The following is a 70000-nucleotide window of genomic DNA, read 5'->3' on the forward strand; positions in this document are numbered from 1 at the left end:
ATCGGTGTGGGATGTGGAAGCTTGGGGTTTGCGCACTCTGTTAGCCACCAGCACTTTCTTTTCTCACTTCTCGTGAAACAGACTTGCTGACTCGTTAGCGGTTAGCAGGATCGTTTACCAGTTCAGAGAGAAAGTAGCTCAAGTCTTTAAGTCAAAGTTTAACATTGGACACTTATTTATAAAAAAAAATAAAAATAAATAAATAAATAAAAAGAACAAAGTTTTATAAGATATTCAGTCGTAACTAGCGAGCTGTGTTTCCTTCTCGTTAACCTTGAGAACAAATTGATCTGAATGAGTCTTTAACATGAATCTCAGCAGGCTGCTTGTATTATGTGTTGAAAGTGTCAGTGCAGCACATGCAACACGTCCTGCTTACAGCATTTCTGACTGATATTTATTAAAAACAAGCCGGCCAGAATCACAGAAATGGTTCTACTTTAAAAAAAAAAAAAAAAAAAAACGATGTAAAAAAACGTCGAGAGAGTTATGAAACCGATGCATTGTGCGATTAGCTCATGACTCAACAAATAGGTGCAACTCGAATGACGTTCGACAGAACTTAATGACTTAACGCTAGCAAGCACATTTTATTCAATATCTTCCTCACAATGCAGAGCGATTATCTCCTTGACAAACGTGCCATGTTTATATTTCTCTGCGGACCCCGAAACCCTTCCCTGAGCAGTGGGTATTCCCCGAAGCTGAGAAAAGAGGGAAAATTTGGGTATTGCCAATACAACAATTTGAAGCTTGCAGTAAAAGCCTGGAAAAGCATCACAAAGGAAGAAACCAACAGTTTGGGGATGTCAGTGAGTCGCAGGCTTGATGTAGTTCCTGCAAGCGAAGGACGTGCAACCATACATCAAGTGTCGTTTACGTTCATACACTGCAAGACCGATCTGTTCCTATACTTCTGCTCACGTACAGATTGCGTGGACTGATACAAACGGTTCTGTGTTTATTGTTGCTGAACACGTCTCGATGCAAATCCCAGGAAATAAAAGCTGAAACTCTCGTCTCGTGCCCATCTTTTGATCTCGAACCCAAACGGTTGCACAGCACAAACAAATGAATCGGCTTTGCCGTTCCAATAGTTTCCGACGGGGCTGTACTCCTTCAGTTGTTAACCAAAACAACGTGTAAAACAGTTTTCGTTGAATAAAGCGAGTCCATTTTACCATCTTGTAGTGCGTGTAAACATGGGCATGTGCCGTTAGAACTAGATTTGTGATCTCCATTTTGATGTCGCATAAAGCACCGTTACACCATTTTTATTTCAGATTACATTCTCATGCTCTACGGTGTGTGTGTGTGTGTGTGTGTGTGTGTAGTAATTAGAAAATTGGCTCGTATTTCTTGCACCAAGGTCCTTGAGAGATTAATCATTGACGTTTTTTTGCTGGTGTGTGTGTGTGTTCCAGGAGATGTCCTTTACGAGCTCTTGCAACATATCCTGAAGCAGAGGAAGCCCCACTCATCTTTCCCCAACACGTATTACCCTGGAAACTCCTTTCACTCTCTGCCTGACGCAGCAGTGCAACACCTTAAACTTGAGGGTGAGTGTGTGTGTGTGTGTGTGTTTTAAGGAACAGATGGGGCACTCCGACAATGGCCGACGGTTTTATTATCCTCCAATCCATCTACACGATATCTACACGATGTCCCTGTACATTATAACACATCACGCCTTGCCCTCACGATCGCGGTGAAAAATGCAGGCCTAGTGTACACACAGGACTAGCAGGTCCACAAAGTATGAAACTAAAGTAATACATCTACAATTGGAGTAGACTAATAAGTGCAGAATAGTGCACCACGTACGCAGGACCATGTAGAGAAAATTTTATATATATATATTCGCTAATAATTACAATTTTTTTTATATATTAATGATCGACACATCACCATTTATAGTTGTGTTTAATGTTTGTGGTAGCAGGTTAGTTCCCGCTATCACGTTCTTTCCCACAGTGGAACGTTTTACTGATTGTTCCAAAGCACCGGACTCTGGAGACTCCTTCCATAAATGTTCCGTGGACGCGTATCCAACCAGAAAACTTCACGAGGCCGACGATCACATGCACTACTTTAAGTAACCTCACGCGTAATCATTTTAGTTCTAGCCCCTCAAATGAATAAGCGGTTGCTATAGAAACGGCTCCGTACCCGAGCGAAATCTTTTCAGTCGCAGCCGGGGACAATTCTCAGGGCTTGTGCCGTTACAGAAAACGAATCCACACTTTCCTCCAGGTTTGGGAATTCACCAGTGCTGTGGTATAAAAGGTTGTAATTGGGCGTTGTTAAGATGGAGTATTCATCCACCCTGAGCTAATTATGCTAATTATAGTGTCCACAGTCTGTGTAGTACGCTGTAAAACATGGGTGTAATCCATACTAGCTTAAAACAAAACAAACAAACAAAAAAAAATTGTTAAAAGTAGGTTTTCAAGGAAATGTAACCCAAGTGCTGTTCACTGATTGACTCTCTGTGACTGAGACAATGATTCGAGAACAAGGCTGTAGCTTGAATCAACAGGTGGACAGGGAGGAAGTGGCAGTTGGGAATGTTGACAGAAAAACCTGTCGTACAAGGAAATGTGCTTCTGTTTAAATAGCATGCTTAATGCCATGAGGTTGCAAGCCTGAATGTTCTATTCAAAAGGCAGACGAAAGGCTGCCACGTATTGTTGGCTCCGAGTTGAAGATTAAATTGAATGTGTTGCAGGTGTTCCAATTTAACGACTACGTCCTCGCGCTCTTCTTCCGGCTGCGCTCAACTTTCATGCTTATGCGGTGTTGCATGCACAAATACCCTCATGTAAATTTTCCATGGTGTAGTTTGGTTACACAGGAGCCAGTGCTCGCATGCCGTTCTCCTCTGAATGTCAGCCTTACTTTCAACGTTTAAAGTCTGTCATTTTTGTTTAATAAAATGGCTTTCATCCCATGCAGCGGGGAAAAAAAACATGCCTCTGGCGCCCTCTGCTGGAGTAAATGTTGAATGTGTTTTCTACTGAAGCATGAAAATGGACAGAAAGAATCTGCAGCAATAATAATAATAATAATAATAATAATAATAATAATAATAATAATTCTCTTCCTCTCTGTCCTCTCTACCTGTCCTCATCTTTCTCCTTGCGTTAGAAACGGTACTAAGAACCCCACGAAGCACAGATATCCATCCGCTCCAACCTCCCACCATCGAGCTCCGTCATCGCTCGCGCTCTCCTCGCCGTTCGCCTGCCAATGCCGCACATGTCCACCTTGCCTCAGCTGATGTCCAACCAGTGCCCTCCCAGTTGCCCGACAGCAACAACCACCTCCCCGAAGACCTATACCCACTGTCCGTGTCGCCCGCGGCCCCAAATGGTCACCACGCCCAGCGTCCAGCCAGCCCGTGCCAGGAGGAAGTGGTGCCTCCTCGGGTCATCCAGCTAATGCCCAGTGCCATCATGCATCCGCTGCTGCTCAGTCCTGGAAGGGCAGGGGTGCCCAGCGAGTTCAGACAAGGCCGGACACCAGGCCAGGAGAATGGGCGTGAGGGGAAGAGCCATCATAATCATCATCATAATCACCACCACAATCCTCATCATGCTCCTCCTCACCACGTACTGAGCCTGGCAGTGCAGCAGCAGTCACACCAGCAGGAAGATGTCCGCTATAGGAACCAGATCCTTATGCCCGTGTCGCCTCCCGAGGAGCAGGGTGTGCCTATTGGACGCATTGCTGGTAAGATCATCCTGTTTCTACTTTATTACTGAAAGCTTCTTGTTAATGAGAAGTGACTAATAACTGTGGGAGGAAAATGACAAACATTCACTATCTGTTGAGGAGGCTGAGCTGGTCTGCACTGGTGCTTGAAAGTTTGGGAATTTTCTATAGATCTGCATGAATATGACTTTAAACATCATTAGATTTTCACACAAGTTCTAAAAGTAGACAAAGAGAACCCAATTAAACAAACGAGACACAAATATTATACTCGGTCATTTATTTATTGAGGAAAATGATCCAATATTACACACCTGTGAGTGGCAAAAGTATGCGAACCTCTAGGATTAGCAGTTAACTTGAAGGTGAAATTAGAGTCACAATCAGGTGTGAGTGAGCGCCCTGTTTTAGTTAAAGAACCGGCGTCTGTCAAAGTCTGATCCTCACAACACGCGTCTGTGGAAGTGTATCAAGGTACGTACAAAGGAGATTTCCGAGGACCGAAAAAGAGTTGTTGACACTCATCAGGATGGAAAAGTTTACAAAACCATTTCTAAAGAGTTTGGACTCCAAAATCCACAGTCACGCAGATTGCGTATAAACGGAGGGAATTTAAGACCATCGTTACAAGACGTGTAGTAGTCCGCGAGGTCACAAAGGAGCCCAGGGTAACGTCTGAGCAGTTAAAGGAACTCTCTCACATTGGCTAATGTTCATGAGTCCACCATCAGGAGAACACTGAACAACAGCGGTGTGCATGGCACGGCTGCAAAGAGAAAGCCACCGCTCTCCAGAAAGAACATCGCCCCTGTCTGCAGTTTACTAAAGATCACGTGGACAAGCCAGAAGGCTATTGGAACAATGTTTTGTGGATGGATGAGACCAAAATATAACTTTTTGGTTTAAATGAGAAGCGTTATGTTTGGAGAAAGGAAAACACTACATTCCAGCATAACCTTATCTCACCTATGAAACATGGTGGTGGTAGTATTATGGTTTGGGCCAGTTTTGCTGCATCTGGGCCAGAGTGACTTGCCATATTGATGAAACAATGAATTCTAAATTGTACCAGCGAATTCTAAAAAAAAAAAAAAAATGTCGGGACATCTGTCCATAAACTGAATCCAAACAGAAAGTGAGTCATGCAGCAAGATAACGATCCTAAGCACACAAGTCGCTCTACCAAAGAATGTTCTGGAAAGAAGAATAAAGTGGAAATGACTGTGGAAGCCATGGTCATCTATGAGTAAAACACTTGCTTAATGACATTGAACAGAGCTAACGAATGGCTTTGAGATAATTTGTGGTTAGTTTTTTTTGTTGTTGTTTTTTGATTATTACACTGAAAATCATGATCACACACGCTCATTTGTAACGAGCAAGTTATTATATGGTCTGTTTTCTGCCAGAGGATTAAAGCGAATGATACAGTTTAATGCAGATTTAGTCTAGACTCGTACTTCATATCGAACAGTTGTGCAGTGAATGTGTCGTTAGTGACTCATTTAGGACACCTTGTGGCCAGAGTGGTAAATAATAAGTAACTTGAGGTTAAATGCGGTATCCGGGTGCATTAACAGGGTGTGATCACGCAGCATTCCTTCCTGGTTAAATGATCTTTCTTTTTTTTTTTGTTTAGATTGCAGACTTCTGTGGGACTACGTGTATCAGCTCCTTTCAGACAGCCGCTACGAGAACTACATCCGCTGGGAGGACCGCGACACCAAAGTGTTCAGAATCATTGACCCCAATGGCCTGGCTAGACTGTGGGGAAACCATAAGGTGTTTTCATGCACATGCATTTTGTCTAATAGGATTGAGGACAGAATAGGTTTGTGTACCATAATACAGTCCCTCCAGGATTTTTTGTGATTTTTAGTGTTCACCGAAAATTAAAGCAAAATCACGGAAACTCTGGAATGTTCACAGGAGCGTGCACTCTTTCTAAATTACACGAGATTCAGATCTTTCCGCAGATTCGGGCCGAGACGCATCGTGCGACGTCATCATTCAGTCAAAACCCTCTTCGATTCACGTGCGTCGAACACGAGTACACCTAAAAGGTCTCATTTCCCATCAGACATCGCGGCGGAAGGCCGTGCAAAACCATTTCTCCGATTCAAGTAGTTTTCCGCCAGGAAAAAAAAAAAGCACAAAAAAACTCAGCACGTTACGTCATTTTGAAAATCGAGCATTTTTGGCCGCAACGCTCACAAAAACTCATTGAGAAATCCTGTACAGACTCATAATGGGACCATCTAAAATAATAATGCTGTTAACGTTACTTTTTAGTAGTGAAGTCTATAGATGATACCACCAAAAGTTATTCCCGGTTATATTGTGTCCCTTTTAATATAAGCTGCAATATTTATTTATTTATTTATTTATTTATTTATTTAACTGTATAGTCTACCTTGTTGAGAACAAACCAAACCAGAAGTAATAATCAGTGACTGAAGGTCGAGAGTGATCATCTTAGCAACATTGCTTTTATTAAATTGTGTATTATATGAATTTTTTTTTTTTGGAAATAGGATGCATTTGTGTTCAGGAGCGCCAGAGTGTGTTTTGAAACCTTGTCTTCTGTGCTGTGCTTTACAGAACAGGACCAATATGACATATGAGAAAATGTCGAGAGCACTAAGACACTATTACAAACTGAACATCATCAGGAAAGAGCCGGGCCAGAGGCTGCTGTTCAGGTATGTAGGGTGAACTGATAATACTGGCTTTTATTTACACGATGCACCGCATACATGCAAGGATATAGCTCAATGCAGGAGATCTTAGGCAGATACAGGCAGAGAGGTTCAGGTAACGTTCACATCAAACATCAGAATGAGGAAATGTAACCCCAGTGAGTCTGGACACCAAGTTCCAAGTGGTCTCGGTTCGACGGCGACAGGATTTATTTATTTATTTATTTATTTATTTATTTATTTTTCTGTGCATGTGTAAGCACAACGAATGTGAGTGGAAGGGCTCGCCCAATCTGAGCAGTTAAAGATTGGATCACAACCCCCCCCCATTCTGATGTTCGATATCGAAGCTTTTGACCTGTGTGTAAATGATCTTACGTATCAAGTGCTGCTGCTGTGGATGTGATCACATGTACCGATCAACTGACACTACACTATCACACTACAGGTTCATGAAAACCCCAGATGAGATCATGAGCGGACAGACGGACCGGCTGGAACATCTCGAGTCGGATTTGGATGATCAGATCTACATTAAAGAGGAGTGCTCAGAGCTTGCCACACACTGAGATGAACTTTTAAAAGCCGTAGATGCCTCGCCAATGTTCTGCTGTGTTCAGTATCCCCTGAGCAGACCTGGACGTTGCTTATAATAAAATGGGAGCCAACTTAAGGAGACAACGTCGTTTTCTGCACTGTTTTCTACGCTGAATCTTAATAATCATATCCTTAATTTTCTGGTCTCTGCTTCAGAAGAGTAAACTTCAGTATGACAATCATTTAAAATCAATGATAAGTACTCGTACAAATCGCCTCTTTTCAAATTCCTGGCACAATGAATGATTTCATACTTTTCAGTGAGGACTTTTTTTTAGCGTGTGTTGTACAAACACAAACCGCAGTTTGTGTAAACAAGATATACAAGAGATTAATTCAAGAATAAATTTTAATGAGTGACTCTTTTGCTTCGTGTTTGTTTATATTATATTGTGATTTTAAGCACAGGCATCACATTAACTAAACCGGTCACTTCTGCCGGTCGATGTAACGGAGTCCGGAAATTTCTAAAGACTCCCGTACAGTGAACAAGGCCAGGTCGGAATTCAAATCAATACGGGTGGATGGGAATCCCGGATGTGTGGGAGTTTAGGTTAGCCTGCTTTTGAGCTGGGGGACATGGTGGTGCGGCAGGTAGCATTAATGCCTCACAGCTCCAGGGTCCCTGCTTCGATCCTGAGCTCGGGTTACTGTCTGTGAAGTCCCTCCCCTCCCCCCACACTCCCAAAACCGTTCAAATCACCGCTAGGTGTAAATGTATGTGCGTTTTTGCCTCCCAGAAAGGGTGCCTTGTGTTCCTTGGATAGACGCAGAGAAAACGAACTCGACTCACACAGTAACACGAACACAGGGTCGAACCGGGGACACACTGTAGCTGTGAGGTGGCAACATTACCCCTCTGTTGTGATACTTGACAGCAGTGGCTTTATGGCAGTCCTGGGATCTACCTTTTGAATCTTCACACCTTGCATTCACGAACACTAAATCAAAAGTCCCAGTACGTAAACACACTTTTCTGTCAAAACACCAAACAAAAATGGTATGCTGTATTTTCTGATAAATGTAGTGCAGCATTTGACCGTTGTGATGTTTTGTTTGCCAAGTATCCGTTTAAATCTTATTTCTCTGAGGCCCTCTGGCTGCAGTACGGTTTTTAACCCCACCCGTTCTCGTGTTGGTGAATGGGACAGGACCCAAACTTACACGTTTTGTTACGTCTACAAATGGTTTTCATATGTACTTTTGTTTTTATGAGCTCCGTGGACCCTAATACCATCCATCCATCTACACCGCTTATCCTTCCTTCAGGGTCGCGGGGAACCTGGAGTCTATCCCAGGGAGCATGGGGCACAAGGCGGGGTACACCCTGGACAGGGTGCCAATCTATCGCAGGGCACAATCACATACACACTCACACATCCATTCATACACTACGGACACTTTAGACACGCCAATCAGCCTACCACGCATGTGTTTGGACTGGGGGAGGAAATATCAAATCTACCCACCAAAGCACTTCTTTCCACCAAATCCAACAAAAATCTGGACAATGTAGCTGGAAATGAAAGTGTGGCGTCACTGAATGGACTGGCTCCTGTTAAAGATGCATGGACTGACAGCAGTAATTCCTCTAGGTATGCTGGAGCTATTCATATCCCCGACCATTTCTTATGCTATTGGTAATTGATGTAGTTCAAGCCGTGCAGTCGTAAGACTAGTGCATGTCCATGGACCTACGTGGCACTTATTTTCATAGAAACACTCCAAGGGTAGGTATTCCCATTCAGTGTTTTGGTTTCTGACCTTTCCCTAGCACAGATGTTTTCAATACATGTGTCCTTGCCTCCTCTGATGGCTACTGGCACCAGGATACGTCTATTCGGAGGACCGGTCTCCTTTGTGGTAAGGTGTGATAATTCTAAGTGTATTATTAGTATTGTTATAGGCTGGAGATAAAAAAAAAAAAAAAAAAAAAAAGGAAGAGGTTTATTCAATTTTTCTGGGACTGTGTTTAGCTTGCAGGATACTCCCCTTGCCCACTGAGCCTTCTCTCTTTAATGAAAGAATCCACCCCCCTCTGTCTCTCTCTCTCTCTTTTATATCACTTGTGCTTAGAGTGAACTCAGAACAGAGCTTCCTACCACCAGAGCAGGTCAGAATGTACATTAGCAGGTGGGTAGGTTCACTGAGAATGCTAACCCCAGCATGTGGAGAGTATAATTATGTTTGCAAATCAGCGTGCCATGTGTGGTATCCTTGTGTGCAACTTGACCCGAAACATGCTCCTGCCCCCAGTGTTACATCAAAACACTCTAGCAACATTATGACTGCTATTATTTTCAGCCATCAGGGTGACACAAGGTTGAGCGACAGAAGCTGGGCATACCCACGCCTGAGCAAGTAATTCTTTAGGACTGCACGATGGCGCAACAGATGCACTGTCGAGACCGGCAAGACCTCGGTTTCCATTGTTCTTTTACTGATCATTGGAAAACCCTGGAAGTCTCCTCCCCACGGTCTCAGGTAAACAGCAAGTTTTGGCACCCTCAGCCAGGTTGCATCATGTCTTTGGCCCCTCAGACTGAATCACCAACCGAGGACTCATAACAGTGTAGGAAACATTTCTGAATGCGGACTCCCCCAATCACACAGGCCAGGTATGACCTTAAACAGAACGGGTCCTGCAAATGGTATTTCTTTATCAGCTAGACCCTGTGCATTGATCCAGTGCGGTGTCTGATTCCTAATGATTTTGACCTTTCTCCAGGGATTGCTGAATAGCAGCAAGTCCCCATCACCCTTCTATATGAATAGCTTTGTATGTTGCAGCCGATTCAGTGTACAACACAATAGGTGGCAATTTGTTAGAGTTCCATAGTTTTATTACTGCCTATGAGTACTGCACAGACCTTCCTACTAGTGCTGGAAACCCTTCATTAAAGATTCTCTTTATGGGCTTGTGCATGCTGTAGATATGCCAAAATACTGAAGTCAGGGAAGAGGCCATTAAAGACATCATCGGCGTTCGCTTCGGTTTCCATTTCCCTCGTTAGCAGAGCAGATTTGCTGCAGCAGGACCTTGCAAGGCTGATTGGTGTCAAAACTTTTCTTTGAAGGTATATAGGGTTTCATCAAGGTTATATGCCATCGTGTGCGGTTGTATGTGGGTACGAGTATACGTTATATGATCCACATCGACGACCGGGGGCCGGATTCGTGAAAATCTTCTTAAAGTTCTTAAGTTAAATTCTAAGAGGTTTGTAAGAGTGTTCCTGAGTGCAGCTGCTGTACTTTTTGTTATGAAATAACTGTCATGTGTTTTGTTAGAAATGCATTTTCGTTTTGGATGACCACCAGTGCATCTTTAAATTCATGGATAAGTGGATATTGCATGTCCACACGATGGCGCACTCTGAACATATTTGGATGCCGGGGAAAGCTCAAATCCATTCTGTAATTACACTTTAACATAAAATGTGCCGAATTTATTGTTTTGATCTTCGGGGGATGGTGAGAATAACTCAAGAGTTTGTTTTATAATTCTGCCATTTCTACTGCAGGCAGTGGTTCGTTTGTAAAAGGATTCATTTATGCACTTGTACATAATCATGAGTTTTTAAATCGCCGTTGAAGAGATAATAACAAAATGAATAATAATAATAATAATAATAATAATAATAATAATAATATGAAGAAGCGCTATTCCCACACTTAAAATATTGCCTGATTCAGTGTACTAGAAGTGTTTACAGTAACTACTAATATTTATTTTAATGATACACAGTGCCCTCCACTAATATTGGCACCCTTGGTAAATATGAGCAAAGAAGGCTGTGAAAAATTGCCTTTGTTTAACCTTTTGATCTTTTGTTCAAAGAAATTCACAAAAATTGTTGCTATTTGTTGTTGTTGTTCCTCTTGTTATTCTACTTTCTTTTCTTGTTCTTCTTGTTATTGCTATTCTTCTTCTACTTCTTTTTTTATTGCTTATTGCTACTATTGTTGTTTTTCTTCTTCTCTTATTCTTATTGTTGTTGTTGTTCATCTTTTTCTCGTTGTTGTTCTTCGTCCTTTTCTTCGTCTTCCTCTTCTTATTAATATCGCTATTGCTGTTTTGTTGTTGTTGTTGTTGTTCTCCTTTCTTTTCCTCCTCCTCTTCTTTTTATTATTGCTATTGCGGTTACTGTTCTTCTTCATTCTTTCCCTCCTTCTCTTGTTGTTGTTGTTGTTGTTATTATTACTATTATTATTATTATTATTATTATTATTATTATTATTATTATTATTATTATTATTATTATTACTACTACTACTACAATAACAATAATACTTGCTGTTATTATTATTATTATTATTATTACTACTACAATAACAACAATAATAATACTTATTGTTATTATTGTTGTTGTTATTGTTATTATTATTATTATTATTATTATTATTACTACTACTATAGTAACAATAATAATATTTGTTGTTGTTGTTGTTGTTGTTGTTGTTGTTGTTGTTATTATTATTATTATTATTATTATTATTATTATTATTACTACAGTAATAATAATACTTGTTGTTGTTGTTGTTGTTGTTGTTGTTGTTGTTGTTGTTGTTAATAGGCGGTTATACTAACACAGGCTGGGTGTTAACTGACTCGCACCAAAAACTGAAACTGAACTCAGTTCTTCCGAGTGGAGGCAGTGTGTGTTGGAACGCCGTACTGGAAAGAGCGCACACACACGCACTCTCTCTCTCTCTCTCTCACACTCACACACACACACACACACACACACACACACACAGTGTAGCCACCAACTGCGCCTAACTGCTGCTTTGAGACTTTCCTCCTCCTTCACCAGGGTGTCCCGGGTTTAAAGTCTCACTCTAAAGTGTTACTTGTGTGCTTTTCGGTCTGTAGCGCGGCGGACATCATACCGGTGCGCACACGGAGCAGGAGCATTACGCACGTCGAATCGGCGCGTCCGCGGCGCGTGAGCAACATCTGGACTAAAGCAGATGTTCAGCCGGAGAGAATCAGAAATCCCAACAGGGCACCGTGATCCTGGCCGAACCGGACTATGCTGATATCACGGCGGATTCTTGGCCAGGCTTTGCTCGAGCGGATGGATTAAGGAACAGCTCTCAGGGGTGAGAGAGATTGAGAAAGAGAGAGAGAGAGAGAGATAGAGGAAGATAGCGCACACAGAGCGGCGCAGCAGGTACAAACTCATTCCAAACACACACACTACACCAAACACCAAAGTGCCTTCAATCAAAGGGATGCTTGCTTTAGACTCCTTGAGAGCTTTTACCACTTGGGGGAAAAAAAATATTACTACCAGTTTCCACTGACCTGCATGATTGAACACTTTAATAATGTTGAATTGACTCTTACAAGTCTGAAATTGAATAACAGAACACCTGCAGTGGGATTCTAAAGTCTTACATACAATAGTTAATTGAGGAGTTTTTCATGATCATGTATCATGCTGACAGACCCCTTATCGTCTTTAGTCAATTTTATAGTGTTAAATGAACTCCGAGTTCTTCTAGGACAATTTAATCTCGGCTCATTCATTCATTCATTCATTCATTCATCATCTTTATCCTGGTCTTCACATGTCCAGTAGTGAAAGAACTCCTTCACAGTCTGTGGCCAGGACATCGTGAAGGTGTTAATTGCTGTAGGTTTTAATCCAAAGCTGCACTTCCTTATACATCAGAATCGATTCTGTGTGTCTCTTAAATTGTCCTTTGGAAGCATTACCGTGTTGAGACGATTCTTCGAGGTCAAACTGATATTAATTATTAAAATGCACCGATATTTTATCTAATCGAGCTAATGATGTCAATCAAACACTTATTGCAATCTGGTTCAGTGTAATTTCTATTACGGTCGAATCTGACGATTGATTCATCATCATAACCGGCTGCTCCGTCTGTTGAAGAAGAGTGTATGGTGTATTCATGCTAGCTTGCTTAGTCCTGCATATTTATATTGTTTCCTCACGAAAATGAACTGTTTTGAAAAGCGTTTCCAAATCTAAACACTGTGTTTCCTGGTGAACGTGCAGGTTTCTACCTCTAAAACCCATGTCCCTTGAGTCCTAAAACTGTATATGTGACTCATGCTTTAAGGTTTCACTTTTCTGCAGTGACAAAAGAATGAAATATAAATGAACAAGATATTATGAACAATTGCTGTAACTGTATTTGCAGTACTGCAGCGGTGTGATGAACCTCTAAACTCTGGACGGTTAACATGGAGAGCACCTTTCTGATTTCAGACACACCTGCTTTAACTGTCCTTGCTTTCATACACGTAATGTCAATATTCTAGAAATATGATATGCGTGTCACTGTGACGTCTTTTTTTTTTTATTTGTGAATAAGTTGACTCTTTTGGGTGAACCGTGGGAGCTGTGACATATATCACTGAAAATTCATTGCTATTTTATTTTCATGATTCTCCACTGCCCATGATCACATATAGCAACTATGACCAAAGTGTATGTAATGAATCTTGTAAATGTCTGATATATATATTTTTTTGGCAAATCACAACGATTAGGGGTCAGTTCCCATTCTCCACATCACATCACATCACACACTAGGAAAAGACAGCCTCATCATATATTTGCTAACATTTCATTCACTAGAATGACTGCATACTTCTAATGTGCACCTCTTTTATTCAAAACTCACGGCATGTCACTATTGGACTATAGTGATAAATCCAGATTATGAACGATAAATTAAGGTGTAATCAATCTGCTAATAAATAGTGGAGTATAAGTTAAAGCAAACCCAGTACGACTGAAGAAAATGAACGCATCATTGAAATATTATACTTCTTTCTTCACACCGTCGATATCTGTCCGAGTGGTACAGCTGCGAATAGATCAAAGCGACAGCATTCAATTTGTCTTTATCAAAATGTTAATGCAGTAAATATGTTAGCCAAATCAAAACACAACTATAGGTGTTATAGAACATATGCAGCAGTTCTGGAAGAAGAATTAAACACTGTGGATGAAATCGGAATATCAGTGGAGAGAGTATCCTTCATAAATAAATACTCAAGTAATTATTTAGCACTTATGTAGTCACAATTACTCAGTCAGTTGGTTAAACCTTTTTTGTGTTTGCAGTTGTTTGATTATCATGAGAGCAGAGTGTTTTTTTTAAATGAATTCTTTAACAAAAGATCAAAAGGTTAAACAATAAAGACAATTTACCAAGGGTGCCAATATTAGTGGAGGTCACTGTTATTACACAAGTAAAATTATTGTCTGTTTAAAAATATAATTACTCGACTAAAATTACTGTCCGTAAATATAATTACTCAAGTTAAATTACTGCCACTTTAAATATAATTACTCAAGTTAAATTACTGCCACTTTAAATATAATTACTCAAGTAAAGGTACTGTCAGTTTAAAATATAATTACTCAAGTAAAATTAGTCACTTTAAATATAATTTCTCAAGTAGAGTTACTGTCACTTTAAATATAATTTCTCAAGTAGAGTTACTGTCACTTTAAATATAATTACTCAAGTTAAATTACTGTCACTAAATATAATTACTCAAGTTAAATTACTGTCACTTTAAATATAATTACTCAAGTTAAATTACTGTCACTTTAAATATAATTACTCAAGTTAAATTACTGTCACTTTAAAATATAATTACTCAAGTAGAGGTACTGTCACTTTAAATATAATTACTCAAGTAAAGGGAACTGTCCCTATATTTAAAGTGACAGTTAATTAACTTGAGTAATTATAATTAAAATTACTCAAGTTAAATTACCGTCACTTTAAATATAATTACTCAAGTAAAATTACTGTCACTTTAAATATAATTACTCAAGTTAAATTACTGTCACTTTAAATATAATTACTCAAGTAGAGGTACTGTCACTTTAAATATAATTACTCAAGTAAAATTACTGTCACTTTAAATATAATTACTCAAGTTAAATTACTGTCACTTTAAATATAATTACTCAAGTAAAATTACTGTCACTTTAAATATAATTACTCAAGTTAAATTACTGTCACTTTAAATATAATTACTCAAGTTAAATTACTGTCACTTTAAATATAATTACTCAAGTTAAATTACTGTCACTTTAAAATATAATTAAGTAGAGGTACTGTCAGTTTAAATATATTATTAAAGTAAAAGTACTATTCGCTTAAAAGTAACTGTTCAAGTAAATATTCAGTATGATCACCTTAAAAAAAGTACAAATACTTATTTAGTTAAATACTAGAGTAAGAGTATAACCATACAGTATTTTGAAAAACAAACAATAAACAAGCCCTAATCAATAACACAGGATGAGATTTACGCTGCATTTACCTGCCAACATACTGTACAGTATGTATTACTGATACTTTACTGTAGCTTTAACATGAATCTATGCGTACTAGCATGTCTAATATTATCTCATCATTATAACATCATAGTGATGTTTTTCAGTGCACAAAATAGGCACAGCATTGACTTGTAAACAGTGGAGTGATGCAGGGAGAAACTTCATCAAGCGTAGAATCAAAGAGACTTCTTAGTGAAATGAAATGAGCTGGAGATCCAGTGAGTCATAAAATGTTGGTGAAATAAAAGGACAAAGAATGGGGAAAATGTAACGAGTAAAAACACCGAATGCAATAAATGAAAAGTATATTTTTGTCTTCATGGATTTACTGGAATAAGAGTAAAAAGTAACCAGCGTGAACACTACACCTACACGCACAATTTATTGAAAAAGGCATTCATTCATTCATGCTGAGTGATTGCTTTATCCTGGTCAGGGTCACGACCTATCCGGAGACTATTCCAGGAGGTGACAATGTGGATGTGACAATTCAAAAAGTTATTCCAGCATGCAGCATGTTACTAGACACCTCTGGGGTCTGAAAGCCACCACATGTTTCATGAGAACAGGAAACTCTAATTACAGCTCGTCAGTGTTTCCCAATCTGGCAAAGAGCGAGGATTACAGAGGCTATTATAATTGTCAGGCTGTTTTAACACCTCAGGGCTTTCTCGCTTCACACTAGATGATGGTACAGCATAAGCAGTATAAGAATAAGAAAGCTTTTTTCCTCTAAGAGTGTCGGAATTTTTAAATACGAGTGCGCTCAGTTGTCATTCATTTGAATGAATGTGCATTTGAACTGTGGCCATTGAAACTCATCTGCTGTTTTCTACAAACCGTACTGCGAAACTCGTATGTGCACTTTCTCTGAACACGTATGTCAAAAACAAACAAACAAATGGGGGGAAAAAAATAGGACTCAAGTCCATGGTCAGACTCACACATAACTGATACACGTCTGTCTTAATACCGAGGGCCGACCCATGTGCACAAATCTCACTCAACTCCCTGAACAGCACGTACATCCGAGCTCTGAATACCAGGGAGAACAATATTGGTATTAAACCCTCTCTATGCACACTTAATTCAACTGATTATGCCCCCCTGAGTTCACATGTCTTTTCCTCCATGAAAGCTTTATGGACACCTGACTCACACCCATGTGTGGTTCTTCCCCAAACTGTTACTACAAATTTGAGAGCACAGAGTTGTATAGAATGTCTTTGTATGCTGTAGAGTTACAATTTCCCTTCACTGGAACTAAGAGACTCGAACCTGTTCCAGCATCACAACATCCCTGTGCACAAAGCGAGCTCCGTGAAGACATGGTGTGCTAAAGTTGGACTGGAAGAACTCGAGTTCCTGACCTCACCCCCACTGGACGCCACGCCTCCCGACGTCAGTTCCTGACCTCACTAATACTCTCGTAGCTGAATGATCACAAATCCCCATAGTCACGCTCCAAAATCTAGTGGAAAGCCTTCCCAGAAGAGCGGATGGAATGTTTTAAAAAGAACATGTGGGTGTGACGGTCAGATGTTCACAAACTTTTGGTCAGATATACAGATTTCTGTAGTGTTCCATTCAGGGTGGATTCTCGCTCCAGATCCACCGTGACCCTGGCCAGGATGAAGTGGTTACTGAAGATTTGATTGAATTAAAAAATATTTAATTGTAAATGCCCGTAAATGCCCAAGTTCGGGTTGCTCTCTTAATCAGACATATCTTGCTTTTCAAACTAATTATTATTATTATTATTAACATTACTAATACCTGAATTAATACTTACCTAAATAGGAACTAATAATGAGTTAAAGCATGTGCTAATCATGAACTAATGAAGAACGAACCTTAACTACGACATGACTCTTATGAATTCTTGCGTGAATAACGACCACCTTAAGTACATGTTAGTACATGTTTGTTAGGTTAATATATTAATTAAGACATAGTGGTAAACTAAACCAAACCTCTCTATAAGAAAGAATATGAATGAAATGTGCATCGTTTCATATTGTTTCAGATTGCTGTGTATAATTTGCCATGTTTAGCGATGTACACTAACATCATCGCGTAGTGCTGGGTTACGTTCATCATTTACGTTGATTCTCCTTATCGAAGGTAGAGAAACACACTAATAATCACCGATCATTTCATCTCAGTGCCATCCAGTGATGTTTGTGTACGCAGCTGTATAGGGCAAATTATGGAAACGATGTGAAATTGTGCACGTTTAATGCATTTAACTAACAAACGTACTTAAGGTGGTTGTTATTCACACATGAAGTCATAAGACTCATGTCTCGGTTAAGGTTAGCTCTTCATTAGTTTGTGATTAGTACATGCCTTAACTCATTCGTTCATATTGAAGTAAGTATTAATTCAGGTGTTAGTGCATGACTGTTCATGTACTGTTATTGTAAAGTGATTATTATTATTATTATTATTATTATTATTATTATTATGATGTCCTCCTTGCTGTTAATTTCATTTGGGAATTCATAGTACGTTCATATTTCATTGTTAGACTGGTAGTAGTGTGGAAGTCAAAAGGATGCTGGCTCCTAGAAGACTGGAAGGTTCACTCACTGTGACGAAAGTAAAAGAAAGTTCTTGTACGTTGCGTTCAATGTGAGCCTCATCATGAAGGACAGCCAAAGAGTCGTAATCACTCATTAAAAGTGCGCCACATGAGAACGTCTTTAGGCTTTACCACTCCAGATCATGTTCTCTGCCTAAACTGAATGGCGCTTTATATGACAGAGGCTGGATGAACTCCATAAGAGGTAACGTAATGAGTTACACTGGACAGACATGACATGCTTCCACTGGGCAGCCCAGCCAATTATCCACCAACTCCTGTCTGATCCTTCACATGTGGCACAGACACCACACAGTCTCGCCCTGATTTAGTCCGGCTCAAAGCTCCAATTAATCAGATATCAGGCTTCATAGCTGGACACCTGTGGTGGCAAGAATAAGGGTGAAAGGAACATTGATTGTTTTACCCGTATACGGTACATGTCTTCTGAAAACCTGAAATGTTGGTGGTTGTTGGTGTACATTGTGCTATTTCCTTCTGCATTTCTTCATTGTACCCCACTTAGCAGGTTGCTTTATGCACAAAATGAACTGCGTATGAAAAACCTAATATTTTCCACTTCCTTACATTACTCAAACTCCAGACAGATTTGAGATCCTAACGAATATACCGTGACTCACAAAACAAGGAAAGCAAATTTTTAAAAAAATCTGACAAGAGGCCCATCCAAACACAAACAATCATTCCAGACTGGAAATCAGGTTTTCTCAGCCACTTACTAGACTTCTGCTAACGCAATGGTCTACACCATTACAAAAAAATTAATAAATCATGCTCTACATATCATTGGTGCTTGGTTATTTGTACAAGGAAAAAAAAAAAATCATTTGCACCTTTAAAAGGTTATCCCTTTCTTCCTGCACCCGCTGTATGCAGAGTGCGGACACGGCGACTTTTCTGTTAGTTGAGGGATGTGATTTCTCAAAGTGTGTGCGCGGGGATGCATGCATGTGTGGGTACGCACGTATAAATAGAGTTGAGAAGAATCTTGAAATAGATGGCAGTGAGAAACGCAATATTGAAACAGGTTCATAAGTTTATTTGGAATCGGCTGATGGGGATCAAGGACAGCGTGAGCAATAGTGGACGTTCTACGGGTGCTCCATGTTTGTTAGAGAGTAACAGTAATGTATTGGTTCAATCGTGATCTATCTGTGGTGCAGGAAATTGTTTGACATTTTACATTTCTTGCTATTTTCGTGGTCATAAATTCCTGCGACGTGCTGAAGTGGGTACGACACACAGAACAGCCTGATTTACAAAGCCATATTGCTCCGAAAAAATTACATTAGCACCTCTCTAGAATTACTGCTGCCCGAGAACTGCAGGGAGAAGCCTCACGTGGGCCCCCACTTCAACATGAATAGGAAATGTTCAACAGACTTATGTTGAGGCCCAGTCTCAAAAGATGATCTCAGAAATCCATCAACCCTGCATGAACCTAAATATACGAAACATTAAAAACGTGAAATTGTTTATGGCTAATCGAGCTGGTGTGACTGGCACTAAATAAAGCTCTCAGACACGGTGCTTTAATTCTCCCAGGATATGAAGCAATTTGTGGCGGCGATCGCATTTTGAGGAACCCTTTTTTTTTTTTTTTTTTCCCAGTGTGCAATCAGCCATCATTAGTATACAATGACTCATCAGGATTCGATGCGATAAAAAGTGAGATTTTAGCATTTTGTCACAGGTTTTAGGAACGAACTATTAAATAGAACTCGTATACTGTTTTAAGTGTAAGCCCAGACTGCACAGTTGAGCATGAATCTTGTATTTTATGCTGTTTATCGTGGGGAAACCATGCCGATGGGGAAAGTACGCTCTGTGCACATGACTGCAGTTTGCAGAATATGAACCCTTTTTATAGTCATCATTCACTTTCTTTATGTTTTCCCTTTACAGCATTTCCAGCTCTGAATGATCGCGACGTCCGTGTGTTAAACCGCTCGCACGTTTTAAAACGATTGTAGTGGATTTTTGGATGGGTTCAAATAAAAACGCATGCACGGGTCTTGATGACGTTACCGCTACAATGTTAACAAAAAATATAGTGACGAAGGATTCCGATATAAGATATGAGATATATATTCGCTCAGCTAGCTGGATGTCTCCATGTTTAAAAAAAAAAAAAAAAAACGGACGTGAAAATGTTTGTAATTGTATGACGTTACGGAATTGCTGCACTGTGCACAAGGCAACGAGAGGACCTGATTCGATTGCTGTGCCTAATCACAGCAATTAATAATGTATTCGATTGAGCCCCAACCCCTTTTACGTTTTATTTAAAAAAAAAACACACACTGATCATACACTCACTGATCACTTTATTAGGAACACCTGTATATTCATGCAGTTATCTAATCAGCCAATCGTATGATAGCAGTGCAATGCTTAAAATCATGTAGATACAAGTTCAACAGCTTCAGTTAATGTTCACATCAAAACATCAGAATGGGGATAAAATGTCATCTAGATCAGGGGTTCCCAAACTTTTCCAGGGCAAGGCCCCCCAAATGACATTTGACCGAGGCCCGAGTTTTGCGAGATGTCTTTAAAACACATTAAAAATACAGACTTCTGAACATATTTTTTAAATTAATAATTACATCTTGCATCTTTACATTACATTAGATTAGGAATTGATTGTGTGTGTGTGTGTGTGTGTGTGTGTGTGTGTGTGTGTGTGTGTGTGTGGTTGTCTGAGAGTGAGAAAGAGAAAATCATGTATTTATTTATTTTTCACACCAAATTGTTGAGGCCCCCCGGGCGCCCCCTGGTGGCCCCCGAGGGGGCCGCGGCCCCACTTTGAAAACCACTGATCTAGATGACTCTGATTGTTGTCTCAACAAGGCTATAGTGAATCACATTAGCACTGTTTACAACCGTGATGAGCAGAAAAGTATTTCCGAACACACCACAAGTCAAACCTTGAGGTGGATGTGCTACGACAGCAGAAGACCATCTACTGTATGTGTTCCACTCCTGTCAGCCAAGAAGAGGAACCTGAGGATACAGTGGGCACAGACTCACCCAAACTGGACAGTTGAAGATTGAAATTTCCCCGGTCTTTGACTAACCTTGATCTGTCGGTGAGTTTCGGTGAGCCTGCTGCTACATGATTGGCTGAGAGGATAACTGCATGAATGAGCAGGTGAACAGGTGTTCCTATTAAAGCGACAAGAGCATAATGCTACTGTCTTATGCCTGGCCTGTAGTTCCTTATGCTGAACATATGCAGTACGAAGGCAGCATCAACTGGATCCTTCTTCGTGTCGGAGATTAAGCTTAAACAACATGCATGCTGCTGAGAATCCTTTTGATTACATTGTGTATAGTACCGGTGAACATGCTTTTCGATCCGTTTAATATACGATATCGCAATAATATTTTAAACCATGACAAAATGTCCGATGTTAGGCGATTAATCTTAGACTTCTCATTTTACTTACACGCAAATGCACACACCGGACTCAAGAGGAAAGCGTGTCTTACTGCCGAGTTGAGTCGAGCGGCATCACATGACCCGTGTGTCCAAAGGTGCCATAAATGAGCCTCTAGTGTAATCCAATCTCACAAATTAGCCTGTCAGTTAATGGGGATTAAAACCCCCACTGGAGATTGAGAATGGAATAACTTTGCTATTGCCTTGCCGTAGCAACCGTTTTAAAAAAAAAAAAAAGGACAAAGGAAATGAGGTGCTTGTTCATTTAACGCTTGTGTGCTCACAACTCTTTCCAGTAAAGCAGATGTAATTAGATCATCTTTTTAACCGTCTCATGCTATTCTTATTAAAATTGCACATGTCTAAAAACATCTGGAAGATCAAAATGAATTCACTAATCCCACACTCATGACTGACCTAATCAGAAACAGCTCATACACTTACATGCCATACATCACAGAGGTTTATGTTTGTCTACTGCCCTGTTTGTGCATGTAGCAAACACAACAATGTCAAACACAAGGCCCTTAAGAGCATAAAGGATGTGAAGTGCATTTAATACATAAGCATTCACACAAACTATTAATGGAGGAGTGTTTCACCTTGACTCTCCTTGATCTGCCTGCCACACACTCGCACAACATCGTGCTTTCCCTTCACAGGGGGAAGATGAGGAAGCTTAGAGAAATGCATTCATGCGCTTGTTTATGTAAAGTGGAAAGCAACGCACAGAGAGGTCTATATGTTTTCAAATGTGATCGCAATAAAAAAGTAAGATTCTTGCTGTCGGGTATAATTGTTTATTAAGCACAGAAAGATATAGACAGTTCATATTATCTACACGCCAATATCGATTTTCAGGAGATCAGGGATGACATTAACACTGCAGTACCAGGGCATGTTTGTTTATTTATTTATTTATTTATTTATTTATTTAAAAAACATCTACATTGCATACAATCTATGGCAAAAAAAGTATGTTCTCCCCGTGCTGCGGGGGTTTCCTCCGGGTACTCCGGTTTCCTCCCCCAGTCCAAACACATGCATAGTAGGCTGACTGACATGTCTAAAGTGTCTGTAGTGTATGAATGGGTGTGTGAATGATTGTGCCCTGTGATGGATTGGCACCTCGTCCAGGGTGTACCCCGCCTTTATGCCCCATACTCCCTGGGATAGACTCCAGGTTCCCCGCGACCCTGTAGGATAAATGGTATAGAAGATGGATGTTATTGAGACATACTTATACCTTGTTTTATGCTATGTACTTCAGTATCTATTTTCTTTTCCCATGTAAAGTGCATTGAGAGGCCTTTTTAATGGTGCTCTATAAAATAAAGTTCATTCTTCTTCTTCTTACTATCATATCTGTCATATTCAGAACACAAGCAGTATAAGCTCTATTATAATATTAACAAAACAAACAAACAAACAACCCAAGCCATACTGAACAGTAATTAAAACACAATACATTTGGGTTTAATCAAAATTCACGTTAAATAGAAGCCAAACAACTAGTATAACTTACTGTGTAATCCAGAGAGTATTTGGATTTATGAGTGTTGCGGAGATGAGATAATTGCCTAATAGGTCTATCGGTCACAGGCGTTAATTAAAAACACAGAATAGCCAACTGACATATCTGGGTTTGGCCGTGCCAGCAAGCGAAAGCGCTCCAGCACAGATAGTAAAAATAGAAATCTGTTCTGACACTTCACATTGCACCTACTTCCTTCCTGTCAGAGAACAAGCGTCTGCCATAGTGTTTGCAACACACGTTGTTCCTGCCTTTCCAGCTGTGTGAGGTGAAATGTGGTGCACTGGTTAGGAGTAAGGAGTTATTCTTAATTTTCATTTTGAAATTAGACATGTTTTTTCTTTCTTTCCACATATTAGAAAGCTAAAGTCACCAGTGTTTCAAGCAGGCTAGACGTGTGATGGAATGTAGACCACGAATAGGAAATCTGAAACTGCAATCCTGTTAATACATTTACAATTCACCATCCAGTGTAATGTTGAACACATAGCCTTGTAGTCACTCTAGAAGTCACACTTAACAACGAAATGAATTATAAACAAACTTTCATTCATTCATTTTCAGTAACTGTCCTGATAAGGGTTGCGGCGGATCTGGGAATACGTCCTACATGTGACATCAAGGGACACACATATTCACACACTCATTCACACTTAGGGACATTTTAGCATAGCCAATCCAAATGCTGGCATGTTTTGGGGACGTGGGAGGAAACCAGAAGACCTGGAGGAAAACCTGGACTAAAACAAACATTGACAGAAATTTCGCACAGGTAGTAGATTGAACTGGGGGCCTGGATCTGTGAAGCAGCATCGCTATCTGCTGAGCCACCATGCCGCATATAAACAAACTTAACAACCGTAATTCTAAACACAAAATAAACAACAATGTAATTGTACATATGTTCTAGCATGAATATAGCTGCTGTGCTAAGCTACACGTTCACAAAATGGCTATTGGCAAAACCCCTCTTTAAGCTAAAGTGCTGTGAAAAAGTATTTCCCCCCATCCTCATTTCTTATGCCTTTGTGTATATCTCATACTAAATTGTTTCAGAAATTAAAACATAATCTGAGATAAAACAAAGCCATATATAAACTTTTATATGTTTTTATATATATATATACATGATGAAGAAATTCTCATATATATATATATATATATATATATATATATATATATATATATATATATAATGTATATGTGTGTGTGTGTATATATGAGCATTTATATTTATTAAATATTGTTGAGCAGACAGCCGAACACACAAGTAGAAGAACACGGACAAGCAGTCTGCTGCAACACCGAACATGCTGATGAATGCTACCATTAGCTTTCCCAGAATACTTGCCTGTTTTTTTTTTTTTCAGTTCGCACTCAAGTCGCTGTTCATAAAAGAAGTGTGTTTGTGATGTGTTGGCAGAGACGGCAATGTGCAGTTTTCCAGAGGGATGAGCAGTGGCCTTGAACAGGTTGATGGATGAAAGCAAAGGAAAAAGCTGCCATTACTGATTACATTTCTGGCCTTTTACTCAGCTTATAAATATGCTACACTGGAACTAACAATTAAACAAGGAAAAACATGAAAAGAAAAAAGAAAAAAAATCACATGAGAATTTGTTCATCTTATTTATTTGTCTTGTCTAGGTTTGCTTTTATACAGGAAAAAAAAAAAACATTTAGTCAAAGGTTTTTCCATATTAAGTGTTAGTCTTGTATTTTTCACAGGTAACATACAGCCTTCTCACACAGAACATATTTTGCTAATAATTAATTAGAAACCATAATTTGCCTCGCACCTCCATCGTTGGGGGCTCGATTCCCGCCTCTGTCCCGTGTGTGTGTGGAGTTCGCATGTTCTCTCAGTGCTTCGGGGGTTTCCTCTGATTTCCTCTACCGGCCCAAAGACATTGTAGGCTGATTGGCATTTCCAAATTGTCCATAGTGTGTGAATACGTGTGTGCAACTGTGCCCTATGATGGGTCAGCACCCTGTCCAGAGTGTCCCCCCACCTTGTGCCCCGAGTCCCCTGGGATAGGCTCCAGCCTCCCCGCAACCCTGTGTAGGATAAGCAGTATGGGAAATGTGATGGGATGAAACATTGAGGAAAAAACGGTCAGAATACAGATAGGATTAATGATTAGAAATCAAATCAAAGGTGCTAAAGGTGCTTCTTCTTTAGCACCACTGATTTGATCTCTCTTCCCCCACTCCTTCAATCCAAGAATCAGTGCATCTTTTGGTTTTGTTTACACTCACTGTACTACATTCCAAACAAGCAACACTGTAGAAAAAACACGAACCGTATCCCGTTTAACACCAGGTGTAATCCATAACTGCGATATACTGTAGATACTGTAATCCCACTGCTGCAGTCGCGACTGGATTAGCGTAAAGCTGTAGAAAGAGTCGTTGATGAACGACAGGCAAGAATCTAGGCTAAATGTGTGTCTTTGGAGTTCCACTCCAAAATTCCACAGATCACAGTTAAGATTTGAGCTGAGGAGATGCAAACTTTTGAGCTTTTAATTCCCCTAAATGTATGCTGCCTTTAAATTGTGATCTATGACTGCATATAACAGTAGATCGGTTCAGTTCGGTTCAGTTCACAGAGCTTAAAGCTAGTCACGCTGAGACATATGATGCCTTTCTGAATGATATTCATAATTGATGTAGCCATTGCAAAAAAAACCAAAACAAAAAAAAAAAGAGCAATTAAATCCGGATCAAAAATAGGCTGTGTGTATTATGAACCATCACAGGAGAGGACCGGAGCTTAAAAGCAAGAATAACTCAAGAGAAGGCTTCAGGATTGATTGGTATGAATGATTTGTACAGCTAATGGGTGCCGGGTGGAATTTTTGGGACATTGATTGAAACATCACACTGGCATTAGGTGCAATAGGATCGGGAGGGCATGACAAAGAGAAAGGAAAAGAGATCGCTTTAATCAAAAGACAGTTACGGAAGACTTGAAGGCTGCCAAGTTTCAGTGGCTCAGGAAATTAACGACAGATCGTCATCATTACTGAGTGTGATTACAGCTGTAGCTTTGCTAATGTGACATAGAAGAATGCGGTATGATATGAGTACGACTCTTTAGTCTTAACCCTTACGTTCACTTTGGGATTGCAGTGACCCAGTTTAAATTTATTTATTTATTTATTTATTTAACCAAAACTAGAACAAGACTTAATGAGCTTTTTTGAATTCTTTTTTTTTTTTTTTTTTTTTTTTTTTTTTGTAGAGACTACGCTCAGGTCATTTTGACCTCTAAGTAACAAGGTGAAATAAAAGTGTTACTTAAACACACACACACACACCAACCACAGAGAGCAGGAGCATCCCCAAGCAAAGTACCCTCCAGAAATATTGGCACACTTCATAAAAATTTGTTCATATAAAAATGTAAAAATCCCCACTCAAACGATAGAAGAAGCTATTTATCTTTTAGCATTTTAGCATAACAATTTACCCTGTTCAAATCACCCTGTTCAAAAGTTTACACCCCCCTGGCTCTTGTTGCCTTCTTGATCATCAGTGAACGTTTGCAGCTTTTGTAACAGTCGTGTGCGAGTCCCTCGGTCGTCCTCGGCGTGAAAAGACGGATCTCGACGTCATACACTGTTGGAAAGAGGTCAAATATACAGAAGATGCTGGAAAAGTAAAGAATGTGCCGGACCTGGAGGATTTTTCTGAAGAACAGTGGGCAGTTTAACTGCTCAGGATGAACAAATGACTCATGAAGAACTCTCACACAACATAAACACAGTCGCTGATCGTCCAGGTAACGACACACGGGATTAATAATCAAGCGTGCGTAAACTTCTGAACTGATTCGTTTGTGTAAATTCAGTTACTATTGTGACTATATGTAAACATCTGTTATGTGAAATAGCTCACTCAGGGCAGTACATGTAAACCCCATCCAGGATAAAGTTCTAAAAAACAAAGAGAGCAGTTATAAAAGTATCCCAAATTTTCAGTTAGATAATGGAAAGAATGTGGCACAATAAAAACAAATGAAGCCATTATTTTACGTAATATTCGTCTCGTATAGTCGGCGAACTGCCTTCTGCGATACATTTACGATACACATTATATCACATTTTACGACCCTCCAGTCCTGAGCCTTTACTCGTTTTTCCCCCCCGATTGCCAGCAGTGGAGAAGCTTTTGAGACAGCAGGTGCATGTTACAGGATGTCATCACCTGTACTCAGTCATAGCACTTGCCAGGTTTCATAGAGCTGAGCTGTGCGGTCAAGGTGACTCCATCCACCATCCTGAACTCACTGCAACTAAATTAACAAGAAATGGCTATCATACCACTATTTATCTCCACGGCTCTAGCTATTAAGTGACCCGAAACTGCCCCGTGTATTTCTTGTATTGTTGTGTGCATTGTTCTTTTTTTTTGTTGTTATTAGAATTATAGTTACAATAATGATTCTTTCATGGAGGTTGAGGTTACTGTAGTTATATGTTCACATATATCCTAATAACTATAATATGTTGTACAACATCAGAGTTTTAGCGTCACAGCTCCACCTGTATGATCCTCGTGAGGACCTTCTATTGACATAATAATTAATGCAACTAATTAATGCCATGTTTACATATAAATTGAACCCTGATGTTAATCTCAGGAAACAAAAGGAAAGATTTTGGTTCTTTAATCAGTAAGGGTTTTTTTTGGCTGTTTTTTGTCCATCCATCCATCCTTCTTCTACCGTTTACTCCTTCTTCAGGGTCACAGGAACCTGGTGCCTATCCCAGGGAGCATGGGGCACAAGGCGGGGTACACGCTGGACAGCGTGCCAGTCCATCGCGGGGCACAGTCACATTCATTCATACACTACGGACACTTTAGACACACCAATCAGCCTACCATGCATGTCTTTGGACTGGAGGAGGAAACTGGAGTACCCGGCGGAAACCCCCACAGCACGGGGAGAACATGCAAACTCCACACACACACACACACACACAGCCACGGTGGGAATCGAACCCCCAACCCTGGATGTGTGAGGCCAACGTGCTAACCACTAAGCCACTAAACCACTAACTTGTTATTTTCTCGCGATCACAATCGAACGTTTCTGAGTACTCGACATGTTGTTTTATTGTCCTTAGCGCAATCCCGCAGCATCCTGGATGAACAGATACATTTTTATTTTTGTTATGTGGAGATCACGAGAAATAAAACAGTTATGTGACTATTTGGTAGACTGTCATACTGGTAAATCTTTCTTTCTTCAAGACTTTTGCTATGTAAGGTAAACATTTAACTTTGGAATCAGTGTCAGTTTGTGCGATCTGAATAGAGCGACATATTCCCATCACCCTTTTTAAAATGTATGACACTTGTTACAGGGGGTCATATCAAACCGTCTTACACAAAGAAATCCAATTTATTAGAAAATCTTTAAGGTCTGTTATGTTACTTTGGCTGAATTACAGTGTTCAACCGAGGAAGCATGTCTTTCTCTCTTTTATTTCTTTCTTTATGTCGCAGTTGCAGAGTGTTCACCCAGAAAAGCATCAGTTCACCCACAGCTTCTGCTAGAGCCACCACCTTAAGCAAAGAGACACATTTTCAATCAGAGTTACATGACTGCTATTTTATTTCGTTCATGCCCTCCTAAATATTTAAAGAGTGAAGAAAAAACACAAAGTACCATTCTGGAAAGTTATTACCAGCCTCCAGAGTGTAGAGAGAGAGAAAAAAATGTGCTATATGATGAAAGATTTGCCGGAAGAAAGACTTCCTGAAAACTTTGACCTCTAATTTATGGACAGGTTACAGCAAGTAACTAACTACAGTGTGTCCCAAAAGTCTCCATACACAGGGAACTATGTTCGTCAGCACCGAGTCGGTGGACGTTCATGGACGTCCACGTCTCGGTCGGCCCGCGCCACTTCCTGTCTTTTTGAAATCCTTAATAAGTTTGGCGACAGTGTCGTGTGTGTGATGTTCTTGCGATGGCATCCCGATCCAGCCATGAGAATGATTTCAATATGTTCTTCTTTTGTCAAAGGCATTCTTAAAGGCTACCTGAACAATATACCGTATATAATATAAACGAAGTATGAAATATTCTGGAAGACATTTAGCCAAACGTGCTCATTTCCTCAAGGTAGGAAGAGCTTTGGGCCGCCTTGTATTGTTCTTCAGTAAACAGCGAGAGAGAGAAGAACCTGTCGATTTCTAAGACAGGGTAAATTGAATCTGTTCACACGTAGACGTGTGTAGCTGCGTCTAGTACCAACTCACTGACCGTTATTAGTTAGAGAAGTAAAGATCGTCACGCTACGATGAGAACTGAAATGTCTCAGAATATATAAGAATGTAATGATATAATGTTTTATCACTCTTCAATATAACCTGTGCTCATTTTTCTTTTTGATCTTTAGTAATGCTGATCACCTGACGACTTAGAATTTTACCGACCCATTCTGTTGGATGTCCTGTGACACAGTTTTAATGAAATTATACACCATATCCAGTAGACGGTTCACTTGGTGTAAGACAGTTCCGACTTCCTCATGATCGGCGCGTAGAAAAAATGACTCCGTCACTACCCGAGTAATCTCTTAAAACTTGTGTTTTTCTTTTGTGTAACTTTCGCTCTGTCCGCTGAGGACCTTTCATTCCTAAGCCTCTGCATTGAGGCAGCTGATGTACTTAGTTTGCAGAGGTCAAGGCTGTGTCGTGAACTCTGCTCACTGGCCTGTGGTTATTCAATTTGTTGTGGGGAGAAGGAGCTGATGAAAAGAAAATGGCTCGCGGGGTAGAAAACTCCACAGCTCAGAGAAAGTGGCCTGGACGTGTTCTGTTTCCCTCAGTTTGCGACCATAACAATCATTCTTGGGTTAAAAGGGCAACGCGAATACGGTGGGGATAAAGACAAATGGATGAACAAACTTGTGCAAAATGTTTGTAAGAAGAAGGCACAGTGTGATTCCCTTTATATGTTTCTCACAGGAGAAGCGTAATGAAGACGAATGAGATCATCCAGCGCAGACAGTAAGGATACAGGGAATGCTCTTTCAGACATCTTTAGTAACAGGAATTATTATGTTAGACTTTTAATTATTCATTGCAAGGGATTTTGTTGTTCCTTGCCACTGTACGCTGTATATGTTGTTCTTTATTATGTTCCTTCAGCACCAATTTGGAGCATGTCATATGAAAATACACAAAAGCTCAAGGTTAGGCTTTTGGGTTAGGGAGTGGGGTTAAGCTTTGTTTTGGTGCAACTTCATTTGTATAAAATTCAACCATATCGCTTCAAAAAAAATTGTTGATATATTTCAGGTTGCTTAGATACACAGCAGCTTAGTCTAACAGAAAGATTCCTAATGGTGATACGTCCGCCCTTACACACTGATTTAAAATGATAAACCCAATCAGAATCAGGAGTAAATTACACCTAACAACATTTCCAGCATTTGTTTTTAGCAACAGAATTCCCTCCAAAAATGAAACAAATAAATTAAACCTAGGCTTGGCTGAAGTGCTTTGTACACTAGATTAGTATGCTTGGCAACATTCCCACATTTGCTCATGTAGGATTTAATAAAACGACATAATTAAAAGCCTTTTAAACGTAAAATATACAGTTGCGGTCATAAGTTTACATACAACTTGCAGAATCTGCAAAATTATATCTAAAAAAAGAGGGATCATAAAAATTGTATGATGTTGTTGTTTTAGTTCTGCCCTGAATGAGGTATTTCACATATCCGATGTTTACAAATAGTCCACAAGACAAGATAGTAACTGAATTTACTCAAACGAATCAGTTCAAAAGTTTACACGCGCTTGATTATTAATCCCGTGTGTCGTTACCGGGACGATCAGCGACTGTGTTTATGTTCTGTGAGAGTCGTTCACGAGTCCATTGTTCGTCCTGAGCAGTTAAACTGCCCACTGTTCTTCAGAAAAATCCTCCAGGTCCGGCACATTCTTTACTTTTCCAGCATCTTCGGCATATTTGAGCCCTTTCCAACAGCATCTATATGACGTTGAGATCCGTCTTTTCACGCCGAGGGCGACTGAGGGACTCGTACACGACTGTTACAAAAGCTGCAAACGTTCACTGATGCTCAAGAAGGCAACACGATACATTAAGAGCCAGGGGGGTGTAAACTTTTGAACAGGATGATCTGTGTAAATTGTTATTATTTTGTTTAAAAACCTTGTTTTTTTTTTCTTCATTTAGTACTGCTCTTCAGAAGTTACATGAGTTTTTTTTTCTTTCCATATTTCCCAGAAGACAAAATAATAACAATTTACACCGATCCTCCCGTTCAAAAGTTTACACAAAACAACTCCACCTCTAGTCTTTTTTTCAGTAGACTACTAACATTTTACATTTGTCCATCATCCTTTTCACATCGCGCGCTCTCTCTCTCTCTCACTCACTTTCAGTAATTGCTTTAACCTGGTCAGGGTCTTGCCTTGGATCCCAGAAACACTGGGTATGAGGCAGGAATACACCCTGGATGGGTTGCCAGTACATTACAGGTTACCATGTATACACACATTCACACACTTATTCACATTTACAACCAAACCACTTACTGACGTTTTGAGAAGGCGGGCGGAAACCAGAGAACTTGGAGGAAACCCACATGGACAGGGAGAGAACATTACATTAGATTAGTTTAGAGTAAATTAGATTCACCTTAACTGTCATTGTCCAGAGTATCTGAAAGGCAGTTAGCGTCTAATCTGAAGTGCAAATAGCAACGGAGCATAAAATATTATAGTGCATGTAAAGAAAGAAATGAGGTAAGACAGCTGTAATGTACAAGTGACAATGCAGTGTAAATGGCTTGTATGAGTAGACATGAATCTAATGATATGAATCAATGAATGGCATCCAAAGACACTACAGTACAATTGAACGAAAGGTGTGAATGGAATGGTATATAAGTAGACATGGATCCAATGACATGAATGAATGGCATCCAAAGACACTACAGTATAGATGAATACAAGCTGCAAGTAGAAGAAGGTGCAAAACTTGGTTGTGGTTGGGGAATTAGTGCCATTGTGTGCCGATAGCGCTGAACAAAGGGTGAACAATCATCATCAGTCCAAGATGATGTCATCAGTCCAAGATGATGTCTCTCAAATGTCCTTGATGGAAGGTAGCTGGGCAGTGGTGATGTGTTGGGCAGTTTTCACCACCCGCTGGAGGGCCTTCTGGTCAGACACTGAGCAGCTGCTGGGCCACACTGAGATGTACTTTGTCAGTATGCTCTCGATGGTACAGGGATAGAAGTTGAGATGAGCTTTCCTCAGTCTCCTCAGGAAGTAAAGACACAAGGTGTTTTGGACACCTTCTTGCGCACATATACAGAACTAATTTAATATTTGGACAATAGTGTCCGAAGTCGTTCATTTTTTGATTTCCTTCTCAAGCTTGTAACAAGAACATTGCTTTACATGACTTGCCAGTGAGTTGCCCGCTTTAGGAAATAAAAAGGAAAAATCCTTGTGGAGTATTGTATTGCCTCTGTCCTAAGGTTTATAATATCTTCCTACATATCTATATGTCATATGTATCTCTGTCACAGACTGATGGCTGTGCAGAACTGTGTTAGCATCCATAGTCTCAGTTCCACAGATGTTTACTTTTTACCCCTAACAAAACCAAAACCAAACCATGCAGACAGACATAACAAGCCTCATTTCACTTACTAGCTTGATCTAAAGTGCTACACAATCTACAATCTAAAACTTTCTTTGTTCCAGTGTCTGAACTAGCTTCCCAAGTCTTGCCCATATTCCCTTTATTTCTTCTTCCTCTTAGTATACATAAAAGTACTACCAATCAATCGAAATTTAGTAAAGCATTGTATACTGAGCATTTATATATATATATATATATATATATATATATATATATATATATATATTTGAATTTATTTTAGCATTCTGATTGCATTCACATTTGTACAAAGGCAAAAACGTCTGATGATCTAAATAAATAATAATAAAAAAAACCCATTTAGGCTGAAAGTCATTTCTTATTCAGTCAATAATAATAATTATAGCCACATCTTAAAATGGAGTGTTGTGTACAAAAACTGTTGGCACCTACGTAATAAAATATGTAATCTAGACACGTCCTCAGGAATCTAGAGGACGACTTCATTTTCTCCAGCGAGACAGGGACAAAACCTTTCACTTGCATGAGGTGCAAAAATATAACAGTCTTCTCAGAGTAGAGCCCAGAATTCAACATATCTGAGAACGCTAGATATTACCATGAAACAGGATTCGCTTGGGTACGGGGTTGGTGCTATGTTGAGGTGAATAATTTGTTTTCCCTAAAGGAATAATAATAAAAAAACAAAACCTGAATTAGAAGGTATTACATATTTGGGTAAGACATGAGGAGAAGGTACAATAACATTTAGAGTGCAGCGCACCTGTGGTGCTAACATGTATTGGGTGGAAAAAGGGAATAAGTGATAGCAGTTCCATTAGGTTCTGTACAGTTGAAAGAATTTTGTGAGTTGTGAGAAATGTGAGATTTCTTCTTATAGTTTTACTTCATTATTAAGACAGTGACAGAGTACACACTATCTCAGGTTTCATCTTATATATATATATATATATATATATATATATATATATATATATATATATATATATATATATATATAAAACTAACATTGACACATTGAATTGCTTTAGAACTAGTGATACTTTATTTTCCTTTTTAAATTTTTATTTTATTTTATTACATTTTGTTCTGATCTTCGATCACTTTCCAATGAACACCTGAGTGGAATGATTCTTGATTCTTTAAGGTTTGACTTTTCCCAACACCTCTCTCTCTCTCTCTCTCTCTCTCTCTCTCTCTCTCTCTCTCTCTCTCTCTCTCTCTCTCTCTCTCTCTCTCTCTCTCTCCAGGATGATTAAGAAACAAAAGCAGAAGACCTTTACACAAGTTCTGCTGCTCATCTGCATGCTCACACTCTTGCTATCACCGATCCACATTGCAGGACATAAAGGTGAGTGTACGTGTAATAATTAAAACTTCCAAGGCAATCATTATTGAGCACAAAACTGATATATAACCAGGTGAGTCTTTACTATTTACGATGTAACACTTTGATTAATGTCCTGTTGCATATTAATATATATATATTTTTTCAAATCGAATCATCTTGTTTTTGATAAACAGTGAAAAACAACATCAATCGCTTCATCATGTTCTTATTTTACACTCCTGGTACACTGCACTCCAGAGGTGTATTAGATGTATTGGAGTAATGCATGCTGGGTATTGTAGTACCAGGGAACTAAGACACCCTAATTGTATGCCAGCATGCTTCTTTATCAGGGAACGTGGGCTTTTCTTGTCCAGTAGACTGTTATAAAATGCAGAAATGCATTGTGGGTGTGCCTGAGAAATGACTATAGTTGTTAGTCGTTAATATTTACATGATATGACATGCAACTCTGATGGCAACAAATTGTTTACAATAATATTCCAACCTGCAGCATGCCTAATAATGTGTTATAACTGCGTTGTAATAATACATGAACTAAATCAGTAAATGTATTTTAATTACTCGTGGGGATTTTCTAGTGGCAGAAAGAACATTCTAATGTTCTTACATTGTCCCTGAAGTCATTTGAAATGGGTTGAAGTAATTATTTGTTCATTAGCAAATGTATCACCGTGTTTACAGACCTCACTGACTAGATAGATCATATTATTTTTTGTATTATGATTTGCTTAATTATAGCATGCTTGTTAAGAAAATTTACTTTAACATAACATTGTTTGCTGTATATATTGGGTCACAAAGAACTTTTTTTTTTTGTTGTTGTTTATTTTTAAAATTTTTTCGCTTTACTGTCCCTGAATGTACACACTGTAAAATAAACTCTGCATCTACAAATAAGAGAATGTGGTATATGAATGCAAAATGTAAAATGTGTTTGGAAAAACAGATTACAGTATTTTAAAATAAACCTTTCGTCCTTTGAGCACTCTCAGCAGTGCAGAAGTACACCATTGTGCCCCCCCCCAACACTGTGGCGATATGAAACCAGCTTACCTTGACGAATAGTTCAGTAGCTCAGTGCATGTGCAGCCGCCAGGCAGCTTTTGGCCCAATTAGGGACGCACACATTCAGGAAACTGGCAGCGGCTTTGGCTCGCTCGTCCTCAAGATGCTCATCATCTTAGTGGGGCCTGGAATCGAATTAGCTTGCAAGAGTTCAATTTCCATCTGATAATTTTGGTACACTGTAATTTCCCCAGGGTTTTTTTTTTTTTTTTCTTCTGGAATTGTAAATCTATTATCATTCGAGTCAGGCACAGCTTCCAGAGAGCACTTAATGTTTGGAGGGAAGATTTGGACTCAAAATGGAAAAATGAAGAATATATGTGCAATTCAAACAGCAAATATTGAGCTGCTGAAGGTCCAACCTACAGACAGTATGCGCTTTCTTTGTTCTTTCTTTCAATATTTTCTTTCTTTGTTAAATCTTTTCTTTAACACTAAATATACTATATATATATACTACAATATACTACATATATAGTGTGTGTGTGTGTATATATATATATATATATATATATATATATATATATATATGTGTGTGTATATATATGTATATGTACGTATATATGAATGACCTATATGTATCTGAAACATACAGCGTGGTCCATAAGTATTTGGACAGGGACTCAATTTGTCAATTTGTGTATATTTCGCCTCTGTACACCACCACAGTGAATTTTGAATGAAGCAATCAAGATGTGATTGAAGTGTGGATTTTCAGCTTCAATTCAAGGGGTTTAACATGAATATTGCATTAATTACAGACATTCTTTATTCTAATATTTTTAGAAACTGGATTTTTGATTTCCATGAGCTGTAAGCCGTAATCATCCGCGTTGGTAGCTTGTTTTTCGCTTCTGCTCAAATTAAAGTCCAAGCAGCCTTTGCTCAAATCTGTGCCTCCCGACTCCTTTCAGGCGCACATATAAAATGTGTTGGGGAATATGGGGGTGATTTTGGCTGTCAAATTATCAAAAAAACATTGCGTTGTTCATCCTCCAAAAGTGCCCTCCATCTCCATCTCCAAATGCTTCAATACATAACAGTTAGATTAGACATGCAGAGCCACTCCGCTCATCTGTTTGTTCGGTCGTACCTGTGAATGAACACTTCAGACCTCTGGAGGAGATGGTGACCTTATCTTTACACAGAAGGAAACAGTACCCGAAATAACACATTGCTCAGTGTTACTTCTCTTCCTCCCTGTGCATGTTTCCACTAATAGAGTTCAGAAAGCTCAGAAAGCAAATAATGCCTCTCTAAGACTTTAGTGTCTCAGTTCAGGCTCATATTTAGAATGTGCTGGGAGAACGTGTGGGCTAGTTTCTGTAGTTCTTCCGTTCTTCAAAGTAACCAGTACAGCCTTCAAGAGAAGTGGGTTCAGAGACAACCGAAACTGATTAAAACTGATAAAATCCCATAACACAGACCTCTTTCTGCCTTGCACTGATTTAATTTTCTCTCCACTCCTAGCAAGGTTAACACTCTAACTATAGATTATATTGAGGATGATAATAATATAGGGCACACGGTCGCTCAGTGGTTAGCACGGGGCTCGATTCTCACGACCCTATAGCATAAGCGGTATAGAAAATGGATGGATGGATGGATGGATGGATGATAATAATATAAAAATGATCCATGATCATATGTGTTAAAAGTCAGATTATTAATTGCGCTGATAGACTCTGCTGAACATTTCTAAATGTCACCAACTCACGTTATACATTAAGCTATGATGAGGGATGTTAGAGAGCTCTTGGGAGAATGTTTACAGCAAAGCGATTTCAATAATAATGGAGAGGAGAACTATATACGCCTCTACTGAAGACATTCCGGTATCATTTATTATAATTTAATAAATGAAACCCTATTTATTAGTCATGAAAATGCAGTGTAATTAGATAAGCTTGTCTGCACTGCTATAGAACAGTGCGAAGGCAGGTATCCAAACACTCTTAATTAGTTGTTTACTACATTAGGTGGAAACAAAAAATGCATCCACAGGAGGAGGGAACCTCATGGAAATGTCACACACAATTAACAGTGCCCAGACATACACTGCCTTTAAATAATTCAGACAATACTGAGGGAGTCAACCACATAAAAACCGAGAAGTAAATAAAAAAGACAACACAGCACTTTTAACTCTAAGTGCTCCTTTAACTTCTTTTATACTTCCTCCATTCATTGCAGTGTATGACAGGTACAGCTACAGAACACACCACCAGAGGTCAGGATCATCAGAATGCTAATCTTTCATTATGGACACCAACTATTCCCATTTACCCTGTTTACACTGGTATAGAAGGCCCATATAAAATTAAACATTTTAATCAGTTTTAATCACTAAGGATTCTCCAAGGTAGAACTAAAACCTTCCTAGCTAAGAATTTCTCCTTAAATTCTATTCGGGAAACTCCTGGAGTACAAAACATTAGATCTTACCAAGTGATATCCATCCATCCACTTCCTGTACTCATTCAGAGAGCTTTATATATTTACTCTATTATACATGTATGAGTCCTTGACATAGATATTAACTACAGTTGCTCATGGATCTGGGCACAATGAGACAAAACATGACACAAATGTACCGCTTATCCTACACAGGGTCGCGGCAAGCCTGGAGCCTATCCTAGAGGACTCGGGGCACAAGGTGGGAGGACACACTGGACAGGGTGCCAACCCATCGCAGTGCACAATCTCACACACACTCACACACCACGGACAATTCGGAAATGCAATCAGCCTACAACGCATGTGGAGAACATGCAAACTCCACGTACACAGGATGGAGGCCAGAATTAACCCCTAAACCCAGAGGTGCAAGGGAAGCATGCTAACTACTAAGCCACCGTGCCCCCCATGAAGCGTTATAATTCTATCTTATCATGATTTTTTATTTTTACTTTTTATTAATAAATAAAGTCAGAAATGAATATCCAGTAACTGACATTTCGGACACAATAGTTTTAATGTTCATTCTTTGCTCCGCTAGTGGAATTAGATCCCGAAGAACTTGGACTCACTTTATAGCTCGTCAGCAATCTGGCTAGCTAGCTCACGTGTACTAACTGTTTTAAACTAGGAAGTGGAGTTTTGCAAATGAATTTTGTGAAGAAAGACAGCTACAAACAATGAAACGCTGTTACAGCTCAGTGTAGTTAAGCAGTCATGGAACACTTCTCGCCTAATCTAATTCGTTGACCAGAACTAACTGTTGTATAAATGGATTTTCACACACACTTTGCGAAGTCTCATCTCATGTTCCTAGTGTCATTACTAAGCTTTTTGTTCCGCTGTCAATTGTCTAGTCCCGTCTAGGATTTGTCAAGTCCTGCCCGTATGCTGATTGCCTGACTTTTGTCTGTTTTTTTTTTTTTTTTTTTGACTTTGGACATTTAATAGATTTTGGATTTGTTTGCTAGAGTGTTTAATAAACATCAACCTGCACGTGCGTCTGTCTCTGCCTATATCTGACAGAAATAAGCCAAATTAACTGCCAATAGAGGCTTGAAATAACAAAAGAAATGCTAAACATGATATACAGTACAGTATGTATCATGTTTAGCATAATTTCATAATGCGAAGGATATCATAATACGGTATCGTTGTATAAATCGTAGAAAAATAACCGGTTCAATCGCTACAGTTAACAGATATTTCGACAGTCTCCTTATTACACTGTGGCATGTTGACTTTTAAGTCTTTCTGCCTTAGTTTTCATCTTGACTTGTGTTTCCTAGATATCTGCTGAAAATCCGTTAATAAGTTAGCACTTAGTTTTGTGCTATTCATGTAGAGAACAACATATATTTACTATATTATATACGTATGCATCCTTGTCATAGATATTGTCTGTAATTGCTCATGGATCTGGGCACAACGAGACAAAGCATGACACGACGGACATTCAGCAAAGAAGAGAGTTTAGAATCAAAATGGGATTGAATGGATTTATTCCTATGGGTTTCACTAGGGGGTATAATTTGGAAATGATGATGTACTGTATATCTATAAAACGTACCAATGGTCATTTAATGAATGACAAACTGCTTTCTGAAACTCTTTTTACAGAAAATGGCCCCAGGTAATACCAAATAAAAGTCGAAGTGCCACTTTATCAGTCAGGCTACCCTAATTTATTTGAAAGAACAACCTGAAACTTGTGGCTACCCTGATCGAAAAGCTTTATTATTTAAAAGAAAGTCTGGAATGGTGTCATACTTGGGTTTTATCCTTACTCATTGTAAAGAAATGTTAATATGGATAAGGCTATATTCATATATCGCTATATCCTTACTGTAGAGTAGATAAAAATGTATCAACTATATGAGTTTCTCTGTGTCACTGTGTCCTCTCATTCAACAGTTCACCATGTCAGGACAGGAACATGTGAAGTTGTAGCATTACATCGATGCTGCAATAAGAACAAGATAGAGGAACGTTCTCAGACTGTCAAATGCTCCTGCTTTCCAGGACAAGTGGCTGGAACCACACGAGCAGCACCTTCCTGTGTAGATGGTATGTTCTGGGATTTAAAAATTATGATATATATATATATATATATATATACACAAACACACAGATTTTTTTGCTTTTATACTACCACAACTGTATAATTATTTTTCAAAACTACCTATAACTAGGCGTATACATTGTTAATAGAGGTTGAAACATTTCTGATGAAGGACATAAAGTTTCATCAGAGTCACAGTTTTGGAAACTTTCCAGAATTTCTCTTCGCTGTTGGTGAAGCACTCTGTTCTGTGTACATCTGTAAATATAAATATATTACAAATATACACCGGGGTCCGAAAGTCTGAGAGCACTATTGAAAATGCTTATGTTTGGCATTCTTATTCAAGTTAACACAAAGGTTTTCATTACGAACAATATTATTTACAACAACTTGAGTGAAAAGTAGAATCTTATAAATATAGACGTGGATTTCAGAGTTTCTTAGTATTTGGTTCATCACTTCACAATCTGACCTTTTGGACCTCCAACATTTTGAATGAATCATGAAAACCACGTACTAGAAACTGGACACGCATGTATATGAAATTAGTCATATGTAGTTTAGTTTCCGGTGGCATAGTGGGGCAGTTGGAAGTGTTGCTACCTCAATGCTCAATGCTTACTGTCTGTGTTTAGTTTTGGATGTTCTCCCACTGTGTCTATTTTTCCTCTGGTTTTTCTGCTTTTCTCCCAGATCCATGCATTGAACCCTGTCTAACGCCCAGTATTCCCAGCATAGCCTCCAGATCCACCACAACTAGGATGAAGTAGTAACTGTAAATGATTGAATAAATGAACTAGTTCAGATTCTACCAGTCTAGATTTAAAAATTTTTAAAGATTTTTTTCATTTACTTATTACTTGTCACATCAAGTATAAATGGCAGTGGAGCTAATTTTGCTACAATGAAACAAGTGAAATTATATATACATTGGTTAGCTGGTGGAGATTGGATGCTAAAAATGTATTCAGATGTGTGAAAGTCGCCTGTCTAATGTGCAAGTGCTTTCCTGATGCTTGTTTTCCTTCTGATTATTTATAGAAGCATGATTTTGTTCCAACAGGGACGTACTGTATAACACATTTGATGCTAAAACACCCCTTCTTTCCTGGGTGTCACAGTAGTTTGCAAATTATATTGAAGAATGAATGTATGTAGATGATGTATATATCTCGCATACAGGGATTTACCCCCCAAAGATTCGTGATAGATTTGTGACTGTAAGAACATCTGGTACAGTTGAGGTCATAAGTTTACATACACCTTGCAGAATCTGCAAAATATTAATAAGTAAAAAAATAAAGAATGATCATAAAAATGGTATTTTGTTGTTTATTTAGTTCTGCCCTGAATGAGGTATTTCACATAACAGATGTTTACATATAGTACACAATAATCACTGAATTTACTCAAACGAATCATTTCAAAAGTTTACACGCGCTTGATTATTAATCCCGTGTGTCGTTACCGGGACGATCAGCGACTGTGTTTATGTTTTGTGAGAGTCGTTCACGAGTCCCTTGTTCGTCCTGAGCAGTTAAACTGCCCACTGTTCTTCAGAAAAATCCTCCAGGTCCTGCACACTCTTTACTTTTCCAGCATCTTCGGCATATTTGACCTCTTTCTAACAGTGTATGATGTTGAGATCCATCTTTTCACGCTGAGGACGACTGAGGGACTCGCACACGACTATTACAAAAGCTGCAAACATTCACTAATGATCAAGAAGGCAACAGGATACATTAAGAGCCGGGGGGGTGTAAACTTTTGAACAGGATGATCGTTAAGTGTAAGTTTTGTCTTCTGGGAAGCATGTAAATATATTATGTAGCTTCTGAAGGGTAGTAATAAATGAAAAATATAAAATCTTTAAACAAAATAGTAACAATTTACAAGTTTACATCCCCCTGGAAAATTCAAGAATTTGAGAATATCAGTATAAAATCAAAATCTTTACAGCTTGTAGAGCTGCTCCCACTCGCCAGACCACTTTCAGCATGTGTAAAAGAAATAAAAGGATGGCTTAACTCTAACTTTTTAAAACTGAACTTGGACAAAACTGAGATCCTTATTATTGGATCACAAACTCTTACCAAAAATATCCTTTATGACCTTACTTATGACATTGATAGTACTCTCATTAAACCATCGAACACTGTAAAAAAAATGAAGGCATCATCTTTGATCCCTCCCTCACCTTTGAAGCTCATATAAACTCCGTTTCTAAAATTGCTCGCCTCCGTCCCTTCATTAGCCTCAAAGACGCTGAAACACCGGTTCATGCGTTTATATCCTCACGTCTTGATTATTGCAATGCTCTCCTTATTGGTTTACCTGCTAATTCAATTGTTAGGGTGCAATATATTCAGAACTCTGCTGCTATACCAAGCCCTCAGCTCGCATTACTCCAATCCTGTCTGAACTGCATTGGCTACCGGGTTCATTTCGCATTAGATATAAAATAATTCTTCTTACATTTAAATCACTTCACCGTTTGGCACCTTATAATCTTAGTGGACGGCTTCTCGCCTACAACCCGACCCGCCCGCTCAGGTCCTCTGGGCTCGGACTCCTCTCTGTCCCTAGATCTCGTCTCTCCACTATGGGTGGCAGGTCTTTCAGTCTTGTAGCACCTAACATCTGGAATTCACTCCCTCTGACTCTTCGCAGCATCACATCCATCTCCGAGTTCAAATCCCAACTCAAATATATCAGTTTTCTCAATGTTATTTCTCCTAATGTGTTGCATACTGTACTGTGTTGTTCATTTCCTGTGTTTGATTGCTCACTCTTGCTCATTTTGTGTTTGTCCATGATTGTTCATTGTTTATGTTTTATTGTACTGACATAGTAAAGCGTCCTTGAGCTCCGGAAAGGCGCTATATAAATAAAACATATTAGTATTATTATTAAAAGAGATCATTAGTTTGCCATTGCATGCATATATTTGACGATAAAAGCTCTGGTCACACCGTAATCCACTGTGAAACGTGTGTAACTGTTAAAAAGGACAGTTGAAGTTGGCACCTATTTTACTTTGACTCCTATGTGCCCTAGTATAGTTGAGATGTAATAAAATAGAGGAAATCAGAGAATTAAGCTACCCGAGAGCACCCAGATGGGCCCCTCAGTGCTGTCTGACCTATTCAATGACATTTTGTGTCTGACATTCCCTGCAAATTAAAGCATAGCGCTAATGTGCTCACTGCAGGAAATCTTGACAAAACGATCAGTGCTTAACCTTTTCATTATCTCCACTACATATTTAGATATTGCCCCTTTTACTCCCATCTATGCAAGACAATGGTCTATTGCAAGGGCTTATATTTCTCTAATGTGAATCATTGAAAGCTAGAAAGCTAATACCATCTCCTTTAATGTAAATCATGTCATGAAGTGTTCCAGGCTCTAGGTAGCTGTAAAGAATACATTTAAGGCATGGAAATCATTTCACCTCAATCGCAGCCAGAAAACCACTCAAAATATCGATGTTCTCCCATCAAGTCACATCATCTTGTATTGTGATTCGTATCTACGAATCAGCATTTGGATTGAGAGAGGTCTTTTATCCTCCTACAGCCTCCATAGTGGAGCAGAAGTGGTGGTGTCAGATGCAACCCTGCCTGGATGGAGAGGAGTGTAAAGTTCTGCCTGATCTTAAAGGCTGGAGCTGCGCCACAGGGAACAAGATCAAGACCACAAAGGTGTGTGAGGACTCTTCATACCAACAGTCTTGTTTCACAAGATATCTACACTTTCACTATAAGTCATTTGCCAGTAGTTTTATAGTTTTATACCACAGCGCTGTTCTCGAGTCCAGGTTGTTCAAAAGCCGCTGATTCATTTTATATAACTGCGGGTCTGACAGTAATTCCAGCTTCAAAACAAATCACAGGTTTATATTAATGCACTTGTTCTAATATATATGATATGACACACCGGGATTTGTATGCTGGATCGTCTACATAATATAAATCTAATAATAAATTGATCGAGGAAAAAAACCCCAAAACATTTAATCTTTGATATTATTCTGTTTTTCTTAAGGAGATGTTTATTAAAACTTGATGGAAGGCTCTACACATCGGTGCTCTGTAAATATCAGTAGGTTTTAGCTTTATTAATATTAATAATAATATTATTACCTTTAAGTGGAAGCAAAAAATAGACTGTTTTTAGCTGCTTTAACATAAGGGACAGTAGGAACTAACTCGAAATTATAATTGTTAGTAAATTAGTGTGGTGTAAGAGGAATAAAACACGTCACACTCAGTCACTGTTTATTTTCCTATATCAGCACGCCCAACCTTGTTTTATTCCTTTCGCTTCATATATCATGATATTCGATAGACCTCATATAGTTATTGTTGAATATTACAAATAAACCCTTTATTGCATTCAGTTATTAGAAGGATAGAATTTTTGGTGAAGTGTCTGCACATGTTTTTGTAATCTTCTATAATGTAAAAAAACAAAACAAAAACATTTCACCTAATTGTGTGTGAGTAGTGAAAATTTTGACTTGCTGCCAAGGGTAGTTCTGAGTTAGTTACACAACTGTCCAATAAGAACAAGCACCATTTAGCAAGTGTTTTAAATACAAGTTCATGATAGCATCTTATACCAGGAAAATAGATTAGAAAGTTTAGATATGATGATTAAAAGAAAACATATGCCTAGACTCTGCAAAGGGAATCAGTGAGTGTGTGTGTGTGTGTGTGTGTGTGTGTGTGTGAGAGAGAGAGATATTAAGGGATTTTGTTTACAGATGATTTTGTCACCCATGGTGTTCTATATCAGGAGTTCTCAAGCTCATTGTACGCACAGTTGCAGAATTTCAAGGACCCCCTTATGGTCATAGCACAGATTTCATTTTTAAAACAACACTGAACAACGATGGTGTGCGTGGCAGGGTTACAAAGAGAAACCCACTGCTCAGTATTTAAAGATCACGTGGACAAGCCAGAAGGCTAATAGATGAGACCAAAATAGAATTTCTGGTTTAAATGAGAAGCGTTATGTTTGGAGAAAGGAAAACACTGCATTCCAGCATGAGAACCTTATACCATCTGTGAAACATGGTGGTGGTAGTGTCATGGTTTGAGCCTGTTTTGCTGCATCTGGGACACGAAGACTTTCCATCTGTCACAGCTCAGTCAGATCAGAACGCAATTTCCCAAGATGCAACACTCACTTCTCATGCACGCATGCGCTCACCATCCCCGGAGTTCTGATCAGACACACCTGGCACCAATCACACACACACACTCTCATCGCTAGTACTTAGGGATGTCATTCACCTAGAGTCAATGCGAAGTATACGTTCAGTCAACTCGTTTCTCTGCATTACCAAGCCTATCTAGTTAGTTAGTCTTCTCGTTATCCTCGACCCTTGTTTCCGGTTTCGACTACGCTCTCTGCCTGACGCCGTTTGTGTTGTTCGTCCGATCGCTTGACCATTGCCTGTCTTACGACTACGTTTCTAGAACTTCATTGGTGGAACAATGAATTCTGAACTATACCAGTGTATTCTAAAGAAAAAATGCCAGGACACCTGTCCATGATCTGAATCTCAAGAGAAAGTATGGCATGAAGAACGGTTAAAGAAGGATAAAGTGAATGTTTTGGAACGGTCAAGTCAAAGTCCTGACCTTAATCCAGTGGAAATGTTGTGGAAGAACCTGAAGCAAGCAGTTCATGTGAGGAAACACACCAACACCCCAGAGCTGAAGCTGTTCTGTACTGAGGAACGGACCGATGTGCAGGATGATCAACACTTACCCCAAACGTTTAGTTTCAGTTATTACTGCACAAGGGGGTCACACCACATACTCAAAGCAAAGCTTCACATACTTTTACCTCTCACAGATATGTAACGCTGGATCATTTTCCTCAATCAATAAATGGCCAAGTATAATATTTTTGTCTCAATTGTTTAATTGGGTTCTCTTTATCTACTTTCAGAACCTCTGATGATGTTTGAGATCATACTTATACGGAAATATAGAAAATTCTTAAGGGTTCACAAACTTTCAAGCACAACAGTACATTAAATATACCACAGCACAAAGGTATTCTCAAATCTCAAAAAGGTGGTGATCGATTTTATCATGTCTAATGTAGTGCGTTGCTTTCCTGAGCATCAGTGAACGTTTGCACCTTTTGTAATAGTTAGCATTTTTTACATTTTTATTTATTAAAATAAATTTTTGCGGATTCCGCAAGGCGTATGTAAACCTATGACCTCGGCTGTAACTATAAACAGTTAAAAAGTGTGATGTGTCATTCATTAATAAATATAAAATTGGAATTGTTGGCAAATTGCTGTGGTGTACACGTGATTTAGGACTAACCTTAACTTAACTCTGCCTAGTAGTTTGTACTCGATTGCTACAGGAACTTTGTTCATTTTCTTTTTTTATTATTCCACATACCCTAATCTTAACCACTCGGAGGAAAGATCTCAAACAAATCAGCATAAATGCACATCTGCTGCCAACATGTTAATCCGTTCTGACCTTAGTGACAGTGTGAAGCTTTTAGTCATCTTAATGACATTAGATAAGGCAGGCATCCTGTCACCACAACAATCTTACACCTTCACATGACCAATAAGCCAACACACCAGCTTTAATTAGAACCTTTTAATAGTAAGCTGATGCCAATGCCCTTGTCCTGGTTATGATGACTGTATGGCTTCACTCCTGCTCGCCTCTGTCCACATTATATCAATTATTTAAGCTGCCACACCAAACCTGTCTGGAGCCTAATTATTGATCCAAGGAGTCTTAAACAGCCGAAAACTCTTCAGCCGTTGTTCGTGGTGGTTTTATATTGATCCGGTGGTAAAACACATAAACCTCAAAAGGCGGCATTTCTTTCATTCTGTATGAAATATTAAACTAATGCTGTTTCCTCCTTTAATTTCCGATGTAACCTTTGGGACAGATCTCTTCTGACCGTGATCAGCTTTGGTAGCGAATTGAAACCAGATACAGGTCAGACTGCACTTCACAATACATTAAGAGATGGTCAAAAAATTGTGTATTTCCTGTCCATGATACACAGTGATTTTTTCCCCCCTGTACCTGCATGTCTTTAGGTACCGCTGCTGAGCACTGACTGCATGTGTGTTAGAACACTCCTGCAAAACTAAATTGCAAAACATGAGAATCCACCGAAAAGCTGAACACTCAACAGCAAACGTTTCACTCAATATGCGTCTCACATCTCACAGTTTCTGAATATATTTTTGATGAATCGTGGCACCACAGCAAGCGCGTCACACGAAAGCTCGAACAACTACTCCTAAACTCTTTCTAAATGAGCTTTACAAAGATGATATGGATCTGAAGACTGATGTTCGACGCTGAATAATAATAATCTGTATGAAAGTAACGAAGCAATACTACAGGTCTGGAAATATGTACAGATTAATTATTAATTTTGGGAATGTCATACATCTGTAACATTAAAGAAAACAGGCAAGCCTTTGAGTATATGTCAAAGACACTGTAACATCCAGCGTGGACATTTCCCCTCCAGAACACCAGGGGGAACCCTCTCTGAATTGTAGGACACTTCCTTGTTTCATTCGTTCTATATGTCCTGTATGTGTATATATATATATAACTTTTTTAAATACATGAAGTCTTGCCACTTGCTTATCTCTCTTGTAAGTTCTTAGTCATTACTTTCTGTATAGATCTTTTGAGTTTGACCTTCTGTCTTGCCCTTGTGTCTTGATATGATCTCTGATATTTTGTGTATTGACCTTGACCCACCCCATTTATTTATTTATTTATTTATTGGATTTTGCAGCAGATTTTATTTTACTTTGCTATTGGTTGTTTTGAGTTTTGTGATTAAAACCTCTGCACATGGATGTTCACGTTGCCTCTGCAAGCCCACTGTTAGACACAAATAAATAAAGTAAAAATAAAATAAAATATATGACCAACCATATAAATATTCTTTTATTGTCTGGTATAAGAAGACTGATTATATCTTTTCAGGTGAATTAATTTGAGTGAGCAGACTTTAATAATATTTATTATTATTACAAATAAATAAATAAATAAAAATAATAATGATGATGATGATGATGATGATTAAAGTTGGTGTTCATTATCTACGTAAATAGCTGACTAGCTTCTGGCCAGTGATAAAGCTGTATCCTCCCCAGTTGCTTCTTGCCGAGGCTTTTCTTCTCAGAGGATTAAACAGTGTAAACCCTGCAGGTGTGCAGTCCTCTAATAGATCAGCACTGTGTGTAAAAAAAAACAACAACTGAAAACTGGAAATAAACAGAATTTAGCTAGAAGCAAAAACACAACAGAAAACATCATCATCATTAATTATTCCAAAACACAAACACTCATTTGAAATCTGTTCATGATTAATATAATATTCTTTCATTCCTTGTAGCTCACTAGCTTATAGTTTATGTCTTACTTCAAACCACCAAATGTTTTTGGACACACACACACACACTCACACACACACACACACCATAGGCTGTAATCTAGTACAGCTTCTGTTCATTTACGAAGAAAGAATGTAAATTACGCTTACTAAATGTTTTCTCAATGTAAAACTTCATTATGTTAAATCGTTATGCATTGGAAAGATAATCGAACCGGTTTCTTTTTGTGCTGCAAAACAAACAAACAGATTGCTTAGCTAACCCAGACCACGGATAGGTGTTTAGTTAGTGTGTCTGCATTTTTCAACAGTTGTCTATTGACAACCAAGTAACATCTAAAATTGAAATTATTTTAGCCGTTATAACCTTTATTTAATGATTACGGGATATTTCATAGATACATCTGGGAGCATAAACAGTAAGTGTGTCCTTATCAACACAAACCCAGCTGCTGGGTTTAATAGCTTTCCAAACCTACTAGTTTATTAAACTATCTCTACATAAAATATATTAAATTAAGAATTTCCGTACATTTTGTTGTAACATTACTGTATATTAGGGCTGGAGCACAAGAACAAAAGCGATTTCAGATTGATTTCAGAGCAAAGTGATTTGTAAGCCCTGATTAAGCATGTTGTTGTTATTTGTAGTGTCTTTCATAACTCCAGCGATGCGCTTAGTCTAACTGTCCTCGTAGCATGTATGAAAATATGTTTTTACCAGTACAGTATAAATTATAAAGATGCCTTACAGAAAAGTGTGCTTATTTTGCTTGCTGTAGCAAAAAAGAAAGAAAGAAAGAAAGAAAGAAAGAAAGAAAGAAAGAAAAGCTAATAATTCTTAAATTAGTGACTCATTAATCTTGGTGACAGTGGGGAATGTTAGTCCACTCCACATGTTACAAAGAGGGTAGAATATATTACAATATGTGCAAGAATGATTTTTCTACCCTTAATTATGTAAAGAGGTGAAGCTAACCTAAATATCAATCTGCTACAGTAATATAATATAATATAATATAATATAATATAATATAATATAATATAATATAATATAATCTCCATACATTTTCTGTACTGTGTATCCTTACTGGGTCACAGGGAACCTGGAGCCTATCCCAAGTGGTATGGGGCACAAGGCAGGGGACACCCTGGACAGCATGCCAATCCATCACAGTCCACACTCACACACCCATTCATACACTACGGACACTTTGGACATGTCAATCAGACTACCATGCATGTCTTTGGACCTGGGGAGGAAACCGGAGTACCGGGAGGAAACCCCCGCAGCACGGGGAGAACATGCAAACTCCGCACACACACATAGGGCAGCGGCAGGAATCGAACCCTCAACCCTGGAGGTGTAAGCCACTTAGCCACCATGCCCCCATACAAGCCAAGACAAGACAAGACAAGACAAGATTAGATTTCATACAACTCCAATTCCAAAAAAGTTGGGACGCTGTGTAACATGTAAATAAAAACAATGCAATGATTTTGCAAATCTCATAAACCCATGTGATATTCACGATAGAACATAGAAAACATATCAAATGTTTAAACGGAGTAAATGTACCATTTTAAGAAAAAAAACAAGGTCATTTTGAATTTGATAGCCGTAACACATCTCAAAAAAGATGGGACGGGGGCAACAAAAGTCTGGACAAGTAACTGTTACTTACTTTGATATATTGTATGTTGATTGCTCGACCTTTTGCCTGTTTACTAGATCTGATTTTTGCCTATGTTTTGGATTTGTCTGCCTTGATCTTAATAATCACCTCTACCTGCGTTTGCATCTGTCTGCCCGTTCCGTCACGTGACACTTCAGGACTGAGAAGTTTACGTTTTCCAGCTTCTCTGTACAACGATGAGAGAGAATGAGAAAGTGCTGTTGAGTAAATGACTGTTTGCTGCGGCTATCGTGTAACCGATAACAGGAACTAACTTGTCTCAAGGATATTAAATCTTAAGATTGAAATCATTAACTTGATTATCATTATCATGTCATTTATTAATAAATCAAACACTGTAATCCTTGGCAACTCACTTTGGTATAAGTGAATAATTACACATTGGAATGATAATCAATCATTTTCATAATGACGGTTTGCCATGTGCTATTCCTTACATCATAATTTGGTTGAAATGGATAGACATGAGCATAAAATGGTTTAAAAAAGGGGGCAGCGGTGGCTCAGTGAACAAAGGCTCTGGGTTACTGCTCAGAAGGCTGGGGATTCAAGCTAAAGCACTGCTAAAGTACCACTGATGGGCCTGTGAGCATGGCCCTTAATCCCCATCGCTTCTGGTGTGCTGTATCATAGCTGACCCCAGTTTCCTAACAAGCTGGGATATGCAAAGAAAATCATTTCACTGTGCTGTGATGTAACTGTGACTTCTTCTAAAGTAATAACAGTATAATCTGGGCGTGTTCTGTGAATCTGGTGGTTTAACGGCATTACATTGTGTTTATGTGTTAGAACGACTAAATATCGTTGAAGTCATAAGAATGATTAAAAATGCAGTGATGTTTACCCTCCTCGTATTTTAAATGAGAACCTGTTTTGTTTCAGGTTGACTGAGTCGGAGAACTGTTTGGAGGCTCTTCGGCTGTGGATCTGATCTGTGCACAGACTGTTTTGTAACAAAGTCATGAAGGTTTTCCAGGACATGAGTGTCATGAGCACATCTGGATGCTGTTCCATACTTCAGCTTTATAAAGCTTGTTGTGGATTTCTCTAGTCGCATATTGCTTGCTGTTTTTGGACTCATGGCTCAGTTACAGACTTTCCTTTATATGGATCCACATGGATCCAAGTGTGACAACCATTTTGCCTCGAGATACAGTTCTATAATTTAGCTTATAAATGCAGATAGACTTAAGGACATAAAAATTGGCATTGTGAAGGTGGAAAGCTGCGTACGATTACAATATTTGTGAACTTTGTTTGTGTAGATCAGAGAAAGTTCCAGTATGAATGTTTATGTACGCCCGTGTTAATTAATGCACCATTTATTGCATTAACTCTGAAGTTAAAAGATTAAGAAAGCTATATCATTCAAACATTTTTTTTTTTTACATACTCTATGTATAGTTGCAAATGCTTCCTCATATGTATTATATGTCAGGAACAAAATGGCGCTATAATAAACCATATTTGTCTTCAAATCATTTGTGTGTATTATAGCACAGAAATACAGTGTGTCTCAAAAGTTTCCATACAGTACACAGGGGACTATGTTTGCCAGCACTACGTCGGCTGTGTGTGTCTTCATCGGTGAATGTTCGTGGATGACGTCTTGGTGGGACTGCAACACTTCCAGTCTTTTTGAATTTGTTGATAAGTTTGGCGACAGTGTCGTGTGCGACGTGCTCGCCATGTTTCCTGTTAAAGTCCATCGCACCCTAGCGGCAGCTTCCCGATCCAGCCGTGAGAGCCATTTCAATACGTTCTTCTCTTGTCAAAGGCATTCTTAAACGCTATCTGAAAAAATAAATATAATATAAATTAAGAGTGAAAAGTTTCGGGAGACCTTTTGCTAAAAGTATGGAGACTTTTGGGACACCCTGTAATACTGAAAAAAAATAAATAAATCAAACTTCAAAAAAAAAAAAATCAAAGGCATGGTTGTTGCTTTAAACGTGCTTAAAGGTCTCTCTGTAACATAATCAACTTACATGACTAATTACTAAAATAAATGATGTTTTATAGACACATTGCTGTATTCATAATTACTTCTGATCCATGAAGATGACACCATTCATTCATCTGTAGAAATGCTTCATTCTGTCAGGGTCATGCTGAATATAAAGCATATAAACTTATCAGTAGGATTCACAGGATTCAAAGAAACATCAGAACAGTTTTGTTTAGGTTTGATCATTCAAAGACAAATTTAATTACTCAATTCCGCACGGAAACAGATTTACATTATAGGACAATTCGCTTGAAATTCCAGTATAATTATTATTTATATACATTTTCACCTTGTTGCATTGGTAATCTATTTATCTGTGTCTCTTTATTCCCTGGCCCAGAGAGGAGTTAATGTACAGTGGTGTGAAAAAGTATTTTCCCCCACCCTGATTTCTTCTGTTTTTGTGTAAACGAAATTGAAGATAAAACAAAGGCAACCTGAGTAAACACAAAATACAGTTGTTAAATGATAATGTTATTTACTGAAGTAAAAGCGTTATCCAATACCAACTGGGATTGTGTGAAAATGTATTTGTCCCCGTAGTTACTAATTCCCCAAATCTATGAAACTGCATTCATAGTGGGGTTCAGCTGGACTAGACACAACCAGGCCTGATTACTGCAAACCCTGTTCAATCACATCAACACTTACATAGAACTTTTTCAACAGCATGAAGTTGGTTAAAAGGTCTTACCCAGTAACACACTCTGCCAAGGTTGAAAGAAATTCCAGAAATGATGAGGAAGAAGGTGATTGAAATCCATGATTCTGGGAAGAGTTACAAAGCTATTTCAAAGGCCCTGGGATTCCAAAGAGCCACAGTGAGAGCCACTGGCTTCTGGTTGGTTGGAATGAAAACCTGCACCCACACCAGATCTTTCCGGATAAGAATGGACACCCCTGACCTAAAGCATCATCAGATTTTCACACAAGTCCTAAAAGTAGACAAAGAGAACCCAATAGGCCAATGGTCGAAATGACCCAACCTCGAAACTTACTGGACTTAAAGGATCTGCTGCTAACGTCTTGGTGCCAGATACCACAGCACACATTCAGAGGTCTTGGGGAGTCCGTGCCTCGACGGCTCAGAGCTGTTTTGGGTTCAAAAGAGGGACCTACACATTATTATGCAGGTGGTTTTTATTGTTATGGCTAATCTGTATAAATGCTAAATAGTATTTATAACTTCATAGAATGACAATAAAAAGTCAAACTGAAGAACATCAGGGGTGGTTTTTAGAGAGGTTATGAACATAAAATGCTTTCTAGTATAGAATTTTAATCAGAGCTCAGAGTGGCTAAAAGGAGCTATACGGTAAAATTCACAAATTTTTAATCCATCCATTTTCCATTCCAGGGAACTCAGGGAACTCGGTGAGGGACACCTGGGACAGGGTGCCCACCCATCACAGGGAACAATCATACATACACTACGGACAATTTGGAAATGCCAATCAGCCAAGAGCACAACGGAAGCCTGGGGAGAACATGCAAACTCCGTGCACACAGGGCAGAGACGGGATTTGAGCCTCCAACCCAGGAGGTGTGAGGCAAACATGCTAACCACTAAGCCACCATGCCCCCTCCCTTGTAACACGTTATGAATAATGTGGTTACTTCAAGGCATGGCACAGGTCACCTACTGTAGGTGTTACTCTGAATTAAGTTAAGTTTCCGGGGTTTCCTCCAGGTACTCCAGCTTAATCCCCCAGTCCAAAGACATGCATTGTAGACTGGTTGACATTATCAAATTGTCTGAAGTGTGTGTGCAGTTGTGCCCTCCAACAGGTTGGCACCCCATCCAGGATGTCCCCCACCTTGTGCCCCGAGTTCCCTGGGATAGGCTCCAGGCTCCCTGTGACCCTGTGTAAGATAAGCGGAATGGAAAATGGATGGATGGATGTTACATGGGTGATTTCTCAAGACATTTGGCCTTATTTATCAGTCCTTGTCGTGTATAATATTTTCCTAGGCCATACCAAATTAAAATGTCCGTTAAAAATGTTCAGTAACATCGTACAGTAGATGAATGCCAATCACCTGTAAAAAAAAAAAAGTACAAAGTGCTTGATCGCCACAGCTCACATGCATTTAGTGACACTAACAAATATCTCTGAAAGGAAAAGCTCACAGAGAGCTGAAAGAGCAAACTGAGGATAACGATGTAAGAAAAGGAGGCAGAAGTAGCTGTTTTGTGCCTAAGCCGATTAAAAATATTACTTAGGAGTGTAACAGCGCATGGAGAGAAATTACAGAACAGGTTAATTAGGTGTGAATTATCTGAGATGAAACGAAAAAAGGGTTTCACATGAAAAAGGAGAAAAACAAGATATCAACACTGTCCATCCATCCACACCCTGGACAGGGTGCCAACCCAACACAGGGCACAATCACACACACACACACACACACACACACACACACACACACACACACACACACACACACACTCTAACAGTCTCTGTTTGCACATTTCCATGTCCTTTTTCATGAAATTAGGTCTGTAAAGTGTCCATAATATGCAGTATAATATAATAATGTGCTGAAGGATGTAAACTGTAACATGTTAGCTTTTTCATTCATCCAAGTCATTTCAAATGTCTAGTAGTAAGATAATTGGTCTTGTGTATAGATAATCTTTTTTAATATTGCCATCCATCCAAGCGCCTCTGCTGAAAAAAACAATAGAAACTAGGACAGAATTTCTAATGGTTTCCACCACAAATACCATCAGCTAACCATTAACACCATTACCATTACCATTATTCGTCCTTAATGGTATCCACTAGACATAACATGCCACCAATAGAAGGCAACAATTTACCAATAGAGACCCACGCGACCATTACAGTTTCCATTAAAACCAATAGAAATTCCCATTATAACTATTAAAATCATTTCAAATTCTGTGAAGGTTTCTGCTGTTTTTTTTTTTTTTCACAGAGGGCTTCATCCCACTGCCACACCACAAACACTACAGGTGGACTTGGCATAGAACATGTAAGTGTATAATCAGCACTTTAAAAAAGGAAGGGAAATGGTTACTGTTCTCCTCCAAAAGCTGCTTATATGAGCATGGTCACAGCCCTGTTAAAGCCCAAAGCCACCACAGCATAGAAAATTTGCATGCATAGAGCAGCATGGCACCTGCACTGTGAAAAGCAAGCTGTGGAGCCTCAAAGTATCAGAGCCAGGTACATTTACATTTATTCATGTAGCAGACACTTTTATCTAAAGTGAGATGGGATATAATCCAAAGCAGCTGAGGGCTAAGAGCCTTGTTCAAGAGCCCAACTGTGGACCTCAATCCTCAGTTCTGGGATTTGAACTCCCTCCCTTTCAATTACTTACCACTGCACCACCAGTGCTCACGACTACAGCATCACACTGAATGTATCACACTTCCATCAGTGCTCAGGGCCGCCATACATGAATAGAGTGCTGAGCTCAGAACGGGGTTTATTCACCCCTAGCCCCTAATGTCTCTCTGCTCATTTGACATCATGCTCTGAATTACTATAGCATTTACTGGCCCATTGTCAGTAGCTGACTGATGGACTAGCAGAGGTTTTTAGCTAGCTAGCTAGCAAATACAGCAGAGAACAAAAACTGTATTTCTGACACAAGTAATTGAAACAGATTCTAATTTGCTGTTACAGATACCTTAGTTGTTACTGGATGTTTAATAAGTGTTACTAGATTTGACATGACTATTTACATTCTTTCTTATTCATACTCTAGGGTTAAAATCAGAATGAACAGAATGATCAGAATGAGCTTTATTGCCAAGCTTGTTTATACACACAAGGAATTTGTCTTGGCGACAGGAGCTTCGAGTGCGGAAAAAAATGGAATATCACACGATATATAAAAAAAAGCAATCAAATTAAATATGATACAATACTAAAGACATAGCAAAAATATACAGGATTATGTATCTACAGATATGCTATTACAGATGTACAGTTATGTGTATGTGCTGTGTATGTTATATACGTTATGTTATGTGCAATGAAAGTGGAATGAATGTATAGACGTATATAATATAATAAATATTTAAAAGGACATTACATTATTGTTGTGTAGCAATGTGGCTCGCTTTGTCTTTCGTTTTGTACCAACTACGCCACCCCGAGAAAACAGGGAAAATAAAAACTACGCCACGTGTAGCAATGTGGCTTGTTTCCTTTATATACTATAGTGATCCTGCCGACTACGCCACGTGTAGCAATGTGGCTTGTTTCCTTTATATACTATAGTGATCCTGCCGACTACGCCACGTGTAGCAATGTGGCTTGTTTCCTTTATATACTATAGTGATCCTGCCGACTACGCCACGTGTAGCAATGTGGCTTGTTTAGTATATATACTATAGTGATTCTGCCGACTACGCCACGTGTAGCAATGTGGCTTGTTTCCTTTATATACTATAGTGATCCTGCCGACTACGCCACGTGTAGCAATGTGGCTTGTTTAGTATATATACTATAGTGATTCTGCCGACTACGCCACGTGTAGCAATGTGGCTTGTTTCCTTTATATACTATAGTGATTCTGCCGACTACGCCACGTGTAGCAATGTGGCTTGTTTCCTTTATATACTATAGTGATCCTGCCGACTACGCCACGTGTAGCAATGTGGCTTGTTTCCTTTATATACTATAGTGATCCTGCCGACTACGCCACGTGTAGCAATGTGGCTTGTTTAGTATATATACTATAGTGATTCTGCCGACTACGCCACGTGTAGCAATGTGGCTTGTTTAGTATATATACTATAGTGATCCTGCCGACTACGCCACGTGTAGCAATGTGGCTTGTTTCCTTTATATACTATAGTGATCCTGCCGACTACGCCACGTGTAGCAATGTGGCTTGTTTAGTATATATACTATAGTGATTCTGCCGACTACGCCACGTGTAGCAATGTGGCTTGTTTCGTTTATATATTATAGTGATCCTGCCGACTACGCCACGTGTAGCAACGTGGCTTGTTTTGCTCTACAACGACACCACGTGTAGCTATGCAGCTCGTTTGTTTCATTTCGTAAATATACCAAATACACCACCCGAGAAAATGGGGAAAATAACCCAAATAAGGACACACAAGTACGTTCCACTTAGAACAGGCAAGAGGCATGGGTTTCCATATAAAATACATTTTATTTTAAAGTTAAAAAGACTGGCCAAGAACTATTTTAAAAGAAGCAGCCAACACAGTCAGGTCAAATAAAACAGTCACAAGAGAAAGTTAACAATAATCATAGGAGGACTGAGGCTTCCTGTATGAATTGCAGGCTAGTACGACAGCACCAGCTATACAAAAGGGAAAAGCACCCCACTAATCAGAATCATACCCACCAAATTCACTGCAAATAAACACAGCAATAATGACGACCCTTATTTAAGTAAAGCCTAAAGGTGCAGCAAAGAATTCCCCCCCAGCCTCAGGAAACACTCAGCTCCTACAGGGAGAAAACAAAAAAACACAAAATCAATTACAATATACACAAAACAGACAAACAAAAGAATAAAACAAAACAAAAACAAGCTTACTGTCACCAAAAACACAAATAACCCCACACTCAAACTGATTACAACCACTACTACCACATAGCAGTATCAGTATAACTGAAAGACTGTTACAACACAGCTGAATGACAGAAAACCGATCTCAGTGACAGTAACCAACACAAAACAAAACAAAATCAAAACACAAACAGAATCAAGCAGGCAAGCACTAAGAATCAAGCAGCAAAGCAGCAGAACCAAACAGCAATGTGGCTCCACGAGTGGGGGTGGGGGTGGGGGGGCGCTATACCGAAATGACCACATCTCACTCAGCCCGCCTTAACGCATGCAAAATCGAGGACCCTGAGAACAAACAGGTGTTACAACCTCAATTTGGAAAGCATGCAAGATAGTTTAGCTCAAATAACAGAACTAAACATTTTACCTACTGTGATCCGATGACATGATACTCACGATGGTACATACGAAAGTCATGATAGCGTCTTTAATAGTTGTGACGGCAACAGCTGGCGCTCCGACCGGAACTACGTTAAATTACCATGCTACACAGTTGGGAGCCTTGACGGCACAGCGCACTGATTGTGAGCAGCACATCACACCCACACACAGTCTCAGTAGCCCAACGTCACTCTAAACAAAATAAAGCGCATGGTAAATAGGCAATGCTAGCATCACACAGCTAAGCAACAAAGCTAAAAACACATACCTCTGTAGTCCGTAACAACGAAAGGAAGGGGCGGGTTTTTGACCATGACGCATTCTGAGAGGCCTTAATGACCATTTATATACTGTGGTAGGGGGAGAGCCCATTGGTCACGTAGTTAATAAGGGTGATGTTTTAACCACGACACACACCTTGTTGCACAGTTGCATTAAATGCACAATGAAGAGACCCTGTTGGCAGTTTTAATTGTTCGGGTGGGAGATTGCCTGAGGGAAAAAGCTGTGCTTGTGTCTGACTGTTTTGCTGGTCAGTGCTCTGTAGTGCCGACCAGAGGGCAATAGTTCAAAGAGAAAGTGGGCTGGGTAAAAGGGGGCCAAAGTGATTTTCTTAGTTATTTTTCTCACTCTGTAGGTGTAAAGTTATTGAAGGTTGGGCAGGGGGGGCACCAATAATTTTCTCAGCAGTCCTGACTGTCCGTTGTAGTTTCCTTCTGTCAGATTTGGCGTCTAAACGAAACCAAACAGTACACAGGACAGACTCAGTGATGGCTGAGTAAAACTGTATCAGCAGCTACTGTGGCAGGTTGAGCTTCCTCAGCTGGCGAAGGACGTACAACCTCTGCTGGGCCTTTTACAAAGTGGAGTCTTTGTGAGCGTCCCACTTCAGGTCCTGAGAGACGATGGTACCCAGGAACATGAATGACTCCACTACTGCCACAGTGCTTCATGATGGTGAGTGGGTGGAGTGCCGGGGGTTCCTTCTGAAGTCTACTGTCTTCTCCACTGTTTTGAGCATGCTCAGGTCAAGGTTGTTGTGACCACCCCAGGCAGCCAGACATTCAACCGCCCTTCTGTACGCAGACTCGCCACTGTCTCGGATCAGGTCGATGACTGTAGTGTCATGTGCAAACTTCAGGAGTTTAACAGAGGGGTCCTTAGCAGTGCAGTCATTTGTATACAGGGAGAAGAGCAGAGGAGACAGAACACATCCATGAGAGGCACCAGTGCAGACAGTGAGGGTCCCGGATGTGAGTTTCCCGAGTCTCATTTCGCTGTTGTCTGTCTGTCAGGAAGCTGGTGATCCACTGACAAAGAAGGGTGGGCACAGAGAGCTGGGTCAGTTTGGTTGAGAGCAGATCAGGCATGATGTTGTTGAAAGCCAAACTGAAGTCCACAAATAGGATCCTTGCACATGTCCCCGGTCTGTCGAGGGTGTTGCAGGATATAATGCAGTCCCATGTTGACTGTATCACCCACAGACCTGTTTGCTCTGTAAGCAAACTGAAGGGGGTCCAGCAGGGGTTCGGTGATGATCTTCAGGTGGGCCAATACCAGCTTCTAAAATGACTTCATGACCACAGAGTGAGGGCGACAGGTCTGTAGTCATTCAGACCAGTGATTTGGTTTTTTTTGGGGACCGTACTGATAGTGGAGCATTTGAAGGAGTTGGGAACCTCACAGTACTCCCGTGATCTGTTGAGGATCTGTGTGACGATGGGGGCCAGCTGGTCAGCACAGGCTTTCAGACAGGCAGGTGACAAATCATCTGGGCTTGAAGTTTTCCTAATCTTCTGTTTAAAAAAAAAAAAAAAAAAAAAACACGGCCCACATCTTCCTCACAGGTTGAATAGCAGGAGGGGGGAAGAGTGGGGCTGCAGGAGATGTTGATGGCTGCATGAAGTGCAGATCAGACTAAGGGAGGGGTGTGAGACCAGACTTTTCAAACCTGGTGTAAAACACATTCAGTTCATCAGCCAAATGCTGATTCTCAACAGAGCAGGGGGATGGTGTCTTGTACTTGGTGATGTTTCCCAGGCCTCTACATACAGACGCAGGTTCATTGGCCAAAAACTGGTTTCCCAGCTTTACCTGGCAATATTACTATTGTCCCATTCGCATTGGAAGCAGTCAGAAGAAAAAAGTAATGATTACAAGCTTTACTTGTTAAAAGCTTTGCAAGGTTCATCATGATAGCACCATTTCTGTTATTTGCCCCAGCACACACTGTCTCTGGATCTTAAACACTCGACCAGCACACCAATCATACTTCCCCTCACATACAGTATATAAATACACAGAGTGTGATCCCACAGCTGGAGAGATTCACACCTCACTGGAGCTGTGTGGTGTGTTTGTAAATTTAGCGTGTTTTCATGTCTCCCTGACTATTAAAGGTCTCTCTGGATTTCTCTGTGTGTTCACTGAGATTACTAATCAGACACAGAGGGACTCATATATAGGTCTAGATGGTTCCAATCTACAAAATAAACCATGACAGAACACGTGAAAACATGAGGGTTCGTTAAGATTGTAGCTCAAAGCACCTTTTGTATTTTTTTATAGGCAATAAATGGAAGCAGGTTTTCATTTAAGCATCTTACAGATTGTCCCACATCCATCCTCACCTTCATTTCATGGAATTATAGGGTGTACAAATGGTGTCATAACATTACATGAGCACAGATCCACAGCATGTAGCAATATAGCCACTTAAAAAATATTTTATGTATCTATCTTTTATCTGTCTAATCTTTTATCTATCTATCTGTCTGTCTGTCTGTCTGTCTACCTATCTGTCTGTCTGTCTGTGTTAAAGATTGAATTGTAGGTTTGCAACTGAATACAGATACATTATTCAGAATGAACAGATATTGTGATTTAAACAGATACAAATACAGACACAAATAGGATGTGCACTATTATATGTTACTATATGAAAGCTTCCCAGAAAGGTTCACAAGGCATCTGGTTGAGGCTAGAGGTGTATTTGGACTGGGATTATGCAAGATGCAACAACAACAACAAAAAAAAAGTCACACAAGTGGTAGGTTTCATGTGGACTTGTGGTCAAATACAGACCATGTTCATTACATGCAGCATTGTGTACTGGATTTACAGCATCCTTAGCAACTGCGTGGTCTGGTTCACGGTTGTTCAATTATGCCACTAGAGTCTCTAGTAGGGAGTAATTATGAATTCAAGTGATGTAGCTGACACTGAAGAACTGTCAGAGAGAGAATATACAGACCATGCTGACAGTGCTGGCTTTTTATTTTATTTATTTATTTTTATTTTTAAACACCACTGGGATTTTCCCAGTGGTTTCCCATGTATCTGGGGGTATAATGGTAGGGTGCTTATTAAAAAAAATAAAAAAAATAAAAACCCCAACTCTTTCTGATTTACATCACGACTGCTTCTGGTTTTAAATCTGAATACAGATAATATTTGGATCACTGAACAGAACATGCCAGTGTGTTGCACCGCTAGTGGATTAGTTCACTTACACAATTTCAGTAACTGATTTATCCTGGACAGGTTCACCCCAGATGGGAGACCAGTCAAACACAGGGCACCATTCACACACATGGGGACAATTTAAAACATGTGAACTTCCATACAGACAGTAACCCTAGCTCAGGATCAAACCAGAACCCTGGAGCTGTGAGGCGGCAGTGCTACCAACAACACCACTGTGCCACCTGGATTGATTAGTTATTCATTGAAAATACACACTCACATATTATGAATGTGTTTGCAATTATCAGGCAATCGTGATCAGTAGGTCTACATAGGAAATTAATGAATAAACAAACAAACAAACAAACAAATAAATAAGACCTCACAGCTTTGAAAAAAAAAACAGGATAAATGATTAGAGAAGTTCATCAGTGTTTACTGAAGTCAAGTCATTTGGCGCACATTCTTCGAAAACCGACTTGTAATTAAATGTGAACATTCATGTCAGGATTCAAAAGAAGTGCAGTTATTGTAATCTTCAGTTTTTCCACCTGTTTAGGGGCTGCCCCTGTTCAACAGTGAATTTATTTGGGATGTCACACTCTAACAGTAGTGGTTAATGGCTCATATGAAAGTAAACACTTTAAGATTTGCAGTTTTTCTTTTTTTTTTTTAACCTAGTCTACTAGTTTTAAATGCTATAATTTTATTGTGGCAGTTGTATACAGTGTTTTACTACCAAAAAAAGCTTTAATTGCGCTGTCCGTTTTATCTCTGCACTAATGTTATTGTAAAGAGGTGTGAATTGTTTGCCCAGCAGGGGGCTCACACCCCTCCCCTTTCCCATCACCCTGCTCACCAGCAGCTAAACACAGAGTCACGATACTCTACACACAGAAACCCAACAGTGTCTTATAACAGACTTGCGGTGATAAAATGATTCATTTGTTCATATACTGTTTGAAAATATTCAATTAGTCAATTTCCATTCCACTGGTGGAATGAAATGTCTGTGTACTGCAAGAAAGGGTTGGTACCTCTTTCTATGAAGCCTGTGTTTAAGTCATTACAACTGATCCCATAATTCTTGGTAAAATAATAACAAATAAAAAGAAACAGACATGTCTATGAATAATAACAACAACAACAACAACAACAACAACAACAATAATAATAATAATAATAAATAATATAAAATAATAATAATAATAATAATAATAATAATAATAATAATAATAATAATAATAATATTCTAAGCCCACAAGAATATAAGTCTTATATAGTCTAATATAAGGGATGTACAGTAAGTCCTTATAGACTTGTTGAGGTAACAGGTAACTGGAGCTTCTACTTTATACTGTACTAACTTACTTAGTGAGGAATAAGTTAAAATATCAATCGTTAGTCCGTAATCTCTAATGACAGTTTGGAAGTTCATCATTATTTTTTTTTTTAGAAGTTTTTAGATATTTAGGATATTTTGTAAAGATGGACAAGTCATTAGCAGTCATAACAGCAGCAGTCCAGTACGCCACATGGAATTATGATGAACAGTGACATGCAAAGTGACATGTATTACCAATTTTTTAAGCCTTCGGGATTTCCTAATGATGTGTTTTTATAATGAAAGTGTAGCATGGTAGCGGGTAGCATTGTTGCCTCACAGCTCCAGGATACCTGGTTCAATCCTGAGCTTGAGTTTTTATCTGCTTATCCCTATATCTGTGTGGGTTTCCTCTCGGGTCTTCAGTTTCCTCCTAGTAGGTGGACTCTGAATAGCCCCTATATGTGAACAAGCATATGTGAACAAGTGTGTCAGTGTGTGTGTGTGTGTGTGTGTGTAATTAAGAGAAGATGAACAATGCATACATGAGTTTATAAAGTTTCTTACAGAGCACTGCTACCAAATTAAAAGAATTGAAAGAATTATTAAATAGGTTTTATATTGCAAATAAGGGCTTTGTAAAATGTTCTGTAAAATAGGTCACACAGCAGTGACTCTTCAGTGTAACACTGAGCACACAATTATATAATGATGAGGAGACAAAAAGATGATCATGAAAAGAAGGGAAATTGCCTGGCCCAGAAAAAACAAAAAAAACAAAAAAACAACATTTCAATAAACATCACTTTTTGACATGTAAAGAATCACAGGCGCCATTGTTTGATATGTCAAGTTCTCCAATGCCTTTCATTCTGAGGATTTTACTGAGTTGAATTTTACTGAGTGAATCATTTTGATTTATTGTGGATTTCAGACAATGAATAATAAAACCCTGAACCCTAAACTTATCCTCTGGATTGTGCGAGGTGTTACGAATTTTCAAGTGTGAGAACAGGTTTTCTGACGCCTGTGTTTCTTGTCTCTATTTAACTAGCAGTGCTGAAGAATCTCTTAAATTATAACCTCTTGTCCGTATAACTAAACTAGGAAGTACACTATTGGTCAAAAATTTTTTAGTACACTTGCTGGGAATTCGTTTTTATAACTGGCACAAATTATGTAAATTTGTGTAAAAAAAAAATGTAAATACATATTCCATATGTACATACATACAGCATGTAAAGAAATATGTAGTGAATAATAATTTAAAGCAAACATTTCTGTTAAAAATCTAGTTCTACACAGCTACACTCACATTTCTTGTGTATAGAGAACATCCAAGGTAAACATCTATATAATATTATAGTCTGTTATAGATTATAATAGAGTTCTAATTTAATAGGTCTTGATTAGAATGGTCAACGTTTAAATCTTTCAGTCTTTTTATTAATTTTTTTATTTACCAGTCATTGGTGGATAAGAGCTCTTGACATAGATATGGATTTCTAACAATATTACTTAAATGGTGAATTTTAAAGCGACAATGAATAACATAACAAGCATATGTCAAAACAATAAACATAACAAGCAAACTGTAGACTTTTGCTTTTTATGACAGTGATTGTTGTTTGGCACTGATTCTGTTCAGTCTGTTCTCATATTCATTCAAGGATCCTTTGTGTTAAATTCACCTTCTGTTTTTTTTTTTTTTGTATCTGGCTAACACTTACACAGACACCTTTCTCTTAGTGCTGCAGAAGTTTGTTAGGATCTATGACAATTTTTCCATCATGAGAGCATTCTGACTTCAATACTTCTAGGCTGGAGACATTGCTATGCTAATGCTGTGCTTAATAGCAAAGCTTACATTTCTAATTTGTATTTCAATATAAGATGTATTTACATGTAGCATTTATTTCTTTAATACATTTATTCTTAAAGGAAATGCAATTAGAAGGTTATAACCCAAAGTGAATCTGCACCTAAGTATTGAACACGTCACATTTTTTTTTCAGTAGATATATTTCCAATGAGGATATTCACATGAAATGTTCACCAGACATCAGTATTAACTCAAGAAATCTGGAAATATAAAGAATTTACAGCATTAAAGTCCGTAAATAAAGTTATGTGTAATAAAGTGGAACGACACGGGAAAAAAGTATTGAACACGCTAAGAAAAAGCAGTTCTCTAAGGCAAGGTAAGGCGAGGAACCAGCTGAAATCTGTAAGTAATTATACCTCCTATCTGTGCAAACTAATATCAGCTGGGTTAGTAAATTGATGGTCTATAAAAAGGCTTTTTGTTACCAAGGTGTCACATTTGAAACACCTCATGATGGGTAAAAACAAAGAGTTCTCCCAAGACCTTCGCAACCTTATTGTTGCAAAACATATTGATGGAATCGGATACACCATTGGGGACATTATCCGCAAGTGGAAACAGCATCACTCCGTCATCAACCGGTAACGCACAGGAGCTCCTCGCAAGATTTCTGACCAGGGAGTCAGGAGAATAGTCAGAAGAGCAGCCCAAGAGCCAAGGACCACTCGGAAAGAGCTCCAGAAACACTTGGAGGCAGCAGGTGCCATCGTCACAGAGAAAACAATAGGTAATGCACTCCACTGCTCACGCTCACCCGCAATACTCCATTACTAAAGAAAAGGCATGTCGAAGCTCGTTTAAAGTTTGCTACAATTCATTTGGACAAGACTATGAAATACTGGGAGAGTGTAGTCTGGTCAGACAAGAGCAAAATTGAACTATTTGTCTGTCATACTACACACCATGTTTGGAGAAGAAATGGCACTGCACATCATCCTAAAAACACTACACCAACAGTGAAGACTGGAGGTGAAGCATCATGGTGTGGGGCTGTTTTTCATCACATGGTACTGGCAGACTTCATATAATTGAATGATGAAAGGAGTCCTTTACCAGAAGGTTCTTGAGAAGAATCTGCTGCCATCCACCAGGCTGATGAAGATGAGACGTGGGTGGACTTCCAGCAGGACAACGATCCAAAGCATACAGCAAAGGAAACTCTCACTTGGTTTCAGAGAAAAAAAATCAAGGTGTTAGAACGACCCAGTCAATCACCTGACTCGAATCCAACTGAACAAGATTTAAAGACAGTATGATTAGAAGAACGGACCAAAATCACACCTGAATACTGCGGCCCATTAATTTCTTCATACAGGAAGCATCCTGAAGCTGTCATTACAAACAAAGGCTTCTCCGCTAAGTATTAAATACATTTCAGTTAGTGTGTTCAATACTTTTTTCCCGTGTCATTCCTCTTTATTACACATAACTTCATTCATGGACTTTAATGTTTGTTTCTTTATATGTGTAGATTTCTTGAGTCTTAAATCTGGTGAAAATTTCATGTAAATAGCCTCAATGGAAATATATTTACTGAAAATGTTGATGCGTTCAATACTTATGTCCCCCACTGTACGTTGAGGAGTCAATTATACAGTGCCCTCCAGCATTATTGACATCCATCATAAAAATGAGTGCAATTATTATCAAATAAAAAGAATAACTTATGCCAAGACTGATATAACACATGCCGTGAGTGATTTTTGTGAACATATGGGAACCAAATGGTTTTTTTTTTGTTTGTTTGTTTGTTTTTTTTTTAAAAAAAAGAACATTTTCCTAAATAAATAATTATTTCTACAAAACATTGGTTTCAAAATGTTTGGTATTTTGCAAAGCCTGCCCTAGAGTGAACAAGAGGAATGGGTTCCTGCCTATGATGTCTTAGCCCTCCAATGCATGAATGATTACATTTACATAAAAAATATGGATGTTTTATTACTTGAATTAGTCCAAATGATTAAAAAAATATTTTTTAAACAATGCTAAAATTTGTAGTTAGTAAATTCTTGCCATCTGGGAACAGTGTCCAATGGTGCAAAGTATCATATAGTCAAAAATAACACAAAATGTATGAGTTTACAATTCTAATGACTTTTTCCATTTTTTTCCAAGCTAAAAGTTGCAGAGTTTCTTGCCTAGTAAGCATGTAAAAGTTATATCCTCTAGAAAGGAATTACAGTCAGAATCTGGTGTCCTCCAGCTGCTTTAAGTACTACAGTGCATTTCATCCTCATGGACTGCACCAGATTGGTCAGTTCCTGCTGTGAGGTGTTACTCCACTCTTCCATCAAGACATCTGCAAGTTCTTGATCATGTCGGGGGGGGGGCATATCTGGCCATATCTAGCCATATCTGCTGTCCTCATGTCTCTCTGCAGCAAGTCTATGGCATGTTCACGCAGGTGAGCAGGAACCCTTCTTTCTTCTGGTGTTTTTCAGAGTCAGAAGAAAGGTCTCGTTAGTGTCCTATGTTATTGTATCTGTGACCTTAATTGTTTACCACCTGTAAACTGTTAGTGACTTAAGGATTGTTCCACAGGTGCATGTGCAATAATTGTTTATGGATCAGTGAACAAGCGTGAAAAACATGTGACATGGGGTTTTTTGTTATGTCAAAGTTAAAGCTCCCATTTTCCAGTCACTTAGTGAAATAGAAGGGTTGTATTATTCCCTGTCAAAAAAATGTAGATAAATGAATTGTTGGCATACGGCAGCACCATTCAGTAAAGGGTTAGAAGGTTGCAGAATACTTGTAGAAGGATCTTGTATTACTCCATGCAGAACACTTCACAATCATTTCTATTTGTAGTTTTGCACAGACTGTCCTATTTAATTCAGACCACATAGAACTCAGTAGGTATGTCTTCCTTTAATCTTTTTGGTGTTCACTTGGTTGTCTGTTTAAATCTGGGAGCAACTAGGAGGCAACTTGGCTTTGGGCTAAAATGTCCGGGTAATCAGGAACATTCGTGATGCCATCTTTCTACACTTTCTATACAACCGCCATTAATTTTCCTTTTATGCAGGCCACTTATTCTGCTAAACATGCATAGCTAAAAAGTTTCATTTTGATCAGATCTGACTACAACACACAATGCCAACAGCAGTTTCAATGGCACTTTGTGAACATCAGGATGTGCAAGATCTTTTATAAGATGTTATCAGGAAGGGCTTTTTTTGGGCAGAGCTTTCAGACAGTCTGTTGTCATTTGAGGTGGTAGAGACATGGGAAGGCGTATTACTTTGGGGGTGCTGAAATTTTAAGCAGCATAAATATAGTGCGAGCTATGACGTCACACCTGAATGATAGTCTAATTATTTTTTATTTTAAGTGACAATGTGTGTTGATTACAATAATTATACCACAGCACGTTTCAGTTCTCGAATCACAAGGTGTTGGTTCATTTTCTATAGCAGCACAGATCTGAATATTATATACAACTTCAACAGAAATGACAGGTTTATATTAATGCACTCATTCTAATACATTATCAATCCTATAACAGCTCATTCATAGTGACTTCTTTGAGTGATGACACATACAGTGGGGGAAATAAGTATTGGACGTGTCATTATTTTCAGTAAATATATTTCCAATGAGGTTATTCACGTGAAATTTTCACCAGACTTTGGTATTAACTCAAGAAATCTGGAATTATAAAGAATTCACAACATTAACGTCCATAAATAAAGTTATGTGTAATAAAGTGGAACGACATGGGAAAAAAGTATTGAACACATATTGTCCTGAACAGTTAAACTGCCCACTGTTCTTCAGACAAAATCCTCCAGGTCCTGTCTTTACTTTTCCAGCATCTTCTGCATATTTGTCCCCTTTCCAACAGCGGCTATATGATCTTGAGATCCATCTGAGGACAACTGAGGGATTCGTATACAACGATTACAAAAAGTGCAAATATTCATTGATTCGCAAGAAGGCAACACGATACATTAAGAGCCGGGGGGATGTAAACTTTTGAACTTTTGAGGATGATTGGTGTAAATTGTTATTTTGTTTCTGGGAAACATCTTATGTCGCTTATGAAGGTTAGTACTAAATGAAAAAATAAGATCTTTAAACAAAATATTTTTTCCCCCTTGTAATACTGGCCCAGACTGTTTGACTTCAACAGTGCACTCTAATGAACAGAAGTTTCTCTGCCTGTGCCATGGGATCCTAGGTTCCATTCATTGGCTACAAAAACTGGCTCTGACGTCCTGTTCCAGTTCAATGCATATAAATAAGCTTTGCTGAAGCGCAGTTGTCTAGTATTCTTACTGCCCAGATGAACTGTTTGTAACCCTTGATAAATGATAAATGACCCAAGCATTTTGTTCTTCAGAATAGAGTTAAATTGCCTTGTTGGTCTTGCTAGCTTTAGAAAAACTGCCCCGATCATGGTTAAAGATCAGACTGTTTAAAAATGTACAGTGTAAGTAATGCTCTTTGATTTGCAGGAATCTCTGATTTGTGAGTTTCTCTTTCTAGTTTGCAGGTCAAATTGTGAAACACCTGCCTGACTACACGCAGCAGATGAATTAAGAAAAATCTATCTTTAATTTGACATTTTAACTATTTCTTTTTATTTTCCTCCATATTTCTCCCTAATTTAATCACCTGCCGATTCCCACCCACTAGCCAGCTCTCCCCTATTACTGTACGTGACAGCCAGAGAGGGTGAACACTAACAAATGCCTCCTCCGTGACATGTGAAACCCAACACATCTTTTCTAACTGCTGCTCATGCTGCATCACAGGGCAGCGTAACACACAGGGAAGAAAGCTCTATCTGCCCTCTTCCACATACATGAGCTCACAGACACCTACGATTGGCTAGTGTCACTCTGATTGACAGGGAAGAGAGTGTATACCATTTCTCCCAACCAGAAAGCATGCACAATTCTGCTCCCTTAGCCCCTGGCTATGAATGGCTGTGTATTCAAACTCGTCTCTTGTTGACAGGGTGAAAGATTTACCATTGTGGAGCCATGTTTACATGAGTATTTCGCATGCATAGAATAAAAGGACTCAGTTGCACGTGTATTTTCAATGTACATAATCAATAGTTACTGTAAAGACAAACGAATATAGGCGACAACACTGTTTTCAATTACTTTTAATCTATTTATTATGTAATCCAGTATATAAAATGCTTTTAGAATTCATTCACTTATATATCTTACAATTTTGGCTGTGGAGAACCACGATTTAAAAACAAAAAACAAAAAAACAACAACAACATTATCTCCATTTTGTAATATCATCAACTAATATTTTAAATCACATTTTCTCTGGTCTTTGCTCGCTTTCCCTCTTTTTCTGCAGTATCCTGAAAAGCACTCATTCCCATCCAGACAGTGTTCTAACACTAACATATTACATATATTTATCTTGAACTATATGTACTTTAATCAAGGCTTGTTGTGCGCTGCAGTCGTACTCGATCTTCTTAATCTGTATGAGAATCAATTCCAATTGCATGTTATTTATTTTCATTATACTGTAGCTGCAGCAAAATGGTTGTGTGTTAAAATACAGAGGAAGTGCAATATTTCTCCTAATAGTGACCTGGAAAAGAAAAAAAAAAAGAAAAAAGGCGATATGCTTTAAAGTAATTAAATGGTAACATTCATTTTCAGAGGGTAGCTGTTACTGATGACTTATT

General features: G+C 38.9%; 2 protein-coding genes and 1 long non-coding RNA gene across 6 annotated transcripts in view; 2 read left to right on the forward strand and 1 right to left on the reverse strand.

Moving 5' to 3' along the window:
* Positions 1 to 7371, forward strand: part of etv6 (ETS variant transcription factor 6) — a 28714-nt gene extending 21343 nt beyond the window's left edge. For all 4 annotated transcript variants that reach the window (XM_017494017.3, XM_017494018.3, XM_017494020.3 and 1 more), the window contains 5 exons: positions 1425 to 1559; positions 3148 to 3732; positions 5354 to 5496; positions 6316 to 6416; positions 6862 to 7371. In XM_017494017.3, the coding sequence (XP_017349506.1) occupies positions 1425 to 1559; positions 3148 to 3732; positions 5354 to 5496; positions 6316 to 6416; positions 6862 to 6982 (1085 nt within the window). In that variant the 3' untranslated portion in view covers positions 6983 to 7371. The remainder of the gene's footprint in view (positions 1 to 1424; positions 1560 to 3147; positions 3733 to 5353; positions 5497 to 6315; positions 6417 to 6861) is intronic.
* Positions 7372 to 11747: 4376 nt separating this feature from the next.
* tafa2 (TAFA chemokine like family member 2) lies at positions 11748 to 51645 on the forward strand. The gene is made up of 5 exons (XM_017494022.3): positions 11748 to 12184; positions 33869 to 33969; positions 39409 to 39561; positions 43139 to 43263; positions 50563 to 51645. The coding sequence occupies exons 2-5, from the start codon at positions 33870 to 33872 to the stop codon at positions 50569 to 50571; spliced, it is 387 nt and encodes a 128-aa protein (XP_017349511.1). The 5' UTR covers positions 11748 to 12184; position 33869; the 3' UTR covers positions 50572 to 51645.
* Positions 51646 to 56839: 5194 nt separating this feature from the next.
* Positions 56840 to 57967, reverse strand: LOC108279624 (uncharacterized). Its single transcript, XR_006984182.2, has 3 exons — positions 57927 to 57967; positions 57674 to 57850; positions 56840 to 57153 (listed from the first exon to the last, which is right to left on the reverse strand). It is a non-coding gene; the product is annotated as an uncharacterized LOC108279624 (long non-coding RNA).
* Between the last annotated feature and the right edge of the window lie 12033 nt (positions 57968 to 70000).

This window comes from Ictalurus punctatus, chromosome 19, assembly GCF_001660625.3.
Source record: "Ictalurus punctatus breed USDA103 chromosome 19, Coco_2.0, whole genome shotgun sequence".
Lineage (NCBI taxonomy): Eukaryota > Metazoa > Chordata > Actinopteri > Siluriformes > Ictaluridae > Ictalurus > Ictalurus punctatus.

Bases quoted from the DNA above. Each gene is read 5' to 3' on its own strand.
- tafa2 (XM_017494022.3), top strand. From the start codon at position 33,870: ATGATTAAGAAACAAAAGCAGAAGACCTTTACACAAGTTCTGCTGCTC. The intron at 33,970-39,408 runs GTGAGTGTACGT...CTCATTCAACAG, and splicing joins CCACATTGCAGGACATAAAG to TTCACCATGTCAGGACAGGA. The intron at 39,562-43,138 runs GTATGTTCTGGG...ATCCTCCTACAG, and splicing joins AGCACCTTCCTGTGTAGATG to CCTCCATAGTGGAGCAGAAG.